Source organism: Mchenga conophoros, linkage group LG17 (genome assembly GCF_057382185.1).
Source record: "Mchenga conophoros isolate Kocher_MC1m ecotype Shallow Benthic linkage group LG17, M_conophoros_male_GT1.1, whole genome shotgun sequence".
Lineage (NCBI taxonomy): Eukaryota > Metazoa > Chordata > Actinopteri > Cichliformes > Cichlidae > Mchenga > Mchenga conophoros.
The window spans coordinates 40,933,655-41,005,743 of record NC_140542.1 but is presented as its reverse complement, the minus strand read 5'-3'; the positions used below and the strand labels follow the sequence as shown (position 1 = coordinate 41,005,743).

General features: G+C 42.6%; 3 protein-coding genes across 8 annotated transcripts in view; 2 read left to right on the top strand and 1 right to left on the bottom strand.

The window, feature by feature from the left end:
• LOC146556007 (pleckstrin homology domain-containing family A member 5-like) overlaps positions 1 to 28,644 on the bottom strand; it is a 153,186-nt gene extending 124,542 nt beyond the window's left edge. For all 6 annotated transcript variants that reach the window (XM_085252358.1, XM_085252359.1, XM_085252362.1 and 3 more), the window contains exons 1-3: positions 28,529 to 28,644; positions 28,326 to 28,402; positions 27,571 to 27,628 (exon numbers count right to left, since the gene is read on the bottom strand). In XM_085252358.1, the coding sequence (XP_085108484.1) occupies positions 27,571 to 27,628; positions 28,326 to 28,402; positions 28,529 to 28,620 (227 nt within the window). In that variant the 5' untranslated portion in view covers positions 28,621 to 28,644. The remainder of the gene's footprint in view (positions 1 to 27,570; positions 27,629 to 28,325; positions 28,403 to 28,528) is intronic.
• A 6,669-nt stretch (positions 28,645 to 35,313) lies between these two features.
• rint1 (RAD50 interactor 1) lies at positions 35,314 to 62,773 on the top strand. The gene is made up of 15 exons (XM_085251978.1): positions 35,314 to 35,850; positions 40,835 to 40,960; positions 46,579 to 46,694; positions 47,820 to 47,993; positions 48,281 to 48,421; positions 49,208 to 49,376; positions 50,698 to 50,808; positions 51,198 to 51,423; positions 52,560 to 52,697; positions 54,496 to 54,590; positions 55,106 to 55,210; positions 56,883 to 57,103; positions 58,427 to 58,607; positions 59,485 to 59,603; positions 60,079 to 62,773. The coding sequence occupies exons 1-15, from the start codon at positions 35,629 to 35,631 to the stop codon at positions 60,287 to 60,289; spliced, it is 2,355 nt and encodes a 784-aa protein (XP_085108104.1). The 5' UTR covers positions 35,314 to 35,628; the 3' UTR covers positions 60,290 to 62,773.
• Positions 62,774 to 67,715: 4,942 nt separating this feature from the next.
• prl2 (prolactin 2) lies at positions 67,716 to 71,544 on the top strand. The gene is made up of 5 exons (XM_085251696.1): positions 67,716 to 68,381; positions 68,618 to 68,805; positions 69,354 to 69,461; positions 69,717 to 69,896; positions 71,176 to 71,544. Exons 1-5 carry the CDS (start codon positions 68,360 to 68,362, stop codon positions 71,368 to 71,370), a joined length of 693 nt encoding a protein of 230 aa, XP_085107822.1. The 5' UTR covers positions 67,716 to 68,359; the 3' UTR covers positions 71,371 to 71,544.
• Positions 71,545 to 72,089: the final 545 nt, after the last annotated feature.

Sequence of the window (72,089 nt, the reverse complement as noted above, 5' to 3'; positions counted from 1 at the left end):
AACAGGGCAACTTGCAATACTTGCAAAGCAGATATTTCATTTAAGGGAGGAAACACTACGAATATGCAAAAGCATTTGCTCACAAAACACGCGATGACCTTAAATGAATGTCGTGTTTTTAATTCCGCTCTCGTGAATCTCAACCCAGCAGCAGCGGTAACGTTTGCACGTCCTCTCCCGTTAATGTGGCAGGTAAATAATCAGCTAACAGTGCATATTATGTTAGCGCGATCTGCCTTATTACAAACCTGCCATTACTGTGCATTTAGTGACCATGATGAGACAGAGTCTGGCTCAGATGCTGGCAGCTCTCGCTGCAGTCTGCCGGCAGCGTCTCCTTTCAGGCAGGATAGACGAATGTCACCGAGCAGAGACTCAGTTTGTGGTCAAAGGCTGCCGCCGCAGATGCCCCGATTTTTGGTAAGTGAATGTGTTTAATTGTAGGCGGGGACATTACTGGATATTCTTGTGTAATTACTACAGAATAATTGATGTTGTACTTTGTTATTGCTACAGAAGAATATTTATTTTATTATTTTACATTTACAATTTATTTTCCTGGGGACCCTGTGACCCCCCATTGAAGAGGCTGTGGATCTCGTAAGATCTCACTGTTGGGTTTGTAAGGCCATGTTACTCCTAAATTTCTATCTTGTTCAAAGAGAAGATATAAAACGAAGTTCTAAGCTAATCGACTTTAGTGTTCTCCTTTTTTAAAAAGAATCGATAAAGAATCAAATCGTTAAACAGAATCGAAAATGGAATCGTGAAAATCTTATCGATACCCATCCCTATTTGTAAGTAACATTTGTACACAGCACTGATTCACTGTAAGTGAGCTTACTTGTAAACTGTGTTAAGCAAGCAGAGCTGTTTGAAAGTGCCGATCTGTGGAACAACACAGGAAGTCTGGATCGGCTCTCTGTTCACTCCAGCCCCTGGTGAGGGTCTCCCCTGGTTCTAACTGTCTGTAAGAGTCCGGGTGTTTACCCTGCTTAGTCTGAAAAACTAAACTAAAAAACAGGAGACCTGCTACCAGCCACAGTTACAGCAGCTCCCCTATAGATCCATGGCACTGGGTTTAATTTAGTGGCTTGGATAACTAAGCTCCAAGAGTCTCTTACTTTCAAAGGGCTGGAGTAACCAATGAGAGCTATTTATACTTATGTGAATCAGATTTTCCCTCTACTGCTTCACAAAGGGTCAAAAAGGGAATGTCCAGGATAAAACTTTTTAAATTCAGGATATTTTATTAAAGCAATTTAGCAAAAGCAGAATCAGATCGTTAATTAGACTTATCTAATGAACCTCCTCTGAGCTAATTCTGACTTTGTTCTGATCTTTCAGAGGAAGAAGACTGAGAAGAGAACCGGCCTGAAGAAGCACTCGTCTCTGTGTTTCATGTTTTTAATGACAGTCCAGCAGGAAAGCAGCACCCACTGGAAACTCAGCCCCAGAAATGCAGTGAAAATCCAAATCTTCTCAAAGTTAAAATGCACGGACAAAACTGTGGAACTCATGGAAGTTGTAATCCATCAAGAAAGTAATGGAAATCCCAATCTGCTTGAATTTATAATCTCACCCGGCATAAATGAGTCCAGCGCTTGGCCAGAGTTTGATGGCTCTGCTGTCACTGCTACAGTATCCAGCTGAGTGTCCTGTTATTAGAATCATTATTACATTCTCATATTGGTTAAACTTATACCTGATTATACTCTGATCAGTATTAAGCAATTAAGCAAATTCGCGTTTGAATTGTGATTCTGTGCAACATAATTACACCATCCTTAATACAGCTTCTCTTACTCAGAATCAGGGATGATGATGTTTGGCGACACATTTCTCACTAATCTGCCAGAATCACAGCTGGATCATGTCCACACACAACTTCAGACATTGGAATAATTGAAGAGTCATTCAACACATTAACTAGACTTATATCTCTACTTTAGAATAAAGATGATTTACAGTTAAAAAGCACATGTACATAAACTCTGTATCCCTTTTAACATAAAAGACCACTGACCCTGTCTCAGATGTAACAGAGAGGTCAGTGTCTTTCAATCCCACCTTTCTCGACAAAAAGGTCAAGTACCAGGTTTCTGCACAGTGCCGTCAACATCAAAATCTTTTAATATCTTTCGATGAAAATATGCCCAGTTTCCAAGTTAAAATATCAGGAAAATGTATTTTTGTACTGTCACAGTTCACTAAATAAAGCTTTTATGAATATGATCAAAGTAGCTAATAAGATAAAACTAGACTCTGAAGATTGGCCTTCAGGACACATTCAGCTTTTACAACAAACCCTAATTCAGATTTATCATCAGTTCAAGGCCCAACAATCCATTGTGTAACCGGTTTGCTTATAGTTTTCGTTTGTTTTTAATAAAGTCTGTACTGTTTCAAATCTTCAGCAGCCAAGCTGACTTTCATCACCTGATTGAAAGCTAAAGATCAATGAAGACAGAACAGTCTTACAAACACAGATTTCAACTGAAACCTTCTAATGAACAGAAAGGAAATAATGTGAGAAACACCTGAAGCTTCACACTACAAACATGATGAAAGTCATCATCTGTGCAGTTGTTGCAAACATGGATGAAATATTTGAACTGTCCTTTTGTCTTTTAATATTCTTTGATATCAGATAATGACTGGTTGGTATCTGGTTAGCCACCAGCTTAAAATCACTTATATTTGGTAGGCTCCACTTGCGCTGCTAACACAGCTCATCAAGGCACAAACTCAAATATTCACAGTATAAATAAGGCCAAGTCCAAACCCTTATTGAAGATGAGCATTTTTCAGCACGGACCCTCGACTGCAGCCGGGAACACAAAGGTCTGCGCTGAGAGCATTTTTGTGCCAAGGACTCCTATTCCCAGGATCGTTAAATAAAAAAAGACAGCCTATGGGATCAGTCCACAAACATAACCACTGCATGATGGGGTACGGGTCTATATACCCCAAATACAAGTTCAAGTCAGCACAGTAACTGGTGTTATCACCTTTTAACTAACCCACACTGCTTACATACAATATTCTCTACACAAAGGCAATTTAACTTCAAATACTCTGAGAGACCAAACAAACCAAACCTACCATCTGCACCTATAAATAAAACTCCTGAGGGAAAATGTAAGACAATATGAGGACAGGATGGAAATAGGATAACATGAGGGAAAGATGGACTAAATATATGATAACATTACTCAATGGGACCATCAGAATAAAACCGAAATAAATACAAATAATAATAATACATTTTATTTAAAAATGGCGCCTTTCAGAGCACCCAAGGACACTGTACAACAAAGACACAATATAACAATAATAAGAGTAACAGATAAAAGTTAAAAGGATGCAGGGGTTTAGGCTACGTCCACACGTAGATTTTTCTATGCGTTTGCAACTGGAATAATTCCCTAATAACGGGGCAAAGAAAAAGCAAGAATTTATTGGAACCGGAGAATGAACGTTTTGCGGTGCTGCAAATGCTTGCATTTGATGCGGTACTTGGATTGTTTTGCCACGAGTTCCCGGCATGCAATGCACGAAAGTCACGTGGTCTGTCAATCTCTATTGAAGATGAATGTACTTTCTTTATGAAGTCATAAAACACACCGTGAGCAGGCCCAGCTCAGTAACAGTGCTCCTCTTGAACACACTGCAGGTAACAGACCTGATTTGGACTTCTGCTGTCACATATTTGTGAGGTCATGCTGTAGGGTTTCACAGGGGTGAGAAATTTTGACACAGAAACAACAGATTTTCCCACTGAAGCATAAATCCTGAGACATCCTTTAGCCTTCATAGTTTAATAGTCACCAACTAAACAGCAGGAAAAAAATCATCCAGAAACCAAAGAAAAAGGTTTTTATAGTTCCACGGGCTAAACTCTGTGAACACTCAGACATGTTTCTGTGAAGCTTTGTGACTGAAGGATATTCTGGACCACCCAACTCTATAGAAGCCATTATGTAAAAGGCACTGCATGAATACGGTTCCTTTACCAAGCAAATTCTCACTTTCTCTCTGTGTGATCAGCACCATGGACAGCACATGCTGTCAGAGAGCTGATTTAAGCTTACGGGATAAACATGCACCATCTTTTTCAGCTCGTCTACTCAAAACAGATTTATCCTTGCTGAAGTCAGATACACAGCGCTGTACTTGCTGTAAGCATGGAACCAACGGGAGACGCCCAACCACAGGTGCTCACAGACCGACACCACAGGAGGGCTACAGCGTCTTCACTGAGCAATCATTTATAGTAAAGAGATTTCGCAGGTCTTTCCTTCCAACTGCTGTCAGACTCTACAACGTGGTCTCTGCAGGTGACCACACACATGAAGACAGACACACACATCGCATACACAATTGTAAGTTTCGCCCTGTCTCCCTGATGTGCAACAGTACCAAGTGCTAGTTTTCCTACTGTCCTCCTCTTTCCTGAGTTTCCGCAGCCTGAGGTATTCACTGAGCACACGGTCGGTTGGGGCCATCTTCCTGATGTACTGGGTTTGATCTTTGTTTTCCATCCTGGATAGTGGTTCTCACTAGTGTTCAGCCTCCTTCCAGTTATCATACAGTCTCAGGGTGCTGAACTTGAAATCCTCTGTGAAATCCTGCAAGCATGGTAAGGAGTTCTCTTCTTTTGCTGTCAGTGCCTACTATTGCCTTACTCTGCAGTCGTTGGTGGTGGCTGCGGCCTCTTTATGGCTCCCATTTGCCTGTGGGATTCAATGTGTGCAGTGTCTGCTAATGACCGAAACCAGGCGTATACCAAGCTGTAGACATGCTTTGTAATGCAGTTTAATTTTGAATTTGAACACAGGAGTTTTCATGGATTGACTCAGTATTGGAGTCAAAACCAAATGAGATGCAATTCTGCTGCTTTCTTTGGCATTTCGACATCAGACACCCGAGTGAAACTTTGCCAGTACAACTGTGAGACTGTGCGTTTAATATTGATGCCCCCCTCCCACCCCAGCCCTTTCTCTGCTGGGTTGCCCTTATATCAGTTGGCATGTCAGATCCATTAAAATCACTGGTGTAATTTTGTGTTGGTTCTGCTCCCTGAACAGCAGTGACCTTAAGGCATATGGATACAGGAACTATAGTCGTGTTCCTTGATATCTGGCACAGAAACATTTAGCAGCAGCTCCTCTGGGCTGCAGGGGGGACCTCAGTAGACCGGATTAGTGCATCCAGATCAGACCGGGATCTGTGGAAGTAAAGCTTCTTCTCCAGTCTTTGTACTAAAGTGATTCTCTGTTCTTACGACACAGCTCCTCTCCTTACCTTTATGCTCTTCCCTTCTACATAAAGACAAATGCACACATGCTTATTTTCATACTATGTGGACATTGCTTGTCCTTGCTTCTGTTTAGTTGACTGTTTTGCTGCCTACTCACAGATTTAACCTCTTATGTAAATCGATTAGTGAAGGAAGTCCCTCCTCGCAATATTTAAACGCCCACAGAAGGATCCAGGCTGAGAAGAATCTGTAGTACTACCAGACAAGCACAAAGGAACAAGGATATATGCAGAGGCACAGATTACAATAGAAAACAGGGGATTCACTGAGAGATGAGGAGATGGAGCTAAAGGCATTGACAGTAATCTGACAGAGGAACATTTTGGGCATTTCCACAGGCACATTTTCTACCACTCCTTTTATTTATCGACTCCTTTTAACTCCTTTCTGTGCCTTTCCATTATTCACTGGATTCCTCAGCATCTGCTTCCTTTATCTTTCCTTTTTTAATGTGATCACCAGATTACCCACGACCTCCTTACAGACACACAGAAACACATTCTGAATGGAGGATGGATTATATTAAAATATAAAATCAAAGAATGAGTATGTTCGAAGTAAATAATTCATTCAATGTTAAATAAAAACACTAAAGATGTAATTTTGTCAGTGCGTGCGTTGTGTCCCTGTGTGTGCAGCTGTTTGACTTTTATAAAACAGAAGTGCCACTAAGTTACAAACCTGCTTAATTTATGTCAGTCTCTCTAAAGAAAACTCTGAAAACTTCAACCCTGGTGCTTCATACATTTCTGTGTTTGTAAACCTCAAAAAGATTATGTTTGCAACTTGCATTAATATTTGTATGTATGTTCACTTTGTCCTTTATCGGGTTTTTCTGTTGTGAAGAAATCAAAGACTTTATTAGGTCTCAAAGTACTGCTTTGCATTTGTAGATAATGATGGTATTTGTAGAAAAAATATTCACTGTCTTCCAAAAGTTGATTCTGTTCATCTGGATGTTTTCAGTGGGAGAAACGAGAAACGACCTCCCAGCCCATTGCTCCTTCAGTGGGTGGTTTCAGTCATTATGCAAATGTCCTGATTATAAGATTGAAACCTGCAGTCGGCTGAGACTGAAGACGTCACCTGATGATGACGAAACGTTTCTCCCACTGAAAACGTCCAGATGAACAGAATCAACCTTTGGAGATTTACTTACGTGGATGACGGAGCATCAAGACTGTCTTATTTCTAGTATTTTGCTAATTAGAAGTACACATACAGTGAAGATGAGGCTGATCAGAATCAGAATACCTTATTAATCCCGAAGGAAACTGGAAGGATGGGAATGTCTGGACAGACTAAAAGCCAGAAGATCGTTTTAGGATCTTACAATTTTTCCTAAACTCGTCAGTTCTGTTCTAAAAGAAAGAAAACCTCATTGAAAAGCTCGCTCATATTCACGGGCATCTAATCTAATCTGAACTAAAAACTAAAATCCATCCTTGAAGCAAAACCTTTCTAAAATGTATCTGACGGGTATGTAAGACGCAGCAAGTCCAACACAGAGGCTTTGAGTGAACCTAAAACGTGACTCAGAGATGCCAAGAATCACAACAGTGGTTATGAGCAGCTTTTGTTCGCTTCCTGCTTCAGGCTCAGTTTGTTGTCAGAACAATGAGACACTTCAGTTAAATACAAACGTTTACAATGAATCTATCACAGGAGTCGGGTACAGAGATTAGAATATGACATTCAAATGCAACACCACTGCAAACAAGGCAAAAGTGTAAAGCTGCAGAAATCTGATGATCTCAATTAATTTAGAATATTTTTGCTGCTCTGTATTCTTTCAGTGCTGCTGTTTATTTCTAAATGAGAGCAGGACACCGACAGCTCTCAAACTCTTCATTTCATATATTTAAAGATTACAGCTTATTCACTGAATTCAAGGCTCTGTTCCAACAGTAGGCCGAATAAACTAACTGCATAGGTCCCGAGTTCGATTCCACCGTCAGGTCTTTCTGTTTGGAGTTTGCATGTTCTCCTGTTTGTGTGGGTTCTCTACGGCTTCCTTCCACGGTCCAAACACATGCAGCTAGGTTAACCGGTAACTCTAAATTGCCCGTAGCTGTGAATATAAAGAAGCAGTCGTGCAGAGACAGAGAACCTGCCAATGAAGCCATTTCTTCCCCGAGCACAGCTCGTCTGTGCAGAGGTGAGATATGTCACCGACTATGACTGAATTAGTATGTCCTACACATGCAGTGGTGAAAATTATAACAAGAACTCAAAGGACATAACTCCACCGGAGTATTCATCGCTGCATTTACAAAGAGCTGAATTACTGCTCTGGTTCCTTTCCATAAGAAACAGATGATGTATGTGTTGCTGAACATTGCACACTTTTAATTATATCTAATTAATTCCACTGATTAGCTGCCTGAACATCTATGTGTGATAATATATGGCACTGGTGTCATCTGGTCAGTGTCTACTCTGCAGTCACCTGTGTGATAATCTGATAGCAAGAAATATATTTTCTAAACAACTGTTTGGACTGTCAGTTTAAACCAGCGGTGGGAACTCCAGGCCTCGAGGGCCGGTGTCCTGCAGGGTTTAGATCTCACCCTGTGTCGACACACCTGAATCACGTGATTCGTTCATTACCAGGCCTCTGGAGAACTCAACATGTTGAGGAGGTCATTTAGCCGTTTAAAGCAGCTGCGTTGGATCAAGGACACATCTAAACCCTGCAGGACACCGGCCCTCGAGGCCTGGAGTTGGAAATCACCGACGCTACCAGTTACGTGGAAAATAGCATCAGCAGTTGTGTAATCCCTCAGACGTCTGTGAGCAGACAGTAAGATGAAGTGTTTTTACTTTTTAGATGAGACTTTGAGTTCCACGCTGACTTCAAGCATTTTGGCAATTTTATTGGTCTATATCTGATTCTAGAGGAGAGGATCTATTTATACTTAATGATTATAGACTGAGTCTAAACTAAAAATAAACTGGCTTTTCCAAAGAGCTCATGGACAACCTATTGATCCTCTACCTAATCCCACGAGCCAAGGTGTGGAAACGGTATAGGTCTCAATCAGCCAACAAACATGGGGGTCCAGGACCCTCTTGGGGACACTTAGGGCTTCAAATCTCCACCACTCACCGCAGAAGAAGCAGCTTCTCGGTTGAAACGTCTTGAAGGAAACTTAAACCAGTCAAGACACTTGTCTCTCCAAGCCCCTTAGACCATGATGACTTGCATGTCTGAGAACCTTCAGACTTAAACTTTAAAAACATTTATTTAATGAAATACATAAATTTACTCTATTATAATCCACCAGACTCTCCTGTGTCTCGATCCGTCTGTATTTGTGCACGTTTTCCTTCCTGGCTTCAAACAGCAACAGTCGTTATTAATATAGCAGCTGTTTTCCACTCTTGCTGACCAAAGTGCTCACACATTCATACGGCGCCATCACTCTCCTGAAACACTACTGATTTGTCTGCAACAGCTTTATTACATATACTCGGTTTTATGTGTTTTCTCATATTATAGTTTTTGGTCTTCTTTTGTAAAATCAGCCGTTCTACACGTATCCTTATCTGTGATTGGGCAGATGCTCCACCCTCTTCATGTGAACGTGCAGGGAAACCACGGCTTACATTTGCACGTTTTTAACCAACTTTGTGTGAACACATTGAATCCAGTCTATACCCTGGGTATTTGTTTTCAGTGCCAAATGAAGCAGCTGAATTACAGTTACAGCCACTTAGACTTGTGACTGTGTGGATGATTCATGCAGGTCTCTAACTGCCTTTTAATGTGGGCTCCTAAAAGTGTGCGACGATACGAAGGGTAACTCCTCAACTCACACTTCGGTGTTTGTCTACGCACACAGCTCTCCTAAGCTCTGAGCGAGACCACCCGCCCACTTTGGTTTTATTTTACGTCAGTGGTGAAGAAACTGTAGCAGCAAACAAACTTCAAACAGCAGCTTCACTTACGGGCTGTGCAGAGGGGAGCAGGTCAGAGAGCACGACTTCTCTCACACCGAGCCTACCTGCACACTGACTATGACAGCCGCTCAGTTAAACAGCAGCATTTCTAAACACACACTAGCATCGTGAAGGAGGCCTGGAAGCTGCCAGTGTGCACTAAGAGAAATTCACGAGCTTCACAGATAGCAGCTTAGATCCCCTTCATCAGGTAATCCTGGCCAGCCTGGGTAGATTACCTATTCATCCTGCCTGTAGCCCGGTGGGACACAAGTCTGAGAGAGGAAAGAGAGGTAGAGTGTCGATGCACCGATGTGAAATTCAGGGACGATACCCGAGTAAAAGCTGTTAATTCATTCTAAGCCATCAGGCCGAACACTGAAGGAAACTAAAATTAAACTAGAATATTAACAAGTGGGAGAAGTTTCTTCAGTTCTGAAGAAGCTTCTGGGATCAGAGGTGAAACGTCTTCAAGCAACTTAAAGAAGTCCAGACGCTTTTCTTTCCAAGCTCCTTAGACTACGATGAGCTGGATGACTGAGAACCTTCACAGACTTATGGCTATTATTGTTATGTTACTATACATTTACATTCTTCAGATAAAAATCACACATTTGTTAACGTAATATTTAAAATTATAATGTTTATGTGAAATTCTCTCTTTATTATTTTATATCCTGATCAGTTATTCCTGAAAATTATGATTTGAAATCATGTAATTCAAATAACCCACGAAAGAAATAAACCTTGGAATTTCATTCATTTTCCTGATGTTTGCTGATTTTATCCACATACATCAAAAGTTTCTCTGACACTGTTATCGGTCAGTACGGACTCAACATGCTGGTCTAAACTTTAGCCTTACCTGCTTAGTTTCGACTATCCAAGCGTCGCTGTTGGATATAAGCGTTACATAATCCACCGGCAGCATTCAGTGTTTGATTCCGTCTTACTGAGCAAGTAAAGAAGAGAAAAAACATCAAAATGTTCTCGTGTGAGAAACATGCAAAACTCCTACGAAGCACCTTTGTTAATCACTAATCTGCAAATTCACGTTTTGAGGGGAAAAGAACAAGTCAAACCTCGTCTGGTATCACAATTTTACTCATATTCTACTCTTCAAATGTAGTTTTCCCCACAAAAGTGCCAAAAACAGCAGGTCCAGATGGGCGGTTGGTGAACAAAGCACAGAGTTGGACCTGGGTGTGTGCAGACAGGATGGATGGATAAGCCCTTTGCACATAAATAACTAACTGCAGATATTTAGTGGATATGTCAGGTCATCTATCATTAACTGTTTTACGCTGTCTTTGGCATCCACTTCAACAGCTTCTGCATTTTGTGATAACTTTAACTTCTGGTTGCTGTGAATTATTTTACCTGTCGTTGCAAGTCAACAAATTTCAAGGCTATTGCACAGTCTCAGTCACTACATCACCTGTTCCTCTCTCAGTTACTGGGCTACATAACACACTCCCATAGGGTGGCAACTGTCACACTAAAAAAGCCACGTCTTGACCCAGCCGTCTCGGCTACTTGTAGGCCAACTCCAGCCTTCCTTAATTTCTGACTCTCTTCACTGGTCCATCTTTGGTCCCGTCTCTCTTCACTTGGGCTCCCACTTCAGGTACCACCATCACCCAGGACCTGAAGTGGGAGCCCACCATCACTTCCGTCATTAAGAAAGCCCAGCAGAGGATGTACTTCCTGAGGCAGCTGAAGAAATTCAACCTGCCAACACGGACGATGATGCAGTTCTACACTGCAATCATCGAGTCCATCCTCACCTCCTCCATCACCGTGTGGTACGCTGGAGCCACTATCAGGGACAAACAGAGACTGCAGCGTGTTGTGCGCTCTGCTGAGAAGGTGATTGGCTGCAGACTCCCATCTCTGCAGGACCTGTACACCTCCAGGACACTGGGGCGTGCAGCTCGGATCTCAGCTGACCCTTCTCACCCTGGACACAGTCTGTTTGACCTGCTCCCCTCAGGCAGGAGGCTCCGGTCCATTCGCATCAGAACCTCTCGCCATAAGAACAGTTTCTTCCCCTCTGCTGTTGAACACATGAACAATAAACGTATGACTGTTCCCACCACTAACACATGACCCTACGCTGTGTTCACTGCATCATTCCATGTTTGGCACTGATCACCACCTGCACTCATGTATATATCATGTATATATCTATCCACTTAGCACTTTTAATTCTTATTCTTATTTTTATATTTTTATGACAGTATGTTTGCACTGAAGCACCTCAGCAATTTCCTAATGTTGTAAACCTGCTCAACATTTGGCAATAAAACCCTTTCTGATTCTGATTCTGATTGCCTCCAACTGTTTTTCCTTCCCACTGTCACCAAGTGCTTGCTCATAGGAGGCTTCCTGATTCTGATCGTACAATATAAAGTGCCTGTTATTGCACTATATGAATAAAACTAAAGTCAGGAGCACAAACACAGACAACACTGCAGTCCTGCTCTTTCTATTAAGGTATTCCTGTAAGTGACATGAACATGTGGCAGGACTGTGCAACAATGCAAACAAACAACACGGTTAATTGACAAACCCAACTAGCTGCTGTATCAACACTTCTGCAAACAAAGCGCTCCCCGTCGATCTATCAGGAAGCTTTTTTCCTCCGGCTCTGATATTCTTTTGTACTCGTACAAACGTGCGAGCCACATGAAAACATTTCTTACTTTAAGTAAAGGCACAAAAATACTACAGAGAGTATCTTCAGGATAGAGAAAGGCAGTAGGACTCCTCATAACACTCATACCCACACATATGCAGGGGAGTACTTGTTAAACTGTGTACCAGGTCTCTGGCAAGGACACTCTATCATGTGACAGTCTGTAATGTCATTATTTTTAAAAGTCTGGTGACAACAGTGTCCGCACCAAGGTTAAAAGCAGCAACTACACAGATGCTCTGTGTAGCCAACCAGCCCTGTGACCTGCCTGCACAGGAGGACAGGACAAAAATAACAACAAGCCATGAAAACCAGCAAAGGGGAAAACAGCACCGACTCCCAGACAGAAACGAGACGAACGCCACAGTAAGACTCTTCAGTGTGTTTCCTGAGGCCGCTCTGACCTCACTTCCTGAGGCTCAGCAGGAACAAGACGATAAACGTACGCAGCACTGCATCAGGCAGCTTTAAGCTAATCATTTCTAATAGTACTACCACTAACACTAGGAATTAAAGGGAATATACTGGCAGCTGCCCGTGCTGCTCCTCCTGCTCTCGAGTTATCATAGTTAGAAGACTTTCAGAAAACTTGACCTTTGACCTTGAGCCCGAGGTCACTGAAATACATCCATGGTATCAATTTCAAACTACTATCTGCCCTCGTTCTGCCTGAATGCCCGACAGGGCAACGACAATACTGCGAAAAACTGCTAAAGACATTATGACAGGCTGAACTGGCCACTCAGCAAAAACTTAATGAAAACGTGTTGGAAAGCTGTAGATCTGATGGAGAACAGCACGAGTTCAAATGTGAAAGCTGTCTTTGATTCCAAATCTCTGCAAACAAACCAGCAGATGAGACTTAACCTCGTGAACCACATCGCTGACATGTGTTCAGATTAGTTACGATTAGTTTTCTCAGTCGCACGTTTTTAGTCCTGCATATGCAAACCTTTTCTTTTGTGACGTAGCCATAGGAAAATCTAACTCATAAAAGGTTCCAAAAAGACGCTAATTACTGGTTTATTCTTGCGAGCGCTGGAAGTCAAAAGGAAATATCAACCCTGCTAAATCTATTCTGAACAGGAGGATAATCCTTGGCTGAGAGCGCACACTCTGTGACACTTTTCCAAACACTTATTTTAGTAGATGACAAAACACTTTCATTCTTCAGTTACGGAGAACATGAGCAGCACTGAGCTGAGTGATGGAGCTCTGAAGCTCAAACACAGACCTCCCCCTTCGTGCTGCTCTGAGTCTGCAGAATATTAAAGTTAATTCACACAGGACACTCTTATCAGTCAAGACAGAAAAAAACTTGTGATAAGATAAGAAGAAAACACATCAGAAATTCAATCTTTCAGTTTCTCGATTCCTTCATTGCGATCCTTCTCCCTGCAGCCGTGCACTATTGGGCTTTTACTCGCCCCGCCTTTGTTAAGATCACCGATTGTCTAAGACGAGTCGCTCTTAAGCAAATCATGCGTACGGACAGCTCCAAGTGGAGGTACAACCACGCTTAACAATACACAAACACTTGAAACCATGGGGATGCTAGAAGAGGTCATCTGAATTAGGGCTGGGCCATATCATACCGTTCAAAGTGATACCGGTGTAATGTTGGGCAACGGTAAGAAAATGAAATATGCCGATAGAATAAAACGCGCATGTGCAGTGTCTTTGATTTCATACGCACATGGCGGAAAAAGCATGGCGGCGACGCAGAATGAGAAGAGCGAAAGTGGAACGTTGAATGAAACAGATGAACCAGAATTGGTTTGTAAAAATGCTGCAGCTTCACTGGTGTGGAACTGGTTTAGCTTTCGTCCGTCAGATACACAACAAAGCACTATTTTTGGTAGCGCATGCTAGCGGGCCGTCGTTATTACCGTGTTGTTTGGAAAATACGGCGCACTTAAAATCAATCCTTTGATTCTTCTGAAAATCGACAGTGTCCTTATAAGCAGGGGTGCACATAAGTGGTCCACAGGTGCACATGCGCTTTCAAAATAAAAGACGCACACCGGATAAGAAGTTAAAACGCGTGTTTGCATACATAAGATTTTCTGGAGGAGGACAGACATTTGTTTAGAACTCTTAAAGATGTCAAAGAAGCTCCTTTAAACAATTACTTTGGTGTTCCTCTACCTCCAAAGAAATGTCAGAAGGAGAGCGAACCACAAAAGAAGCGTGTATTCTCGGGAAAGTGGTTGCAGGAGGTGAGCAAATTATGAACGCACAGAGACAAAAACAGTGCTTTTTATATGGACGAAAACGTGCGTTGCAACGTCTTATCTGGTGCACGTCTTTTATTTTGACAGTGAATGCACACCTGCAGACCACTTATGTGCACCCCTGCTTATAATCCCGTGTGCCTTATGTATGAACTCTGGTTGTGTTTACTGACCTGGAAACGATTTTATGTGCACGGCGCTCGAAAATCTGTCAAAATGTTTCAGTACAACTTTGCTAAGCTACGAAGCCGCACCGCTTGATGGATTGTCGGAGCATTACGGCTATCGTAGGCGGAGCCTCGCGGAGTGATACGTACTGTGCTTCAACATAATATTACTGTATTGTGTGTGTATAACCTCTTTAAGTTCTGTGGATGTTATACATGGTTATGCTGAGGATATGTCGGCCAGTTTCCACTGGAAACGCCTTTTGGTTAAACTGTCAGACAGGAATTTGCATTTGCACTGTTACATTTTATATAACTTTAATGCACATAAAACAGCTGCTTGTTTAAGTGAAAATACATTGATGGGGTGTTTTGCACTAATAAAGTTGAGGACAACCATTGACATTCACACCTATGGGCGATTTAGAGTTACTAGTTAACCTATCCCCACTAACTGCATGTGTTTGGACTGTGGGAGTACCCAAGAGAACGGAGACACGGGGAGAACATGCAAACAGAAAAGTCTTCCCAGGAGCCGAGGCCTCAGCAATGCTGAAATACGTGAGCGTGACATCATTTCAAAGAATGGAATAAAGGCCGCCTACAGCGAAAGAATCCCTTTGGAAACTCCGTCCGGACCTGAGAACTGTTCCTGAAACCTGCTTTTCCCATGTTTCACTTACCCATGTCCCATTGTCTGTGCAAAATAAAAAGAAGAGAGAGGTTCAAAACTTTTGCACAGTACTGTATTTATTCTCAACTATTAACTATTCTCTGTGCATAAACCAAATCTGACCATTACTGCTGAATCTTTCTGTGATATCGTAGAGGACATCAACATAAAAATTAAGTACACTCAAGTAACAATAAATAAATGTTAAAGGTCCACACTGGAAGCAACTGGTGACTAAAGACCAAAGTGAATGACTTTCTGCCACTTCCAGTGGGAACATGGATAAAATATGTGATGGAGACACAAACTGGGTAGGACACAAGATGATGACAATTATTTGTCAAGTTGTTGTTACGAGATAACGAGAGTTTGAGCTTGTTCTGCCCAAGGAAACAGGAAAAAAAGAGCAAAGCCTTACAGCCCAAGCTGATTATTCCATGCTGTGATCAAACAAATAGTTCATTAAAAAAATGAAAAAACAGACTGGAGGGAATCACTCAGAAATTCAGCAACATTTAATACCATGTTGGAGCTCAGGGTGAGCTGCAGATGTGTGTGTGCCAGTGAGTATTATGCAGGGACTGCACAGGAAACAACTCATGAGTAGTTCAGCCCCACCCAGCTAATAACCCTCATGGGAAGTGTTTGACGTAAAGAAAAAAAAAACAAGAAAAAACCTAAAAGGAACAGATTTAATCACATTAGACGTCTTTCTGAGAGTGCTGTTATCTTCTTCAATGCCCTGTACCAACACAGAGCAGCTACTCGTGAACTACCCGAAAAATAGAGCCTCAAATCAGAAGTACCTGACTCCGTGGTATAATTCTCAAACAGCCTAAAGCAGATGACTCGTAAGCTGGAGAGGAAATGGCGTGTCACAAATTTAGAAGATCATCATTTAGAATGAAGAAATAGTTTGTTGCTTTATAAGAAAGCCCTCCGCAAAGCCAGAACATCTTACTATTCATCACCGATTGAAGTAAGAAAGAACAACCCCAGGTTTCTCTTCAGCTCTGTAGCCAGGCTGACAAACAGTCAGAGCTCAAGCTGGCTGTAGTTACACCTTTACTCAAAAAGCATCTCTAGACCCAGCAGTCTTAGCTAATTATAGGCCAATCTCCAACCTTCCTTTCATATCAAAAATCCTTGAAAGAGTAGTTGTCAAACAGCTAACAGATCATCTGCAGAGGTTTATTTGAAGAGTTTCAGTCAGGTTTCAGAGCTCATCACAGCACAGAAACAGCTTTAGTGAAGGTTACAAATGATCTTCTTATGGCCTCTGACAGTGGACTCATCTCTGTGCTTGTCCTGCTAGACCTCAGTGCAGCGTTCGATACTGTCGACCATAATATCCTATTCGGTCTTTAAATCTGATGTCAGTACTTGTCTGGGCCCAAACTCCGCTTCAGGTCCCAAAGTCAAACGAACACTGCGACATCAATGAGAGTTAAAAACTGTCTAAATTCTTTCATCTGTAATAAAATGTTCAGTGTTGCTGCTTTACCAGGTGTAACAATTAAGCTTAACATCCAGGCATCCATGAAAACAGGATTTATTAAATTCAACGGAGTTAGAAGTTAGCAGGAAGTTAGCTCGCTAGCTTCCACCTAAACATGATGTAGCATGTTCTGACTGAGAGATTAATGAAAAATTCAAACGTACAGCTCTGCTATCACTTCCAACATAAATGAAGACAGAAAACTAAACAGCAGAGATGTTTGTAGGGTTACTGAAGTTGCACTAGCTGGTATATAATGATGTGCTACGTGATTGCTAGCGACACAGCAATGTTAGCATAGCATAAACAGTGAAGCTGGAGGATGAACGTGTCCCAGTTAGGTAGGTACTAAACAGTACCTGGTACTATCACTGTAATTCATTATTATCAGGAAGTCCTAAAAACTCCCTGAAAAGCCTTCAGCTGATCCAAAATGCTGCAGCAAGAGTCCTGACAGGGACTAGAAAGAGAGCAGATTTCTCCTGTTTTGGCTTCCTGTTAAATCCAGAATTCTAAATCCTGCTCCTCACATACAAGGTCTTAAATAATCAGGCCCCATCTTATCTTAATGACCTTGTAGTACCATATCACCCTATTAGAGCACTTCGCTCTCGCTCTGCAGGCCTACTTGTTGTTCCTAGAATATTTAAAAGTAGAATGGGAGGCAGAGCCTTCAGTTTTCAGGCCCCTCTTCTGTGGAACCAGCTTCCAGTTTGGATTCAGGAGACAGACACTATCTCTACTTTCAAGATTAGGCTTCAAACTTTCCTTTTTGCTAAAGCATATAGTTAGGGCTGGACCAGGTGACCCTGAATCCTCCCTTAGTTATGCTGCAATAGACATAGGCTGCCGGGGATTCCCATGATGCACTGGGTGTTTCTTCTTCACTCATGTGTTTGTTAATAGACCTCTCTGCATTTAATTACTAGTCAATATTAATCTCTGCCTCTCTTCCACAGCGGGTCTTTGCTTTGTCTTCCTCCCCTCAACTTCCTCTTCCTGTTAAAAGGGAGTTTTTCCTTCCCACTGTCGCCAAAGTGCTTGCTCATAGGGGGTCGTATGATTGTTGGGTTTTTCTCTGTAATACTATAGTGTCTTTACTTTACAATATCAAGTGCCTTGAGGCTGCTGTTGTTGTGGTTTGGTGCTGTATAAATAACACTAAATTGAATTGAACCTGTCCAACACACTGCTCTTTACTGTAAATCCACCAGAGTACAGCTTGCTAACCTGTTCATCCTGCAGTAAACAATATTTTACAGACACACTTTTGAACAGAGAGGTCACCAAAGAAGTAACAGTGCTAATGAATGAGATCCCATAACCCAAAGTCATGAGCATGAAGCCCTCAGTTTCTGTTCCTCTCACCTGCATAAACTTAAAAGGTATTTTTGTTGCTACAGACATTTTAATTACGCTTCTCTCCTTCACTCAGACGCTATCAGATCCCCTTCATGGCCTGTCACCAGTCTTTGTTCCTATTCTTTCATACAAAACATGAAAGCAGCTGTGCTGTAACATCTCACAATGTCTATGTCACTGGCAGACAACAGGGACCGTACACATTTCATGTCGTGACAGAAGTTTACTTAAGCCCTTGTTGGCAGTAGCAATACAGCCTCATTAATTTTACAAACTTAGTTAGTACACAACTTCTCATTCGTATCATAAAATCACTCAGCCGTGACCTTTTCTGGACTGCAGATCTGGCGTACCGGGCATTTGCTCATTGCATGCACTTGTGGCCGATATACTTTTGGTTTTTTCCTTGTCGATATAATTTTAGAAACTATAGGCCGGCTTGAAAGTCCACTTTGCATCGGCCCTACAAGTACCGGCACAAGCCATTTGTTAATTTTTCATTACTGACATTGTATTGGCCAATCTAATCTCTCAACACAACCGACCTACCTTACGTTCGCTGTGCGCTCATGCACCTCGTTGAACAGAAGAAGTGATGGAGACGGACAGCTTGCTCAGCTCTAACATCGCATTGAGGAATCGCACAAATCAAGTGGACCGTCTGACCAATCGTGGTGGACCAAAACTTGCTGATGGCTAAAATGGAAAATGTAATTACTACATCTATTAATCTCTGTAATATAATATTAACTATGATAAACAACAAAACTATATGGAAAACGGATTTTTCTTCCAACAGTGTGTTTATTTATCTTCAAACATAACACCTGTACACGACCATTAAAACGTAAACAAGATGCTGAACTTACACTACAAACTACACATACTGCAATAGTGCATATATCACCATAAAGGGGGGGGGGGGCTGTGTGCGACTCCCACCATATATGACTCACACTCGCAGGTTACACGTACATTAGAAAGTAGTCATTCAATACCAAGCAATAAACATCATCCCCAAATTTTCCACCAGCCGGGGCAAGTCTCCCCTGCGTGGTGATCTTTTCTAAGCTCAGAGTTTATGTTAATTCTGAAATCCATTCTATCCTTGGTCGATCCACCTCTTTCCAAGCAACTGCAATCACTCTGTTGGCCACCAGCAGCCCTTATGTGACAGCTGGATAAATAACCAGCAGAAAAAGTTTTGGTTCTAAATGCATCTCTAATATTTCTTATTAATATGAATATTTCTCCTGTAAGTCCTCTCTCCAGAACTCGAGCTTCTTTGCTGACGTTTCTGGAGAGGCAGCCACCAGTTCATTATACATTTTAGAAATCAGGCCCCTTCCCTGACAATCTTTCACCATCATTTCTTCGAGTTGATGGGCCAGAAATGGACAAGGACTAGTTTTGCTGTGTTCTAATAAAATCTCTCATTTGTAAATATCAAAAAAAACTTGCTGTGGGCAACAATTTCATCAAAGGACAACAAGTGTTTGTCTGGATTGTGGAAAACTGAGACGACTGGTCTTTGTTTGTTTGGGTTTTTTGCAACACAGAAGAGAACCTTAAAACATTTGTCATATACTTTACAGTAATGTTCAATATTCTTTGCTCATATTAAATGTTTTAATAAGTAAATATTTTGCCCCAACAGTTCAGCCAATAAAAGGCTTTCCTTAGGCACATTTTGTGTGCAGTTTGCAGTCGATGCAAAAACTGAAAGCTTGCTGGTGTCAAACAGAAAAGCAGCCCTACTGCTTACTCAAACCACACACACTCTTTTCTCACATAATTGTGAAAAACTGGTTCTGCACACATTAACGCGTCGCAGCCGTTAGATTCCTCTAACAGGTGGAAATGACTCGTGGGAACACAACCTGTAAGCTGCCAGGACCAAACAGCAAACTCAATGAATAAACATAATATCTCACTGATTAAAAACAACAACAACAACCCAGTAGCATGGCTACTCATTAGGACACAGTCCAGCTTGTTTGTTACACTTAATTTGCACTTTAATCACACACAAGTCCAAACCTGTGTCGCCTACACGCTGAGAACGGCACATGTTCACTGTCTTATTGAAAGTCATGAAGTTTTACTTAGAATAAGCTGCTGCATGCATGAAGTTGTGTTTTCTGGTGGGAGAGCAGCAGGGAAGATTAGTTTGTGTTACTCTGTTTATTTTGTATCCTTCCCAAAGCACTGATCCTCTGCCAAGTCAAACCAACAACACACAGACATAGTAGAGGGAAAGAGAGAGGATCAGGAAAGGAGGAGGAAACTGGCAGCAACAGTGGCCAGACATAACTACGACACCGTGATGTCAGCTCCAGGTTAGACTCTCCGATTCTCTTTCATTCAGTTCCTCCATCCTGTCCTACCCTAATGTTTATCTCTGTAAAATGCGGAAAGATTTGACTACCGACAGTAAACACAAGTGCATCTGATGTTTCCACTGATTACTATTGACTAAACTTGACTAAACACACAGACATTTAGAGACAACAGGCCCTCGTAATCATTTCTATTAGTTCTTTGACGTTTGCCTGCAGGTGCATGTGAAGTTGGTCCAATGTAATGTAAAGTCTCTATGGATGAGCACATGAATGTCTGCTCAGAGACTGATGCCAACTACATTTACATGAGCCAGGCTCATTGCTCTACCTGCACACTCGCCTTATTCACCCATTCATATGTGCACTTTTTTCTTCCTAAATGATTTCTAACATTCATACACGCCAATGGATGCAGCTTGGGCACATGGACGTAGAAATTTCTAAACAGAAATCTCCGGCAAACAAACAACCAGTTCATGTCTCTAATTGCCTTTCCCGTTTTGGAACAAACTCTTATTTGTGATTCCATTTTGAGATATGAAGTTACAGACAGCAGCAACCACAGTGAATTATCTTCCAGCGAAACGTGAAAGGATGATGGTAAATTCCATACAATTACAGTTCACGTCGGCAGTAACGACACCTGATACATTAAAATAGTTAAATCGTTTTGTGAATTTGCTAAAACAATGTCTTACTGTACTATTCTCTGAACCCTCTCCAGTCTGACCAGCAGTGACATGTTAGCCTCATGTTCTCCTTAAACTGCTGTCCAAAAAGTCCAAAAAAAATGATGTGGGCTGTATAAATACTTGGAAGAATTTCTGGTCTTGTTGGGAGAGACAGGGTCTATCCCACTTTGGATGGAGCGGCTCTCATTTCTATAAATGTTATCCCCCCAAAACCACATCCCCTTAGAGACTGTGTTTTCTCCAAAAATCAACAAAAAGAAATTTAAACACTAAAATCACAACAAAAGAAAAATATAGTGTCCACAACTGTACCAAGGAGTAAAACAGTGACATGTGGATTATATGTTAGGTCTGACTCCTGGAAGTCTCTGTTAGTACATGAATTAATAATTAATAAACTGGTTTACTCTGCCTTAGTGAAACCTGGAAGATTATGTTTGAATGAGTCAACACTCCCAACTCATGCTAAAGTCAGAATCCTCGAAGCACAGGGGAGCTTTCAAGAGGAGCTTTCACTCCAGCTTAATAATCAACCAAAGACCCAGACAGAACTGTAGTTCATTTGAAACCCTGATGCTTAGTCTTGTGGTATGGAGGGCCTCGAGTGCCAAAATGAAATAAACATATATTTAATTATTAAGACATTTAATTAATTATTTATATATTTCATTAATCAACTGTTTGAAAGCTTGAGTTTTCAGTTGCAACATCTCTCTGTGTGCGTCTGTGTGTCTCTGACCTTCTGTGCTAATCATCATTACGATGGAGGTAAAAACCCACATGATCGCACTCGTCTGTTCAGCCAAGCCGACGACCGCGATGCAATGCACAAAATTACAAAAGTAAGAGCTGTGCGATTGGCCGACATGCCACAAAGATTGTATCTCATGACACAGAATGTGATATGTCAACACGCACCACCCACGACACAAGTGAAGCAGCAAGCATAAAAACGGCGTAAGGAACGACGACGGACATGACAGTGGAGAAAATGAACTGAATCCGTTTTTAATAGGTTTGATTCATCCCCTGCACCCCTTCCTACTGCTACACCCACCACCACCATCTGGGCACCTGGGGGACTGCTCGGGCTTTGGCGTTGATGTAACGCCGCAATGCATTGTGGGAGCGCGGCGCCATTTGAGAAGGCCACGAATCAAAACAAACACACTGTGTTGGAAGGACGACTGCCAGAACCATGCTTAAAATCAGCTCAAAAGTCAAAGGACTGTATCGAGACCGGTTGTGCCCGGACACCAAGAGACGGTACTTGGAAAAAATAGCGTGCATCGGTAATGTGGACCCGTTTTTCTCTCAGCTGCAGACTTGCTGGTGTTTAAGGGTTTGAGAGTAAAGATTAGACAGAAAAACAATCTTTAAAAAAAAGATGTGCTTGCACTCACACATGCTATGCATAATTACAACATTTCACAATTTATAGAAGTGCAAAAATCTCTCTAAGATTGCAGTAGCAAAGTGGGAGACAAACAGGAGAAGGGGATGAACGAACTCACCACACACAGGATAGCTGACTGTGAGCGCACACCATCCTCAACAGGTTTCCATTTATTTTGCAATTTTCCAGTAAGATCATGCTGTAAAACTAGTTCCACAAGATGATGAATGACCTCTTTTTACTTTCAAAGAGACATGAGGGGTACTTCACAGAGTCTGACCTACATCGATGCATCCACACAGTGTCCATGGTTACCAGGATTGCTGCAGATGCACTAAAATACTGTGAATTAAACTCGCACTGCAAAAACCTAATGGTGACATGAGTGTCCAGGTTATTCATTACGACTGAACGGTATAATTTGGTGAAATTATACTTTAGAACAGGGCTGCCCAATCCCGGTCCTCGAGAGCTACTATCCTGCAGCTTTTAGATGCATCCCTACTCCAACACAGCTGAATCAAATGGTTTGATTACCTCTTCAGCATGCCATCATGTTTGGCAAAGGCCTGATAACAAGCCATTCATTTGATTCGGGTGTGTGGGAACAAGGATGCATCTAAAAGCTGCAGGAGGGTAGCTCTCGAGGACCGGGATTGGGCACCCCTGCTTTAGAAGTATCATAGAATTCAGCTGAAGGTGACGGGCCCCCGAGGTGATGGGCCCCCGAGGTGGCAGGCCCCCGAGGTGACGGGCCCCCGAGGTGACGGGCCCCCGAGGTGACGGGCCCCCGAGGTGACGGGCCCCCGAGGCCGCAAGCTGTGTCCTCCCGTCCTCGGAAATCTGGACTTGTCTGGACTTTCCACGCAGGAACAAACAAGGATTTAAGCACAAACTCCACTATGTTGCTGTATTTTTCCTGAAAGACCTCAGTGCAGCACCCAGTAGGGAGGGTTGCTGTAGCCCAGGAGGTCGAGTAGGTCATCTGCTGACTGAAAGGTTGGTGGTTTGATGCCCGGCTGCTCCAGTCTACAAGCCAAATATCCTTGAGCAAATTGCTCTCCGACGCATCCACTGGAGTACGAGTGTGTTAGACAGAAAGCACTCACATAGAAAACTTAGCCCTTTTCCATTAGCACCAGCATGACAGTTTTCAATTAGGCGATAGTACCAGGTACTGTTTAGTACCTACCTAACTGGGACACGTTCATCCTCCACCTTCACTGTTTATGCTATGCTAACATAGCTGCCTCGCTAGCAATCACGTAGCACATCATTATATAGCAGCTAGCCCAACTTCAGTAACCCTACAAACATCTCTGCTGTTTAGTTTTCTGTCTTCATTTATGTTGGAAGTGATAGCAGAGCTGTATGTTTGAATTTTTCATTAATCTCTCAGTCAGAACATGCTATATCATGTTTAGGTGGAAGCTAGCGAGCTAACTTCCTGCTAACTTCTAACTCTGTTAAATTTAATAAATCCTGTTTTCATGGATGCCTGGATGTTAAGCTTAATTGTTACACCTGGTAAAGCAGCAACACTGAACATTTTATTACAGATGAAAGAATTTAGACAGTTTTTAACTCTCATTGATGTCGCAGTGTTCGTTTGACTTTGGGACCTGAAGCGGAGTTTGGGCCCAGACAAGTACTGACATCAGATTTAAAGACCGAATAGGATATTATGGTCGACAGTATCGAACGCTGCACTGAGGTCTAGCAGGACAAGCACAGAGATGAGTCCACTGTCAGAGGCCATAAGAAGATCATTTGTAACCTTCACTAAAGCTGTTTCTGTGCTGTGATGAGCTCTGAAACCTGACTGAAACTCTTCAAATAAACCTCTGCAGATGATCTGTTAGCTGTTTGACAACTACTCTTTCAAGGATTTTTGATATAAAGGAAGGTTGGAGATTGGCCTATAATTAGCTAAGACTGCTGGGTCTAGAGATGCTTTTTGAGTAAAGGTGTAACTACAGCCAGCTTGAAGGCCTGTGGTACATAGCTGATTAATAAAGATATTTACAGTGTAGTACTGTCCATTTAGTTTTGTAGCATTTGACTGAGTCTGAGCAGAGAGTAAAGCCAGAGGCTTGCCTCATATTCTGCTCAAGGTTTGCAGACTTTCAGTCATTGTGGTTCTAAACTGTTTGTAGAAAACTCCCCACAATGAAGGTGAAAAAGCCTAAAATAGAAAATAAAGTACAACTTTAAACCTTTACAACATAAAATAACTTAACCTTCTACATAACAAATGTACAGTTTCTGTCATGCACAATATTTAAACATGTACTTATTTACTTATAACCACAAATTTGTGCCTCATCAACGGGGCTGCTAATGACAAGATAAACTTCCACAAGCTCCGCTACAACACTCCCTCCAACCTCCCCGACTGTCGCCAAACTGCACCGACAACAGTTATACAGGAAGTCGTTTCTTCAAAATAATAGCATCACAACTCCAACAGGAAGTTAATCCCAGCTGATAGTACTGCCAAAATAAGATGCAAGTAAGCAAATAAAAGTATTTAGGGTTATTTATACGAGAGGGACTTTGTTTCCAGGCAATCCAACATGTCTCTACCTCAGGCTTAAAGAATTCCTAAGTGAGTTAAATTATAAATATGAGGACATAAACACATTCAAAATGGAAACTTGGAGATTAACCCAAGCAGGAGGTTTCTGACCCTGAAAAGCTCAGCCTGAGGACAAATAACCTACCATCACAAACTCAGGGAGCAGAAATGCCCTTCAACGCCACTGATGAGGCGTGAGCTGCGAGAAAACACTCCCAATAATGGACTAATAGAAAAATGACCGAAGAGGAATTTGAGAGGAATGTGGGGGGGTTTCAAGAAGTGGTGATGATGCAGTGTCCTTTAGTGTGACTGCTCTGTGTCAAATGCTTCTCATTGTATTCAAGCCTGTGAATGTGGCAGCATGAATGTTCGCCTTCAGCCGAGCACGCCACTTCGAGGACAGCACAGAAGTTGCTTTTTATGGCCTAATATCCAAATGAGCTTTTCCACCTGTGATCACTACTTATTTTGTCCTCTAACAAAACAAACAAAAAAATAAATCACACTGTTGAGTTATCAGAGCACCCACCAGCTAGACGGGCTACTTACAATTTGCCAATACCTTACTTCACATTTGAACTGGCATCATTCAGTCTCCAGAGATGACCGACTTTGACCACTTTGCCTCCTCCTGTCACCTGCTCAGTACGGCTATATCGGTACACACAATTTGCTGCATTGTCCTGGTAACTAAATGTTCAGTGTTTGTTTAAATAAAGCATAGCGTGACCTAAGCTAAGCTGGGGCAGTCCTTAATTAGTATACATAATTGGACAGATCTCAGCCAAACAGGTAAAACAATAGTAAGTTACACCATTTGCTTCATTCTTTAATCTTTTTTTAAACTTGTTTATAGTTTACAATTAGGTTAAGTTATTCAATGCAACTGTATGTATTATTGTAGGGTCTACCTTGCAAAGCAAAGTACCTTGAGGCGACTTGTCATTTGGTGCTGTATAAATAAAATGGAACTGAGGGAAAAAATGCTCCAGCTGTGGTCAACTTTAGCCAGGTGGGCCACGGCATTTATAGGCTGTGAAAAATGCTCCCCACATGGACTGCTTCTTGTTGTGTGCCAAATATGAGAAAGGTAGCTGAAGATATCGGAGTCTGTGTCCCACTGTCCTGAGTTAGTGTCTGTTGATCTCTGGCTGCTCCAGTCTGCATGCCAAATGGGTAAGATATTAACTCCAAGTTGCTCTCCGGTACATCCACTGGAGTGTGTGTGTGAAAGCACGTCAGCAGAAAAAGCATAGAACAAAGTGCTTGTATGATTAGGTGGTGAATGAGGCCAGTTGTATAAAGTGTGTTGAGTGCTCAGGTAGAGTAAAGAACAAGTCCATTTACCATCTTTTTGACTCTTTAGATTGTTTCACTATTTTGCAGATGGTCCAACTGGTGAACGACACAACAGGAGCTAATTCAAACAAAAGATAATACTTAGAGTATGATGGTACCAATGTAGTGATTCCATTACAATGATCAGTAGCACTTGTCACAGCGAGCCATGTTTTAGATAAACACTTTTGGCTGCATGTATCAAACACCAGCTTGAAACGCTTGATAAGCAAACGAAACGTCAGTAAGTAATCAGAAAACATTAGAGACGTGTGCCCTCCCCAAGAAACAACGAAAGCCAGAATATATGCACGAGTTCTTTTCTTTCCTATCATGTGAAAAACAACTCAAGCACCATCACACACTCATGTCTCTCTGTACTGCCTCTGAATGTGTCCTGATCTAATCCCAGCCTCTTTAAAATGCTCTGGCTGCATTTGCAGTTATCCAACTGTGCAAGCATGTAATGCTTAACACATGCAACTGTGCTTGCAGGTTTACATGTCCATGTGCATGCATTAATACACTGAAGATGTGTTTGGGTACACTCTGCATGCATGTATACATACAAATGAGCACCAGGTTTGGTCTATTTATAGAATGGCTATATTAGCTCACTGCATGTGTCAGCTGCTGCTTTCAAAATATCCACAGATAGCACCAGCAGCTCCAGTAAAGCTGCACCAGCAGCTCCAGTAAAGCTGCACCAGCAGCTCCAGTAAAGCTGCACCAGCAGCTCCAGTAAAAGTCAGTGTGAAAATAGGTGGAAGAAAATCAAAGTGTATCTGTGGTGATCAGAGAGCTGCCAGAAAGTCACACCAAAAAACTAACATGTGTGTGCAAAAAGCTCACAGGTTGCTGAAGTTGGTTATAACCCTGGAGTGGGTGCACACATACACAACAGACACACAGCACACCAACAAGTAGAGCCTGTTAAGCAGTGGAGCAGCGTCTGAGTCACCCTTGCTTGTCAAACTTGTGCCTCACTAACAGTACAGACTTGTTCTTGGGTAAATCCCTTCACTGGAGAGAGTGTGTTTATGAGACAGAGGCGAAGAGCTGTTCAGTCACATCAGTTTTCTACATGTGTGGGTAAGGATGTGTGTGCACATTACAGGGCCGCTAAACAGAAGGATTTGGGAATTCCTCCAAAGGAGCAGACAGGCCAAGAGGTGGGAAGAGGGGAGGGAATCTCAGAGCTTACCAAGCACACAAAGCAGCACCCCACTGCCCAAGACAAGCCACCCAACCCGTCTCCATCCCTCTCTGCATCCATCAGTGTCTTCCTATCTATGTTTTTTCCATGCCACACATTCCAACTCACTTGATGAAGCAGCGAGCTCCCTCAAATGTATATCCTTCCTCCCATCCTGTTGGTAAATCTGTGAGGGAGGGAAAGAAAAACAACACAAGACAGCAGGAACATAAGGAACGGTGACAGAGACAGCAAATCAAACAGCAACACACTTTTTCTAGCATAATATCTCGTTTGGATTGCGCCCTTTTTAATCAATCCCACCCCCTCCCTCCTGCAGAATTTATCATTTTGTGTGCGTCTGCCTGCTCAGTATCACGCTGGTGGAATACACCATTGATGTGCATGCACCCAATAAAAACCTCCCCACGGCAGATGTGCAAATTTGGGGGCAATATCGTCTCTGAGCTGACGCACAAGCCGCAGCGCATTGTTCTATAATCGGCCGTGGTGACTGGAAATACTGGGTTTCTGCAGCAAAGCGGGGTATGTATCAAATGTCACTGCAGGGAATCCGCTTGGAAATCGGCAAAAGCCTACGTGACATAACTTTTAAAAAGTGTGTCGCAAAGTGTCCAGGTGGAGTAAGTGGGGTGGGGATGGCGGGGGGACGCCGTGCGCAACGGTCCGACAGCGGAGAGGGGCGACTGTTGCTTTGCTGCAGAGAAGAAATCTACCCCCGTCGTCTTTCACGCTCTCCCCGCAACTTGTCGCCCCTTTTTTCCCACCGTGACGCGCACATAACCTTTTCTAGGCGATGCGTGCGTGCGTGCGTGCGTGCACGGATTTTCGCAGGAATGTAGAAAAAACACATCCTGTATTACCTGGGGTTTTTCTGTGCCCCGTGATGACAGCTTCTCCTGTAACTGGATGCAACCAGGTTGTACTCTTTGCTTCTTCGCTGTTGGTGAAAGAAAACGGGGGAGGGAGAGGTGAACAGAGAACCCGAAAAAAAACCCCAAACAAGAATGCGTCGGAGAAAAAAGCAGTAGGTATCCATAAATCCGTGTATCCGCGTCATATTTACTTAATGAAGAATATGCGTCCATCCCGAGTCACCCCATAACTCCAAGAAGAGGGAAGGCAGGAGAGCCAGTCCGGCTGAGGATCCGCCGCCATGTCTAGTTTGGAGCTTTGCTTTACTACGGGTATGGGCTGGAGTGCGCGGCTCCGTGCCAAGCGCGCGCGCACTTCATCCTGTGCGCGCCTCAAGGAAATGCGCGAACGCGCAGAAAAGATAAAGATGCAAGCAACGATTTTGTCACAAGCCTGGGGAACCGATGGGCTCGTTTTTGGCAGCCGTGCGACTAAACTGGTGCCGGTGAACGTTCCAGATATTTAGTATTTTAGTATTTATTTATTTATTGTCATTGTCAAGAACAATGAAATTGCGTTTGGGGCTTCCATACAACCCAAAAAAAAGAAGAAAATAATAAATACCCCTTAAAACCCAAGTGTACATATTTAACCCAGTGTGACTCCAATGCAATAAGACAATCCTTAGCAATAATGTTCGTAGAAATTCAGACAAAGACCTGAGAAACATGACAAAATACAACAATGCAACCCATTCAATATTATTGTACTGTGAGATATGATATCAGATATGATAGTTATCTGTTGATCTCTGATCTGTTCCGTACACGAGCTTTTCACAATGCACCAAATAAATTCAGATAATATTGACACTGTTTCTTCTTCTTTCGTTTCGTATATGATAAACTTTATTTCCACTTAGGTCGGCCCTTCTCTGCAGATCAACACGTTCCCTGTGAATTATTGTTTTTTCACCATTATGGCAAATGGGGTTGAACTCATACCAATCAGGCATGATTATAATACTACTGTGAAAGAAGCCAAGGAAAAAGACCGTTTCCATGAAAGGGTGCACATGGTCTGCAGCAACGTTTAGGTAGGTGGTGCATGTAGGGAAATGTTCAAAAAAGGAGTCTGTGGCTGACGGGTGTTCCTGGTTTCTAAAAGGAAATGTTTCCAGTTGAATTGTGACTTGAAGATTGTTTTATTTATTACTAACTAAAGACTTAATAATAAACTCCTTCTTAAATAAGCATAAACGTTCCAAAAAACAAGACATTTATCCAGAACAACCTGTGTACTCCTAACCTCTCCGGCCATGCTCCTCCTCTTCCCAAACCACAAAGGTTTTCCATTGCACTTACATGCTTAAAGTGATGGGCACCTCTTTTGATTCTTATCACAAACAGAGCCATATCATTACCTTACGAAAACATAACCTAAATGTTCAAATGTATTAATCCTGAAAATATCAATTATGTAACTCACAAGCATCTATGAATTACAAACCAAACATGAAATTAATTGTAAATCCAAATATAAAGTAGATATCTGGCACTACAGTAATATCCACATGGGTGGCAGGACCCGAGGTTTCCAGAGCATCAGACTGTGTTTCCTAAGCACGTGACACAAGCTCCCGGCCATCCACGTGAAAAAAGCAAACATGATTCATCACAACAGGCCATCTTCCTCCTTTGCTCGATGGTCCACTTCTGATGCTCATTGTTGTCACAGTCATTATGGGCACACTGACAGGTTTTGGCTGTGCAGCCCCACAAACAAACTGTGATACCCTGTGACACCTTTTTAATCAGAACCAGCACTGAGCTGCAGCAGCAGCTTGTTTCTTCAGCTGGAAAATATGGGCAAACCTTCCCACTGCGTGTGAAATGTAAATCAAAGCAAAATGTAATGATTTGCAAGTCTCATAAATCCATATTTTATTCAAAAAGAGCATATACACCTTATCAAATGTTTGAAATTTGTCACGGCTAAGCCGCAGGTGTGTTTGTGGTGCGGACCCAAATGCAGACACGCAAGAGATGAACAGAGGTTTACACAAAAAGCGAGCCTTTGGTACGGAGATACACAAAAAACAGAAAAACAAGGTGAGGTGAAACTAAACTGAAGCCTAAACTGGGAATGAACCAACTATGAAAACAATGACGTGAGAACATAAGATGGAAACTGGATGGGAGCGTGTAAAACCTTGAACATGAAATCAAATCAAATCACTTTTATTGTCACATGTGCAGGTACACTGGTACATGCGAGTGAAATTCTTGTGTGCGAGCTTCACAAGCAACAGAGGTGTGCAAAGTACAATAACATAAGAACAGGCAAATATACGAATGGCTAAATCTGAGAATTATATGAATAAATATATGTACAATATAAGAGTGTATGCATATTACTGAATGTGTATACTAAATATGTATGTCTACGTGTGTGTATATATACAGTGGGGCAAAAAAGTATTTAGTCAGCCACCGATTGTGCAAGTTCCCCCACTTAAAATGATGACAGAGGTCAGTAATTTGCACCAGAGGTACACTTCAACTGTGAGAGACAGAATGTGAAAAAAAAATCCATGAATCCACATGGTAGGATTTGTAAAGAATTTATTCGTAAATCAGGGTGGAAAATAAGTATTTGGTCACCTCAAACAAGGAAAATCTCTGGCTCTCACAGACCTGTAACGTCCTCTGTAAGAAGCTTTTCTGTCCCCCACTCGTTACCTGTATGAATGGCACCTGTTTGAACTCATCATCTGTATAAAAGACACCTGTCCACAGCCTCAAACAGTCAGACTCCAAACTCCGCCATGGCCAAGACCAAAGAGCTTTCGAAGGACACCAGGAAAAGTATTGTAGACCTGCACCAGACTGGGAAGAGTGAATCTACAATAGGCAAGCAGCTTGGTGTGAAAAAATCAACTGTGGGAGCAATCATCAGAAAATGGAAGACATACAAGACCACTGATAATCTCCCTCGATCTGGGGCTCCACGCAAGATCTCATCCCGTGGGGTCAAAATGATCATGAGAACGGTGAGCAAAGATCCCAGAACCACACGGGGGGACCTGGTGAATGACCTGCAGAGAGCTGGGACCAAAGTAACAAAGGTCACCATCAGTAACACACTACAACGGCAGGGAATCAAATCCCGCAGTGCCAGACGTGTTCCGCTGCTGAAGCCAGTGCATGTCCAGGCCCGTCTGAAGTTTGCCAGAGAGCACATGGATGATACAGCAGAGGATTGGGAGAATGTCATGTGGTCAGATGAAACCAAAGTAGAACTTTTTGGTATAAACTCAACTCGTCGTGTTTGGAGGAAGAAGAATACTGAGTTGCATCCCAAGAACACCATACCTACTGTGAAGCATGGGGGTGGAAACATCATGCTATGGGGCTGTTTTTCTGCCAAGGGGACAGGACGACTGATCCGTGTTAAGGACAGAATGAATGGGGCCATGTATCGTGAGATTTTGAGCCAAAACCTCCTTCCATCAGTGAGAACTTTGAAGATGAAACGAGGCTGGGTCTTCCAACATGACAATGATCCAAAACACACCGCCCGGGCAACAAAGGAGTGGCTCCGTAAGAAGCATTTGAAAGTCCTGGAGTGGCCTAGCCAGTCTCCAGACCTCAACCCCATAGAAAATCTGTGGCGGGAGTTGAAAGTCCGTGTTGCTCGGCGACAGCCCCAAAACATCACTGCTCTCGAGAAGATCTGCATGGAGGAATGGGCCAAAATACCAGCTACTGTGTGTGCAAACCTGGTAAAGACCTATAGTAAACGTTTGACCTCTGTTATTGCCAACAAAGGTTATGTTACAAAGTATTGAGTTGTATTTTTGTTATTGACCAAATACTTATTTTCCACCCTGATTTACCAATAAATTCTTTACAAATCCTACCATGTGGATTCATGGATTTTTCTTTTTCACATTCTGTCTCTCACAGTTGAAGTGTACCTCTGGTGCAAATTACTGACCTCTGTCATCATTTTAAGTGGGGGAACTTGCACAATCGGTGGCTGACTAAATACTTTTTTGCCCCACTGTGTGTGTGTGTGTGTGTGTGTGTGTGTGTGTGTGTGTGTGTGTGTGTGTGTGTGTGTGCACATATTTTACAAATTAAATAGAGTAAAAATAAAATAAATATGTAAAATATACAGAGGTTGGTAGTTGGATATTGTGCAAAACAGTGGCATTTATATACAGTATGGAGTGCATAATGTTGAAGTTCCAGTAGTGAAGCTGAGGTGTCTATGACGTGTTCAGCAGTCTGATGGCCTGGTGGAAGAAGCTGTCTCTCAGTCTGCTGGTACGGGACCGGATGCTGCAGAACCTCCTTCCTGATGGAAGCAGTCTGAACAGTTTATGGCTGGGGTGACTGGAGTCCTTGATGATCCTCCCCGCTTTCCTCAGGCACCGCTTCCTGTAGATGTCTTGGAGGGAGGGAAGCTCACCTCCAATTATCCGTTCAGAGCACCGCACTACTCGCTGGAGAGCTTTGCAGTTGTAGGCGGTGCTGTTGCCATACCAGGTGGTGATGCATCCAGTGAGGATGCTCTCAATGGCACAGTGATAGAAGGTCCTGAGGATGCGGGGGCTCATGCCGAATCTTTTCAGTCTCCTGAGAAAGAAGAGGCGCTGCTGCGCCTTCTTCACTGTTTTGTTTGTGTGTACTGACCACGTAAGATCCTCAGCCAGATGTACACCAAGGAACCGGAAGCTGCTCACTCTCTCCACAGCAGCGCCGCTGATGGTGATGGGGGTGTGTACTTCTCTGCACCTCCGGAAGTCCACTATCAACTCCTTTGTCTTTGCGACGTTGAGGGTGAGATGGTTGTCTTGACACCAGTGGGTCAGGGCGCTGACCTCCTCCCTGTAAGCCGTCTCATCACCGTTGGTGATAAGACCCACCACTGTAGTGTCGTCCGCAAACTTCACAATGATGTTGGAGCTGTTAGTGGCTGTGCAGTCGTAGGTGTAGAGTGAGTACAGGAGAGGGCTCAGTACACACCCCTGTGGAGCACCAGTGTTCAGTGTGACGGGGGATGAGGTGATGCTGCCCAGTCTGACCACTTGGCGTCTGTCAGACAGGAAGCTAATGACCTTGTAGTACCATATCACCCTATTAGAGCGCTTCGCTCTCGCTCTGCAGGCCTACTTGTTGTTCCTAGAGTATTTAAAAGTAGAATGGGAGGCAGAGCCTTCAGTTTTCAGGCCCCTCTTCTGTGGAACCAGCTTCCAGTTTGGATTCAGGAGACAGACACTATCTCTACTTTCAAGATTAGGCTTCAAACTTTCCTTTTTGCTAAAGCATATAGTTAGGGCTGGACCAGGTGACCCTGAATCCTCCCTTAGTTATGCTGCCGAAGGTTCTTCCTGTTAAAAGGAAGTTTTTCCTTCCCTGTCACGGTCCTGAATCGGTGACCCAGCGCTTTGAGTTTATTATTATTACTTTCTACTTCATGTTTCTTATCCTTACCTGTGTCTTCCCTCTGTGCTCTGTTCGGGTCCCTGAGTTTTGTGTTGTAAAATAATCTGTGTGTTTCCTGTTTTACTTTGTAGGTCTGTGTCTCGTTATGTCCATGAGTCCCAGCTGTGTGCCCACCTGTTCCTCGTTTCCTCATGTGCCTGCCAGTGTATTTTAGTCCCTGTCAGTTAGTTCTTGTTGTTGCGTTGTTAATGTTGGTTCCCTTCTCGTCATGTGTGTTTTCTCATGAGTTATAGTCTTGGATTTCCCAGTTTAGTTTGTTATTGTTTTATATTTCTCCCAAGGCTGCAATAAAGTGCAGTTTTGAGTCCAGCGTTTTGGGTGCTCTTCAACTGCCTGCACACAGCATATCATTCCCACTGTCGCCAAAGTGCTGCTCATGGGGGGGTCATATGATTGTTGGGTTTTTCTCTGTATGTATTATTGTGGGGTCTACTGTACAACATAAAGCACCTTGAGGTGACTGTTGTTGGGATTTGGCTCTGTGTAAATAAATTGAATTGAATATACTGCTGTGGATGACATATATTGTGACTTGGGAATTATGTATTCAGTCTGAGTTTTCCATTACAATGAACCTGCATGGCTTTCTCTTGTTCATGAGATATTTACACCAGAAGTGCTAATTTGTGATGAGAATCGTGACAACTGTTAACAAATAGCTCACCTGCAGTGCTAATGGTTTTCCTTGCATTTTTAAAAATATTTATTTGCATTCCAGTGTTTAAATTAATAGATAGCCTATATTGGTCTTCACAATCCACTTCAAAAATGACAATGAGACACGTGCGTGTGTTTGTGAAAAATAGAAGCGCAAACATGAAAAACATTAGGCAGAGACAGGAAGTGAAAGGGAGAGCGAGTACATCTGTTCTACAGAATGGTCACAAAGATCGAGATGAAGATCAGTTTGACAGACAAACAACATAACATTCGATCATATATTCAGTTATAGTTAACTAATGCATGGAAAAATATGCTACAGCTCAACTGTGTGCTAAGGTACTCAGGTAAACAGCACTATACATCTGTATACATGAATTAGAGGCGGCACATTGATCCAATTATTAATAGTATCGACAACAACACTGGAATTGATACTGGATCGATAGTAGTGCGATAGATACTTTGTTTCTATCTTCTAAATTCACTGAATTATAATTTTTTTGTGAATTAACAAACAGTATGAAAAATGTCTGAATCTTCTTGTGTCTTGTTTATAGCCAACAGCACGTTTAAACAGCCTGAGCTGTGTGTTGGAGACGAAAGGTGTGTTTTCATTGTTATTTATTATTGTAGAATCACAGTGATTTAGTGGTCATTAAGGTGTGCTCGGAATCTGCACACCTGTGATGAGTCATGTCACGTGCTCCCCTACATAAGGTATGTCTGTAGATCAATAGTATTGGTATCGGTCCTGCATTGACTTGGTATCGATACTACAATCAGCTGTACTGGACCCGGTACCATGAATGAATGTGCTGACGTGTAGCGGACGGCGCCATCTGTGACGTAGGCGTTTTCAGGCAAATGTGGGCTTGTTTTCTCCTCCAGCGTACTCCTCGTGTTAGTGAAACAAACACGGGCCATACGGCAGCAGTGGCTACAGTTTACAAGAGAGCAAGACACGCGTGGTAACGTCCCTTTATGTGAGACAATCTATAAAGGAAAATGTAATATGAAAGCCTGGCATGTGTGTAACTACGCGTGACCGCTACACGCGTGACCTCTTCCCGCGGGGAACCCAAATACAATTCACGAGCGCCTCCGAGGAAGGCGGTCGTTGCATTCGAGAGGAAAGATGGCGGCGGCCGTAACAGGAACGCCAGCGCGAGCAGAGAGTGAAATAACAACATGTTCCTCACAGCCTGCTCATACGGCAGCGCCACACCGCGAAGCTTTATCTGCGGAGGACTTCGTGGCGGGTTTCCTGGAGGACAGAGACACCGAGCTGATGTGCCCGAAGACCGTCGGTGAGCTGATGGAACATCTGACCGAGCAGAACAACACGCTGAAGGAGCAGGTGAACGAAAGCATCATATATACAGAAACACAGCGAAGAATGCGTGAGATGCGGTCCTGCTCGCTGTGTCACTAACACCGGGACAGGTGGGAAATGTGGCAACCGAGTCTCCCAGTTAAAGACAAACAAACCAACCCTGTAATTGCTCCCAAAAGGCTGATTGTGTCCATCTGGACGTTTCCGTGGGAGAAACGTTTCGTCATCATCCAGGTGGCGTCTTCAGTCTCAGCTGACTGCAGCTTTATAAACAGGACATTTGCACAATGACCTCACAGCCCACAGAATGAGCTGTGGGCTGCCAGCGTCTGTGTCCTAATCACAGCTCAGTAAAAACGTGCACAAGCCCACATATGAGATTAGTAGTGGTGCAGTTGCGTGGACACTGGCGTGGGAACAGTATGACGGTGCATGTTTCTATATATCTCCATTTTTACACTAAAAATGTAAGACGTAAACAAACAAACGTCTATAACACTGTATTTTTACACATTTCTGTGTCCTCGAGAAACACGTTTGTGCGTTGTTGTGAAGTTTATGCACTTATTAATAGTTAAATTAGATTTATGGTAGAAAGACTGATTGTATAAACCTTGTTTTGAGCTCAGTTATAGCTTTAAATCAAACTGTACTCCTCCAGGCAGCCAGTGGGGGGCGCTGGTATGAGCCACTGCCAGAAGTCAGTGTTTTGATTGTGTTGAGTCTATTCCGGCTCTTTTCTCCCAGCTTTCCAGTCTCAGTGTTGTCAAAACAGACTTGAATGACTTGTTGGATTAAACCCCTGTTGTCTGGTGGCTTTGAACACACCGGCGGGCAGCTTCATTTTCTCCTCAGAAATCTCTAAATATCACTAAAAACTTTGTTTTTCTTCATGTTGGAGTTTGTTAATGCGGTGGTTTGAAGGATTCACACCAACTTCTTCCCAGTAAAGGTTTTAATGGTGATTACAGGAACAGTTGTTGTTGTTTTGGACACTAGAAACACGTTTTTGTTTTATTCATTTAACCTGAGCTCACGTCTCATCTTACCAGACAGAAACTGGTTAGTTGTTACTAAGTTACTGACTCCATTTAATCAGCAGTGAAAATAAGTCACCAGGAGCACATCACTGTTTCAGACAGCCTAACATACACTGTGTCTGTGCTTTCTGGCACTACCTAAAATCATCTTTATTATTATTATGAGTTCTTACAGCAGTGGATCATAATGGGACATGAGCTGTAGTTTTCCAAAGAAATAACAGTTTTGTACATCATGCAGGTCTTTTGTTGTACATTTGTTGATGCCAGGTTTAGCTCTGCTTTTGTAACGGACGGTCACGGCGGGTTGTGGCCTCTCCACGATGTACTCGTGGATGTTTAGAATAGAATAATCCTTTAATTGTGCCACAAGCAGAAATGTGGTTGTAACAGCAACAAGAAAAAAACACACGTACATCAAACAGCGCACAGAACAGAAACATACACAATTTAAAAAATATATATATTTACATCAAGGACAGTAGTTACCAAAAACAGAGTACTGTACAGTTATTACCATTAAATAAAATGAAATACATTTTATCTGTAAATAAAGTGTATTTCAGATAAGAGGCAAACTCAGCTTATAGTGTGAATCGGATGATGAAATAGTGCAAGTTACAGCATTGATGTAAACCTGTGTTTGTTGGGAGCAGTTCTGATTGTACAGTGTGACAGCTGCAGGGAGGAAGGACCTGCAGAAACGCTCCGTCATGCATCGAGGATGCAGCAGTCTGTCACTGAAGGAGCTCTGCAGCTCAGCATGCATGGGCTGGGAGACTCTGTCCATCAGAGATGTTTTGGCCAGAGTCCTCCTGTCTCCCACCACCTGCACTGGTTTGATGTCTCATCCTGTGGTGCTGACACTCACCAGTCCCCGGCCTCCTTCCTTGTGCTTAGCATACAGCCTCAGGGTGCTGGACTTGGGGTGTGTAACGGTGGACCCAAGAAATACCAGCCGGAGCGACTTTTGACAGTGCAGAACTTTTTATTAAGCTCGGGTTGTAGTGGACACATATACTCCGCGCTCTCTTTCTCTGCTGTCACGTCCACCTCCGTCTGTCACTGCCAACACATAAAGAGACACAATCACTGTCAGATCCCAGCACACCTGTTCACCCCGCCCCTGCGCCGCCCCGGGAGCTCACTGCATCACGCCTCCTCTGCAGCTGGCCAAGGACCACACCCACGCCACAGGGTGAAACCCTCCATGCATGGTCAGGAACTTCCTGGTCTTGATGTCATACACACACACACACACACACACCTACCTACCTGTCTATGTAGACGTAGCGTTGTCAACCTTTTGGGAAAATTGAATATGGTCGGAAAAGTCAGATTGTACCCCTGCACGCTCTGGCATTATGTATTACAATTCTAAAATATGTATCAATAATTATTGTTTGTTTGTTAATTTATTTCAAACATGTAAACAATGTACAGGTACATTTAGTAAAGAAAATACGAGAGAAAAAAGATACTATACAAAAGTTGATACATTTCAATATTGCTACCATTCTGATTCATTTACGTGTTGAAAGGGAGTAAGAAGTACACACTTCTTTAATCCCACCCCTTTGCCATAAGTTATCAGTCAGTATTTAGTCATCGTCCGTACTGATACAATCTGTAATAAAATAGCGAACAGATTTCCGATATGCTATAATATCACATCATGACATTTTCTAGAGACTTTCACTTAATTTCAACATTTTCATGTCTTTATAGTTCAAGAAGATCATATTTTTAACTCTTTTTGAACCGTTTTCTGTTGGACGTTGCTTCAGCTTCACTCCATGCACACAAACACTGAAGCTTTTTCTTGCAGTACGGACCTTCACTTACAAAAACCCCTTCAATTATAACTTCTTTAAGAACAAACATACTCTGAATATTTCCTGGCAGTTCCTTATTTTTTGCTTTGAATAGAATTTGTGCTGTTTGGAATTTCACTAGATCGGCACATTTCAATATTTCAGACTGCAGTAACCTGTAACCTGCAGCGTGGATGATTCAAACTGCGTTTTTTGAAGAGTACAAAGTGAATGTAATGTAGTTTTACAGTTGTGGCCCCAGACCTCTGCACAGTAGCTTAAGTAAGGTGAAACCAGTGAACAGTAGAACATGAAGGCATGTTCTGTCTAATACCTGCTTTGCCTTGTTTAGTGTTGCAATGCTTCGTGATACTTTGGAATGAATATATCTTACGTGAGCTCTCAGTTAAGATTTTTTTACCCCCAGAAATTTATTTTACTTTACTTATTTCATTAGTCATATCCTCCAATAAGTTCTGCAGATCATCACCAGAGCAGAAGATGTTTGTATCATCAGCAAAGAGAACCATTTTTAATACTTTGGACACTTTACAGATGTCGTTAATGTGTAAGTTGAAGAATTTTGGGCCCAAACTGACCCTTGGGGTACACCACAAGCAATGTGCACATAAGGAGCATTTAATTTCACAAACTGCTTCCTGTCACCTAAATAACTCCGGGCCCAATCTAGAGCGACCCCTCTGACACCGTAACGTTCCAGGTTTCTTATTAATATATCAGGATCTATGGAGTCAAATGCCTTTGTCAAGTCTCTGAATGACCCAGACACATATTTCTGATGTATTCTATTGAATCTAATAGTGCCGATGATGTTGATCTGCTTGATCTGAACCCGTACTGACTCTCAGTGAGTAGTTTATGTTTATGTGTAAATTTCTCCAGTCTGTTTTTAAACAGTTTTTCAAGAACTTTTGAGAATTGAGGTGGTGAAGAGACCGGCCTGTAGTTTGTGAAATGGTGTTTGTTGCCAGATTTGTATAGACTAACTTTTGCTATTTTCATTCTGTCTGGAAATCGACCAGTTTGAAATGATAAATTACAGATGTATGTAAACGGTTTTATAACAGCCTCAATGACTCTTTTAACCACGATCATATCAATCTCATTACAATCCAAAGATTTCTGATTTTTACATTTTTGACAGTTTCAAAAACGTCATTTTCACCGATGGCTGTGAGGAACATAGAATATGGATTTCTGTCTATCGGTGTATCCGGTTTGTCCTGTGCTCTCCCAGGATCAGCGCCTGTTTCTGCTGAATTTGGTGCAGCAGTTACAAAGAGTTCATTGAGACTGTTTGTCACAGCGTCCATATTCATGGTCGTTACAAATGAAATACTTGTAGTTCTTTTGTCCAGCCCCACGTTTTATAACACTGTTCAGTATTTCCCATAGGCTTTACATATTATTTCTATTTATATCTACTATTATAGTTATTTGTAAGGCAAGGCAAGGCAAGTTTATTTGTATAGCACAATTCAACAACAAGGTGATTCAAAGTGCTTTACAGAGACATTAGAAACAAGAACAAATAAAAAGCATGATTTAAAATTGATTAAAACAAGCAAATAAACTAACTAACTAATTAACAAACAAATTTGTATTTAATAGATGTTATAAATTTAATTATGATTTTCTTAAACGGGGACGCTGCACCACTGAAATGCCATTACACATGTCGTTATAGTTATTTATAATGGAAATTAAAAAACTGTTCATGAACGCCCTCGTATGGATGGAAATGCTAACTGTGGCCTGTAAAGTCTGAGATGTAACGTTTGGGGTTTTCAGTTTTTCCTCTTCGTCTGTCGGTGTTGATGTGGCGCTGCTCTCTGAGTGGTGATGCTTTTTGTGATGGCGAGCATAAATGGTTGTGGCCGTGTGATGATGTCACTGGTGCACAAAGCAGCCAGTTTTTATCGTTTAAAATACAAACAACACCCTTACGGTACATTTAGTTGTCCATAGGCCTGCTGTCATCCCCTTCTGCTGCTCTCGTCTTTCTGTTACTCACTCGTGTAACTTGCACATTTACACACAGTTATAGAATTTATTGTTTGTAGAAAGCTCACACAATCATGACGCTCTGAAATCTTCGGTATGAAATGTAAGCAGTTCTGTTTTGCCTTTCAGGTCCTGACTGTGTCCAGTTTGGTGCCTCCTAAAGTTTCAGCAGCTCTGTCTGCTGTCGAGGACGCCAGGTGTTCTCTGGAGGCGCTGCTGCAGAGGGAACAACTTACCTTCAACATCCTGCACAAGGTAGTGACATCACTAAGGACGCCAAAGTACTCTTGTCTTGTCTCCCTCCTTGATGGTAGCGCTCCGAGCCTCTTGAGCTTTCCCAGGTGTTTTGGTTGATGTCTGTCAGCTTCATGTCACGTTTCCAAACGTGGAAGTGGAGTTTTGGTCCTCCGACAGCGTGAGCCCTCGCACACCTCGCCATACCCCGTGTCCTTGGGGATGTGACCCGGGTTCATGCATCGCACATGGCCCAGCCATCTGAGTTGACTCTGACTGAGCAGTGCACCCAGACTTGGAGTACTGACTCTCTGCAGTACGTTGGTGTTTACCACAATACGTCTAAGATATCAGAGGCTGCAGTTGTTCAGCCTTCTGTCCTGGCTGGCTTACTCGGACCAGGATTCAGTGCCATAGAGGAGTGTGCCAAATATGTAAGCTTGATACCACGCGTGTTCAGCCATGACAGCTGCAGTTTTTGCTATCACTTGTATCTCCAGAGAGAGGGAGTTAGAGATGATGGAAGGTAGGTGAAGGTGTCTACCACCTCAGGATGGACCGGAGTCAGCATCCTGGATCATGATGCTTCTCTTTTTCGGGCTAAAGGTTAAGGTAAACTTGTTGCAGGCCTCAGACAAAGGGCTGACTAACTGCTGCAGACATGAATGCTGCATCGTCTGCAAACAGCAGCTCGTGAATAAGGGACCTCCCTGACCTTGGTTTTCGAGTGTCCCAAACAGGAGAATCGTTGGTGGGTGCATAGACGCTGAGAAGGTTAGCAGTGCCCGATGATACTGACCAGTGAGGATCCTCTCGGTCCCATCTGTTGGTGTTTCAGTGGCTGTGAGTGAGTTCTTCACAGCCAAGTCCACAGCATGCTGTGTGGGGTTGTGTAATCAGTGATGGAAGCTAAGGTCAGCTAAGCAGCTCTCCGGTGAGCAAGCAGGTCCTCGTTAACGACTGCTAGCATCAACTGAGATCGTCTGCAGTAGTGATGTTTATTATTGAGGGATTTGTATTTATTGTGCTATTTCTTAAATTTGTAAATCTGTCACATATTGTATTGTTAAATAGTCTGTTTCTGTTACTGTACCCACATAATTTCCTTAGGGATTAATAAAGTATGCTGATACTTGTAGCACCATATCACCCTATTAGAGCACTTCGCTCTCGCTCTGCAGGCCTACTTGTTGTTCCTAGAGTATTTAAAAGTAGAATGGGAGGCAGAGCCTTCAGTTTTCAGGCCCCTCTTCTGTGGAACCAGCTTCCAGTTTGGATTCAGGAGACAGACACTATCTCTACTTTCAAGATTAGGCTTCAAACTTTCCTTTTTGCTAAAGCATATAGTTAGGGCTGGACCAGGTGACCCTGAATCCTCCCTTAGTTATGCTGCAATAGACGTAGGCTGCCGGGGGATTCCCATGATGCACTGGGTGTTGAATATTGTAGGGTCATTACCTTAAAATATATAAAGTACCCTAAGGCGATGTTGTGATAATGTTGAAATAAAACTGAAAAGAAAAACAAAAAGACATTTTTAAGGAAGGAAAGTAGGAGAAAGTGTGATGTGTGACACGAGCTGAACATCAGTGTCACTGTCTTTGATGAATCCCAGTTCGAGCTTTTTGCTTCAGATTGTCGTGATTAGTGTGGATGAGGGACAACAGTGCGTATACAGCCATGTTTACAACTCAGTGAGGCCTCTGTCATTGTTTGGGGCTGCATTAGTGCCAGTAGTGTTTGGGCTTCACTTCCCAATGATCCCAGTTACACTGCCAGTACAGTAAAAGCATAACTGGATAATAAAATGCACAGTAAAACCCAATCAGTCATAGATCGACCTGCAAACACCAGACTGAAGCTGGTGTGACGACCTTTGGGCTTCTTAGTACCAAACATACTTTGTTGAAATGCCACAGTCCACCTGAGTGTTGCTGTGACCACGCCGGCCCCTTTGTGACCAAAGTGGAACCTCTTCATGGCTGCTTTTAGCGACATTACATGCCGATCCTCAGCGCACCGGCTTCTTGAACACGACATCCGTGCGCGTCATGGATGTTCAGCTTGGAAATCTGTTTGGGCCATATTGAAATGTCAGCATCATTGTGACGAACGCTTCCACCACCTTGTTGAATCTGTGACATTTACGGCAGTCCTGAAGTCAAAAGGGGGCCATCTACTGCACTATGGGACGGAAATGAGTCACCGGAGGAAGCATGACTTCAGGCAGTGTTCTGCCGGTGAAGCCTGGGTCGTGCTTTTTCTTTTGTTCCTGTTAACTTAGTTGTTTTGCAGCAGTATATTTTATGCATTAATGCCCACTTACAGCAGTATACAGCATATAGCTTGAGATATTAATAAGTAATGTTTTTATTTGCAGTGTTGTAGCTAAAGTAGAACAATATCCTTCTGTGACTCTGTTAATCTTAGCCAGTTGGTCAACCTACCTACAAGGCCAAATATAAAGAGTCCTGACAAATCTACTTTGACCTAATTCTAACAAATGTCCCTCATAAGTTCCTGTCTCTAGGCGTGTTCTGTAATGATTTAAGCGATCATTGTGTAGTTGCTACCTGTAGGAACACTAAAATCCCTAAATGTAAACCGCGTATCATCTGTAAAAGAAATTTTAAAATATTTAATGAACAAGCGTTTCATTATGACTTGTCCATGGTAAACTGGGAAAATTTGAGTCTGATACCAGACATCCATCTGGCTTGGGCTTATTTTAAAGACATTTTTATGAAGATTTTAAATAAGCATGCACCTGCCAGAAAATTTAGGGTCAAGGGACGGGAGAACCCTTGGTTTTCATCGGAATTATCAGAGTCCATCCATCAGCCCAACGTGGCATGGGCAAAAGCTAGGAAAAACGATTCCCTGACTGACTGGTTAGATTTCAGGAAATTAAGAAACAAATGCACGACACTTATCAAGAAGGCTAAGTCAGAATATTATTTATCTGTTACTACAGAAAACCTCAATAACCCTCAGAAATTTTGGAAAGTAATTAAGTCCTTATCTATAAATAAAATATCACAGGCTCTTCCAAAATTCATTTTAAAAGATTCTGTCCCAGTTTATGACAGAACTGAGGTCTTAAATAGCTTTAACAAGCACTTCGTAGCTACTGGTTTTTTTTATTTAACTCTGTTGGAGCAGCCCCCATGACTCCCTGTACAGAACCCCAAACATATTTTGGGGAGCTTTTTGATTTTTCTCCTTTTTCTGTCCAGGAAGTGCATAAAGCTCTTAAAGCCTTAGATCACAGGAAACCCCCAGGGCCAGACTTAATAGAGCCCTATTTTCTGAAAATAGCAGCTGATTACATTGCACAACCTCTTACGATCCTTTTTAATCTTTCAATCCAAAATAAAGAAATTCCACTTGTTTGGAAGTCTGCTTTTGTTACGCCAATATTAAAAGGAGGCGACCCGGCCATTCTGACTAATTACAGGCCAATATCAAACTTGTGTGTCTTGGCAAAAGTCCTTGAGTCTCTTGTCAGTGAGCAATTAAGAGTTCTTGTACTCTAATGAAGTTCTCTCAAAACTGCAATCTGGGTTCAGAAAACAGCATCGTGCTGTTACGGCTGCCACAAAAGTGATAAATGACATACTTGCTCTGGATAAAAAACAGCACTGTGCTTCTCTCTTTATCGACCTGTCAAAAGCTTTCGACACTGTGGATCACGCCATTTTAAAGCATAGGCTTCTTTCTTTGGGGCTGTCTAGACATGTTGTCTCCTGGTTCACTAACTATTTGAGTGACAGGACTCAATGCATTAAATGTGAAAATCTGTGCTCAGAACTTTTGAATATTCACACTGGGGTGCCACAGGGTTCAATTTTAGGACCTCTGCTGTTCATCATGTATATAAATGATTTGGGAAAAAATGTGTCCAATGCTCGTATGCATTTTTATGCTGATGACACAGTTATTTATTCCTTTGGCTCAAACTTTGAAAAGGCAATAGAATCTTTGCAGAAAGCTTTTGACGTGGTTCAGCACACACTTCTGGAGCTGAAATTGGTTCTCAATGCTGAAAAGACAAAGCTAATGTTGTTTTCAAACATGAAGAGATTTCCTCAAACTGTCCCCTTGGTGTCCACTCTTGAGGGAAACCTCATAGAAGTGGTGCACACGTATAAATATCTTGGCTTTTTAATTGATGATTCTCTGACCTTTAAACCTCACATAGACAATCTTGTGAAAAAACTCAAACTAAAATTGGGATTTTTCTTTCGAAACAAATTTTGCTTTTCTTTTGAGACAAAAAAGCGTCTTGTAAATGCCACATTTTAATCTGTTTTAGATTATGGTGATCTGCTGTACATGAATGCTTCCGCCCAGTGTCTTCATAAGATTGACTCAGTTTATCATGCCTCTTTACGGTTTATTACAAACTGTAGGGCCTTGACCCATTGTTGTGATCTGTACGCTCGAGTGGGATGGCCTTCGTTGTCCTCCAGGAGGTTTGTTCACTGGTGCATCTTTATTTACAAGGCCCTGCTTGGACAAATGCCCACCTACATTTGCGATCTGCTCACACGGAGGAGTACTGTTTCTTATAGCCTGTGTTCAAGCGATCTTTTTTTGTTCCATTTGTCAGAACTGAACTGGGAAAGAGGGCTTTTACTTATGCTGCCCCTTTCACATGGAACATGATGCAAAAAGACTGGAAGATAGCAGATCTTATTTCATTAAATGCTTTTAAGTCCAGCTTGAGAGAGCCAGAGAAAAATGTTTTTAAAATGTAATTGTTATTTATAATATGTATGTAACTTTGTAATTTCAACGTGTTGTCGCCTCTTGGCCAGGACTCCCTTGAAAAAGAGGTTTTTAATCTCAATGGGACTTTTCCTGGTTAAATAAAGGTTAATAATAAATAATAATCCATTCACAGTCAGCCTTTTTACCCCAGACCGGGAGAACAGATCTGATTGGAGCAGAACACCAGGTGAGAGGATGATATCTGTGGAGCCGCAGTCAGACCCCACGCAGGTGCAGCGGGTCCTGGTGCACAACGATGCCTGGCCTGGTGGCGAAAGTATGCCGGCAGTTCCTGGAGGATGAAGGAGTTGATCCCACCCCATCCTCACCTGACCTAAATCCAGTAGAACACCTCTGGGAGATTATCTTTATCTATTATCTATCATGTGCTCATGTGAATACTTTAGGCAGCAGAAACCCGCGAAAGACCAGGAGCGAGAAAAAGAACCATCACGGATATGGATTCATGACTTTATCCGACACCACGCGTTTCACCTCAGTCCAGCTCAGGGATGCCCTGGTCCAGATCTGAGAGGAGATTCCCTTGAACACCACCCATCATCTTGCCGTGCCGATGTTGCCGATACATTAACCTCCAAACTGACATCTGAGATGTGTGGCCAGAAGAAGGCCGTTCTAGGAACAGATACGATGCTGTGGCAGATCCTCCTCTGGTACAGGAGCCGAGCTTACAGGACAAATACAGACAAATAAAGTGTGTGTGTGTGTGAAATGTGACCGATCTGTACAGCATAGAAACCCTAATATCTTTGTACGCTTCTCTGCTGCTGTCCAGCATTGTTGCTATCAAACGGTTTCAGACTGAAATACTGGACGTCTTCAATGTCTGTTTCTCTTTTTTGCAGCACCTACAGGATGCCCAGCCTTGGATGGATAAACTCGAACAAACGTGTAACCAGGTTGACTTTATAGAGAGACACATGAAATACCTAAGATGCCTTCAACACATAGAGGAGCTCAGGTAACACCCTCACTGTTTATGAGCAATTTAAAAACACAAAGCTTTATGCCGTCTTTTAAAGTCCAGATGCTGTGTGCATAAAAACAGAGTGCAATGATTTGTAAGTCCCATAAATCTGTATTTTATTCACAGCAGAAGATCTATTAGATGTTTAAATAAGGAAGGAAAGGAGCCAAGTTCTGCTGATTTTAAATTTGATGGCAGCAAACCTCTAAAGTTGGTACTGGGGCAACAAAAACGGGGAAAAGTGAGCGGCACTGAAACGAGTTTGAATGTTATTAAGTGGCAGCAGGTCTGTAACGTGACAGGATGTAAAAAGATTATCTAAGGAAGGCAGCGTGTCTCAGAACTGCATCAACACAACCTAATACTGCAGAGACTGTTGGATCATTAGATCATCTACAGACGACAATGTCATCGAAAGGTTCTGAGAATCTGCAGAAGTCTGTGTGCAGGGTCAAAAGTCAGTCCTGCATGTTGGGGGCACAGTGTGCCGTTCTCTGTGCCAGAGCTCGTGGAAAACAGACCGAAGCAAACTGTTGTGAAGGTCAGACAAATTGAAATCCTTTCCCCAAAACACAGATGCCCCATCCTTTGAACTGAAGAGGAGACGGGCCATGTGGCTGGTTATCAGCACTCTCTTATCAAGCCACTGATGAGAAATCCCAAAGGTTGAGTCTGTTCATCTGGATGTTTTCAGACGTCTTCAGTCAGCTGAGACTCGAGACGTGACGAAACGTTTCTCCCAATGAAAACGTCCAGATGAGCAGAACTTTTGGCATTTACTTACCTGGATGATTGAGCATGCATCTAGACTCTGATGGTACAGGGCAGCGGTGTCCAAGGCCTCCAGGGCCGGTGTCCTGCAGGTTTCAGATGTGTCCTTGATCCAACACAGCTGATTTAAACGGCTAAATGACTCAACATGTCTTGAAGTTCTCCAGAGGCCTGGTAACGAAATGGTCATTTGATTGAGGCGACCCAGGGTGAGATTTGCACATCATAGCTTATGTTTTTCTGTAACTCGGCAGCCCACCTCTCTGAGTCTCGTTCATGGCCTGTGGTCTTCCTGTTGGTGCCTGCTGTGGTGTAATGAAAGCAGTGACGTGCAGTCTTGTGTTCCAGTGCTACAGTTCAGCAGTGTCTGATGACCAGCAGTGCCTGGGAAGCCATAAGGGCAGTGGATAGCATGGCGGCTCTGGATTATGGACTAAACCAGTCTAGATGTTCTCATCTCCAGAACTTCCTCCAAGCAACTCTTAGCTTCTGGCACAAAATCATGAAGGACCGTCTGACCAGGTGGGAGCCCTCAAAGCTGCTGTGCCTTATTAGACTAAAGACATGGTGACAGGTTAATAATAAATAATAACCAGAACCACATATTTCAGAACATATGAAGCTGCTGCTGCCTCTCCCTGATGGGAGTTTCCAGGCTGCTTCAGTTCAGAAACACATTCATGAATCCGACACACGCTCCATCATCAGCTCGTTTGTAAATTTGCTGATGATTCTTTAAAACGAGCTAGCTGTTAATAAGCAAAGATGTCCCCTGACATGTGACCCAAATCCATTTTCTTCTTTCACAGTGATTTTGAGAAGCTGCTGACTCAGCTTCACTGGCCGATCATCTCTCCTCCCACTCAGTCACTGACACTGACGCCCAGCTGTCAGGAGACTGAAGGCCAGCTGGAGCTGCTGGTCGGGCAGCTCCTCGCCCTGCAGACCTCGTATCCTTGTAAATACTCCTAGGATGACTGGAAACTGTCTGCCATGTTTCTCATTTGTGACTTTAAATTGTTGGGAAATGTCCCTTCAGCCTCCATATTCATGGAGTTTTGTTAATAAAAAACTGAATGCTCTGCGTTTCTACAGGTGGGCAGGCTTAATAAATTTAATGGTAAATGTATTCGTATAGCACTTTACTCAGTCCCTGAGGACCCCAAAGCACTTTACACCACATCCAGTCACACACACATCCACACACTGGTGATGGCAGCTACACTGTAGCCACAGCCACCCTGGGGCGCACTGACAGAGGCGAGGCTGCCGGACACTGGCGCCACCGGGCCCTCTGACCACGTGGCCTGATCACGAACACCTGGCTGTTACTTTGCATGTTTTTATGTGGTTTTTTTGTGCATTTTGGCTTCATTTTTGTTAAAGAAAAATGTAATCGGACATGTTTTCATTTGAGGTTAAAATTGACTTAATTTAAATAATTTAACTATTATTTCATTTACCTGATGTAAATGGGTGCACACGCACACGCACACACACTCACACACTAAGTTCTTAACATTATATACATTCCCATGCTTATATTTTGGTGTAACCAAAGAGACCTTTTAATTTCAGACGACCTTGTTTTGGGGACACTGTTTAAAAGTTTAAACATGGTTTGCAGGAGACGTGGAGACATGAACAGGAATGTTTGTTCCACCACACGCGTGCAGAGCCGTCTTTATAATAACACATGTTCCCTGCGCACACGTTGCTCTTTAACTGTCTGACAGTGATGATCTGCTGTCTCAGAGGACTTTGGACTCCAGTGAAGCTCTGTCCTCTCCTCAGATGTCCAAACCTGCTCCCCTCTGTCTGCCCATCCAGATCATGTTGTTGCCTCTCAACAAGAGGTTCAAATACCACTTCTATGGGAACCGGCAGACCAACTCTGTCAGTAAGGTGAGAGTTCAGAGGTCACTGAAAACAGCTTTGACCACTGAAACGTTTGGCAGCAACATGTCAAAGTCTGGACGCTGATTAACACAAGAGGGAACAAAGTGTTTGATGTGCGCCGTGATGCAGTGCTGCCGCGCTGCCGCGCTGCCGGATCACAGGGTTGCTGTTCTGTCAGTTTAAGGTGGGATCGCATTAGCTGTCATGATCAATGTTACAGGGAAGTCATGTTTCTGTGGCTTTATATTGAAATCCTAGTTGTTGATAAGCGTACATATGAGTTACTGAAGGAACCGCTGTTTGATTTCTGGATGATTAATAGATCCAAACCATCCTCTGAACCTTGGCGAGCACGTGGACAGCACCTCACCAAAAGCACAGATGGGGGTGCGGTGCACACTTTTCATTATTTTTAACTCTCGCTTTCAGTTTAACGCTTTGTAACTTTGCTCTTTCACGGCAGCACAAGCTTTAGAGTTGCTCACAGACTGCGTCCACTTGACAACACGCTGCAGGCAGGCGTGGAGCGTACAGCGAGTGCGCTCTGTCTGCTCCACAGTAAATTCCTCCTAATGCGGCCTTGAGCGATCGAGCGCTCCCTGGCTCCGAGGCCGGGTGCTCATCAGCGAGTGAAGTGTCATAACTTCTGCAATAAGCAGCGTGTTATTGATGCTGGGGGGCGATGGGGCCTCGAATCCATAGCTTACGAAAAGATTCAAGAAGAGGCTGAAAATTTCGCTCCTACATAGTTTCCTTAGGGATTGATAAAGTATCCTGATTCTGAAAAGGATTAACACGGAGTATTCAAAGCTGAGCCATCGCTCTGAGAGGCGATGTCAGTAATCGTATGTACGTATGCTAAGGTTATGTGTTGTTTGGTAACACGTGTAATTACGCTGCTGTGGGTCATGTGCTGATGATGATGATCAGCTCCAGGGCATCCCCTCGTCCTCACCAGTGGGTTCAGTTGTTGTTGTGCATGTTTTTCTTTACTTGGAAGCGTTCAGAGGATGTTTGTTAGATTCTGAGTTGCAGTCTGTGCTTCTGTCATGGTTCAAACTGTCTGCTCCTGTGGTCACAGTCGTCATTGTTAGCAGGTCATCTGTAGAGTATTTTTGCAGTTGCATCCTCCTGCTGAGAAACTGGGTGCTGTTTGGAACAGGAATACTTGAGCCCTCTGTCATGGCTGCATAAACTTACCCCGTGAAATTACTTTAATCCAGGCTGTTATTTAGTCCTGTGTTTTCTACAAGAACAAGCCGTATCAGAGAGACTAGCTTTGTGACTGTCATCACAATCCAAAATAAACTTCTTTGTGTATTTTCAGCCAGAATGGTACCTCACACAGGTTCTCATGTGGATGGGAAACAACTCCACCTTCATGGAGGAAACGATCCAGCCGATCTTGGACCGAGGAGGGGTAACTCTAAGTGCCAAGGTATGCTTTCTGTTACTATGCTATAATTCACTCATTCCTAAAGTGTGGGCATAAAAGTGACTATAGGTGGACTGTAGGAGGATATTTGAAGTAAGAACTGTTTCAGCTAACTGAAATAATCGATGCTTATAAGATTCAAACACGGCTCATTAAACTGTAACACAGTAAACATTTGATTGGAGCTCAGGGCAGTTTGGGCAGTTTCTATTTCAGCGACGCCACAGAGAAGACTGACGTCAAACCTCAGAGGCAGATTTAATATTTATTACAACTTATTATTGTACAAGAGCACTACAATGTTTTCCCACCCTCTGCTGAGCAGCTTACAGGGAAGCCTCATGCAAACTCGTTGTTTCCTGAAACTGAGCAGTACCTTTGTGTTCGTGTAGGTGGAGTTGTGTCGAGGCCTGTTGTCTCTAGTCCAAGAGAAAGTGGCCAGTGATGCTTCTAAGCTGCTGTATGATGATGTGCTCTTCTGTCACTTGGTGGAGGAGGTGCTGCAATTTGAGAAGGAGCTGAGAAGCAACCATTCCTACCCAGCAGAGCTGCCTGGTGTGCTTCACCTCCTTCTCGAGGATGCAGTCCTACAGAAGTGGCTCACTATGGAAAAGAAGAGTGAGTTTTTAAGGACGATTTGGTCTTTGCTGCTCCAAATGAGACCACGTTTTTCTTGGTCTCATTTGTTATGCTGTTATTTCAATATTAAATGAGCTAAACTCAGATTTTGTTTGAATGAGCTCCACCTGCTACATCACTCCAATCAGTGGAAAGTGACTGCTTTGCTAACCCCGAGTATACGTGTCGCACACCATATAAATGAGTCAGTCACAGAGGAGGTGACGTTCTTGCATCATTCACCTCTTTGACACCGTGAACTCTTTGGTCAATATGCGAAACAAATCTTACTGTGATGCTGTTAAGTCTTCATCCTGAAGCAGTTTGGACCACGTGTTTGGTTTGCAGCTGTAAAAACCCAAACTGCAGTCAAACATGAAGGACACGGTCTAATATTGCTGAGATCTTACTGAGATTGATGAAACATTAATGCTGCTCATCGACGGCGTAATGACGGTCATGCAGGGTGAAGTTTCTAACAGTAGTAGACTCTCACTGTCTCCCAGTGACACTAGGTTACTAAACGGTTTCTCAAAATTACTGTTAATGTTACAGCAAAGACTTAGCAATGCTGCATGATCCACTCCAGAGAAGTCGATTCACTCTTTTGGAGGATTTGCATTAAGTCCTAGCATCCGTTGCAGTGACGTGCCTGGTTATTCTTTAACACGGCCTTAGACTAAATGTCATTATAACAGCAAAAACACTCAGGAGCGCATTTAGTCAACAGGACGTCCTGGACCACTTTGTTGAAGTCAGATGGTGTGGTACTGCCTAAAATACAGAATCAGCTGTGTGTCAGCAGCTGCACAAAATATTTTATTCAATGGTCAGAACTCAGTGACAGCAGTGCGGCTAATCCGTGGACCCTGAGACTGGCACACATGTAAAGATCTGATCGCACATATAGCCTCACAAACGTTGCCTTACAGTACCTTATATTGTAGCATAAAGGCCCTGCAGTCCTTCCAGATCATCCTGAATAATGTGACAGATTGTTTCTTTAAACTACATGTGGCTGTTCTTCGCTGTTACTGTTGCTCGTAAGATTTCATTTCATACGATAGCCTGCATTGCAATCTCATCGTCTCCAAGTTTGATCAGTAACTGACACAAATGTTTCTCTGTACATACAGTGGCAGTGGAAAAGATGGATGCCATGCTCTCGGCTGAAAGAGCCTGGAGCTCTCAGTATAAGGACATCAGTGATATGGATGATCTGAAGGCTCCAGACTGTGCGGAGACTTTCATGACTCTGCTGCAGGTTATTACTGGTAAGATTTGAGTATCGTTGTCTGCTTTAGGTTAGCTTGAGCTGTTTTGTTATGTTTAATAATATTCTAACTTATGTATAACACCATTTCACCAAAGAGCAAGAGGTGAGGTAAGGAAATGATCTTTGTTGTAAACTGCTTTATGGAAATAAATTCTATGCCGTTGGAAAGCCTGTTTTATCTTTCTTTAAATGGTGCCATGATGTAGTGAAAATGCGTTTGTGGGTTGAGTAGCAGAGTATGTTTGTCGCACCCATGAGAAACTTGCCAAATCTTCTGTGCCAACACCAAACAACTTTTTCTGCTGTTGACTCGTTTGGTCTCAGTTATTTGATTGGATGGTTGAAGTCTGAAGAAACGACATGCTGGAAACTGAACATTCATTTAACAAACAGGAGCTTCAGTAGCACCTGGAAGAACTATGTTTGTTTGTTTAGAGAAGTAAATGTGAGGCTTTTCAATCTCAGTACGCTTACAGGTCGCACTTACAGGTAAGTTATTACCACTAATAGGTTCTTTGTAATAAGCATAAATACAAACAGCCTGCGAGCTGCAGTGGTTTGTATGATATCTATCTAATAGACTCCAGTTTGTGCATGTAAATGGAGAGTCCTCTTCACACACTGAGGTTAATTATGGAGTTCCACAGGGTTCAGTGCTAGGACCAATTCTGTTTACATTATACATGCTTCCCTTAGGCAGCATCATTAGAAGACATAGCATACATTTACACTGCTATGCAGATGACACCCAGCTCTATCTGTCCATGAAGCCAGATAACACACACCAATGAGTTAAACTGCAGGAATGTCTTAAAGACATAAAGACCTGGATGGCCGCTAACTTTCTGCTTCTTAATTCAGATCAAACTGAGGTTATTGTACTCGGCCCTGAAAAGCTTAGAAATATGGTATCTAAGCAGATTCTTACTCTGGATGGCATTACCTTGGCCTCCAGTAACGCTGTGAGGAACCTTGGAGTCATGTTTGACCAGGACATGTCCTTCAACGCACATATTAAACAAATATGTAAGACTGCTTTCTTCCATTTGTGCAACATCTCTAAAGTTAGAAATATCCTGTCTCAGAGTGACGCTGAAAAACTAGTTCATGCATTTATTACTTCCAGGCTGGACGACTGTAATTCATTATTATCAGGAAGTCCTAAAAACTCCCTGAAAAGCCTTCAGCTGATCCAAAATCCTGCAGCAAGAGTCCTGACAGGGACTAGAAAGAGAGAGCAGATTTCTCCTGTTTTGGCTTCCTGTTAAATCCAGAATGATCAGGCCCCGCCCCTCCCTGAGCCCGGTTCTGTCGGAGGTTTCTTCCTGTTAAAGGGAGTTTTTCCTTCCCACTGTCGCCAAAGTGCTGATCATAGGGGGTCATATGATTGTTGGGTTTTCCTGAATCTATTATTGTACGATCTACTGTACAACATAAAGCGCCCTGAGGCGACTGTTGTTGTGATTTGGCGCTATTATGCGGTTATTAATTTATTTGTATAGTATTAACTTTCCCCTGTTACCGTACTATTACCACTTTATTACAGAGCTGTAATAGAAAGTGCGGCCCACTTATAAAGAGTCAAGCATGGTGGTAGCATCAAACTCTTACCAGTGATACTGGTGCAAACGATTATACTGGTAAATCAACTTCATCGGGTGAAGAAGGAATCAAAAAATAACGATACGAGCTGTGTTTGGAAGGGATACAAAATAGTTTATAAAATATCTTATTTCCTGTTACTGCATATAAACATTTTTTGAATAATTTTATTTCTGTCGTCCCTCCATACTTAGAGCGGTACCGGACCTTACCTTGTCCTTCTGCACAACTGAAATTTTTGGAGCTGCAGAAAGAACTCGTGGATGACTTTCGTATACGACTCACTCAGGTAACATTCAGATTCAAAACAACAGCTGACAAAATGAGATGACAGATCAGGGAATTAGGTTAGCTCTTCATCATCTGCTCCAAATCAGTGAACAAAATCCTCTTTTTACCCAGAGACAGTAATCACTCACAGTCATAGTGGATGAAGTGTGATGTCCATCCACTGCTGGGCTATCAGGCACGTTCTTCCTTAGTGCAGTCCAGTTTAGTTGCATCCAGGTGACCACAGCTCTGAGCACCCACTCATGTGCACACGTTTCATAGTCTTTGTTAACCCCTTTAAGCACCAGATGGGCAAAACGTACGGGCATTAAAAAACACAATGTTTACCTCTTTGTTGATCTTATTATCTAAGCCTAAATGCAGAAGCAGTCCCGGTCTGGAGCATTTAGGTGTGTTATGGTCACAGTAGTATTGTCTCTCCTCATCAGTCTGGGAAAGGTTTTATGGCTATTTCAGAAACAGTTTTAAGTTCCAGTCAGTTCTTAAATGTTTTTCTGTTCGTTTCCCTTCTAGGTGATGAAGGAGGAGTCTCGCTGCCCACTGGGTGTCCGTTATTGTGCCATCCTCAATGCTGTCAACTACATTTCCACCATACTGGGAGACTGGGGAAACGATGTGGTGGGTGTTCTCTTTCAAACCTTCCTCCGTATCTCACTAGAAGCAGCAGTGACCAATCATGGAAGCGTCACTACCAGCTTGTCTGTCCAAGATGGACCAATCACTTCCAGGACACAGGGTCCCCTTGACCCCCTTATAAGAGCCCCAGGCCCCAAACCAGCCATCCTCGCTTTCTTTTCCATGAGCTCCTCAGTCTGTTCAACTTAATCTGTTCAATGATGCTGCCGTCAAGGTAGAACTTGTTTTTCTGGTTCTCAAGAACATCTGTTATGCTGTGATTCGTCGAGCTGATATATTGTTGTAATAGTGGGTGTTGTGTTACTGCTATCTGCGTGTTACAAAACGAGCTCGTCAAGTAGCTTCTGGTTTTGTGGCTATTGCTAGCTGCCAAAGCGAAGGTTTAGTACATACAGCCCCTGGACCCTCTCAGATGAACCCCAGTGGGGTAAGGTTAAGGGTGTCGTGTTTCGCCCTTGCCCAGCTGCGTGCAGACTAACCGTCTCAGCTATGACCCCCATCCCCTCTGCGTTGCCTAAATGGGCTTCAAGCACGCACAGGCATTGCAAGCAGACCCCGACTCCTGCAAACACTCCCACGTAATGCCCAGCAGAATCTGGGAGCAGCATTTGCAAGTGGCTGTGACCCCAAAGCCGATCCCTTCCTTCGCGTCACTGCAGCAAAGCCCAGTGGCGAATCCAGCTCAGCTGCTGCATGCTGGGCCCCCCCCCCTTCCCCCCGAGGACCATGTCCCCCCAGAGGATCAACTTCCTCTCTTCAACCAGCTCTTCAACTTTGGGGAGAAGCACGGAGAAGATGAAGAGAAGGGTGTTAACATGGATATCCTTGTAGATGAAAATGAGGAGGATGCCATTCCTCCTGCCCAGGTGTCGCGGCCTGGCATCGCCATCGGCGGGGAAACTCACCCCTCCCCATGTCCGCTGTCCTGGCATGCATGAAGGAGCCGAGGCGTTACTGGGATAAGCCCTTTCACCATCAAGGGTCACTCTGGCCTGGAGATTGCTGACTGAGATTTTGGGGCTCACTGAACACCCAGTGATCAAGCATTAGATGGTTTCAGCTTCATCTGCACCGATGTGCCACACTCATGTCGGTGGGACCAACCTTCTCAGGTAAGATGGAGCGTTTCACAGCCTCCATGGTACCAAAAGGTGTATGGTCAGCCTGCGCTCAGCCTCCCAAACTGAGGACACGTGTATCGTCACTGATCTTATTCTCCAGGTCTCTCTGGGTGCAGCGCAAAGCTGTGGCCACGTCAGACCCAGCTGTTTAGGACTGAGCCTGGCCGGGACACATTGGTCAAGGTGCCGGGCCAATGTGGCCCTCGCCCTGGAGACTGTCCTGGGCTTGGCTCCAGGGTAGGACCCAGGTACCCCATTCCTGTAGGGTGCACTGGACTGTTCTGCTACTTGAGGGTTCTGTGAATTGCTTTTTGGTCCTGGGTGTGGGGGCCATCTGCCATGGGAGACCCTACCAGAGGCAAATTTCTCCAGACAACATAGTCCCGTGATCACTGGGACACACAAATCCCTCCATTCATGCAGGGATGCCCAAAAAGTAAATCTTTAGAAGATCGTGCTGCATTGACCTGTTGCAGCTGAGCCAATGAGTGATATTTAAGATTTTATAATTCTGGTTCTTTTCCTTTCTTCAGTTTTTCCTACAGTTGCAGCAGACAGCGGTCTCACTCGGTGAAGAAGCCGTCCCCGGAGGCCTGGGCATCATGGAGATGGGTCGTCTGGCTTCTCTCGAGGGCTCTCTGTTTGACGGTCTCTTAGCGTTGCTGGATCGTTTAAAAGGAGATATGCTGGGAAGACTGCTGGATTTTCTCATGAGAGAAATAAAAGAAAAAGCCAAACCATATTGCCAAGAAAGGTGAGAATTACCTGTTGACGACAGGCTAATTCTTTGTATTGTTTTACACAATTTAAATCAAGTTTTAGCTTTCAGACATCTGTGTAGCTTTAGACTAACGGGACAGCAGTCCAGAGGCTTCACAACCACAACCTGGTTTAAAGATTTATTTTTGTGCATTAAAGTAATCCAGCGACAGTTTGTGTCAAACAATTACTGTTTATAGTTAATTTGGGAAACTTTGCTTTCCAAATCGTAAATGTATACATTAAACGAGGGCTTATGTTTCACAGTAACTGCAGGACGCTTCGTCCTTCTGCTTCCAAACAGTCAAAAGTCATTTAATGTAATTCCATACATCAGTTGTAATGCTTTTAACAAATGAAACTTGCTACGTAGATCTACAACAGTACGATGAAGCTTAAAATTTATATCGTAGTATCACTGAAGGTGACGAGCCTGACAGCTGAAGGCGCGGCCTCTCATACTACTTTTAAATATCCTGGAAGTAGACCAGCAATCTGAGAGTGAAGTGCTCTGTTGCTGTGTTATGGTACTGTGTTAACAGGAAGCCAATACAGGAGAAATCTGCTCTCTCTTTCTAGTCCCTGTCAGGACTCTTGCTGCAGCATTTTGGATCAGCTGAAGGCTTTTCAGGGAGTTTTTAGGACTTCCTGATAATAATGAATCACAGTCGTCCAGCCTGGAAGTAATAAGTAGTAAGAGTAAGCATCTGGTTATTTTTCTAATATTTTTAGGTCAAAATAACAATAACGTCAGTTTGATCTGAATGTGTCAGCAAGAAAACAGAAATACCAGGTGAACCACGCGAAATCTGACAGTGAAACAGGTGAGACTCATTACAATGTTGCAAAATAAGGAGGCGCCACCTTGTGGTGTCATCCAGCACTGCAGCATATTTACCTGGCCAGGTTATATTCCCCCCCCACCTTTACAAGAGCTCGTAAATAACTACAGATAACACATGTTTGTGTCTGACAGAAGGAAAAATAATAATAGTTACTGTTGTTGTATAAAGTTAAAAGCCTGAAATGCTCGCGGGCCTGTGCCAGCGTTGGCTGTATTTACACTGTGGGGCTTTGCAGGACAACACTAATAAAAACTTCACATTATTTCTATTATTCAGATACATCATCAAAATAAAGTGACATCATATTTCTTATTTTTATAAAATTACATTCAATCTGTTGTTTTGATCATTATTTTTATTTATTATCGTTTCTTGAGTCCTTTTAATATTTTTTCTGCCACTAAGAAATATAACAAAGTCCCACATTACAGAGTTTCATTAAGTTTTTAGCTGTTACTCTGTTCTTCACTTAGGTGGTTGTCCCTGCCGTCACAACAAGACCAGTCCACCATGTCCCTGTCCAGTACAGCATGTCCCATGATGCTGTGCGTTAGGGACAGACTGTTGAACCTTCATCAGGTGCTTGGCTTTTCTCTGTTTCACCTGGCCTGGCAGGGCCTGGCGGAAAGACTCGACAACTTTCTCTACCAAGACGTAAGCAGTCAGTGCTCACTAAACCCACCTCACTGTTATTGTCCTTGATTTGTGTCAGAGCGTGCAAACAATAAACGTCTGCTCAGTGTGGAAGTGTGATGGAAGAGTCAAAACTGCTGAAGGTTCCCACCAAACGCTGCAGGCTGCTCTTTGCATTGGTTTATTTAATAAGAATAATGTTTACTTTATTGATCCCCGTGGGACCCGTTCAGTGAAGCAGTGGGCAGTCACTAAGCAGGCGCCCAGGAGCAGTGTGCAGGGACCTCGCTCAGTGGCACCTCAGGGTAGCTGTTCGGTGGATTCGAACCCCCGACCTTCTGATCATGGGGCGACCAGTCTACCTACTGAGCTATCGCCGCCATGACGCCGCGTGTTGAATATATCGGTTGAATGTTGACATTTTTCCCTGCTGTGAATTTTTTGTTTCATATGTCAAAATATTTTTTATATATGTTTGAAAGATGTTCTTTTGAGCCACTTTCAGGCCATTTTTTCCCACATTGAACATGAATATTTCAAAAACAATGAAATATTAAATGCTCACCCTTTCTTGGCTCTGGTCTGTTTTTGGGACCAACACATTTAAAGATCTCTGAAAATTTGCCAGTTAAAAATTTAAAGAGAAAAAAAATTTGTTTAGTGACGTCTCTGAACGATACGGAGTTACACTGTAAAAGACTGTAGAATACTTTAAGCTGTTCCCTGTCCAGACATTTGCTCCTAAATAAAAACAACAAACAAAAATATTTTTGAAACCAAACTAAATGTAACCTTTCAGTTTGACTTCACAGTAAATACACTTGATGTTCTGTCAGTTTTGTAGTGCTGAGCTTCCAGCACAAACGTGTCTCAGTGTATAACTTTATTCCTCTGGCAGGTGATCCTCTGTAACAACTTCAGTGATGGTGGAGCAGCTCAGCTTCAGTTTGACATGACCCGGAATCTGTTTCCTCTCTTTGGTCACTACTGCAAAAAACCAGAGAACTTCTTTAAGCAGTAAGTGTGTGTCTGTGCGTGCGTGTGCGTTTGTGTGTGCGCGGGGTAGGGGAACAAGAAGCCCTGGGTACCACAGAGTACAGGCTCAGGAAACAAATGCTACGGTAAATGGACGCCATCGTAACCGATACTGAGTTATCAGTCACGATGTCTGCGTCATACAGAAGTTTACAACTGTTCAAAATCACATTACATATATGCAAGATTATATAACAGATCAAGACGTCTTTATCCCAGATTTGTTGCAAAAATACAGAGAACAAACACAACAGCAGGAACCAGTAATGACTGTAGACAAACATAGCTGGTGTGGGGGGATCTGGGCACCTCTGCTTGGGCCGCTGCCCCCCACAGACACAGATAAGACGTCCATGTCATGAAGCCTTCATGCTTAAGAAACACTGCTGTGACCTAAGAGCGCATGTCAACTCATATTTGAAATGATATATTTTGTCCATCTGCTCTCTTTCTGCAGTGTAAAGGAGGCATGTATCATCTTGTGCCTTAATGTGGGCTCTGCTATTCTGCTGAGGTCTCTCATAAAAGAGTCTGACATGACCAGAGACTGTGCAGGTACGGGAGATCCTCCACCCGAGTCGGCGCTGAACGAGCTCGGTGTTTTCTGTTTGGCGCCGTGTGACGTGTTGATTCTCCTCTCTCTGAGAACCTCGTGGTTTCCCTCCTGATCAGTTTACTCTTTCTTTTGGTCATTAGCATTTATGTTCCTCGTAGCTTTCAGAGTTGGTCACATGATGTTCAGTAAGTTTGTCATTATTCGTTTCATCTGTTCTTTCATGGGGTATTTAATGGCTATGACATGAGATGACCCAAGTACACAACAACTGTATAAATAAACCCAAGTTGTGTAAAACAGTTCTTTTGTTGTTTTTGTGAGAGAGAGAGACACACACACACACACACACTCACTCACTCTGTTTTGGACAAACATAACAAAAGTAAACACAAAGTGCTGTTTCTAAATGAAGGTGTTTATTATTAAAGGAAAGAAAAATCTGTGTCACTCCCTCTTGCAACATAAATCAACTGTGGTGCATCACATCTTTGGAAAGCAGAGATCAGTTTCTCTGACCACACCCACGCCTGGCCACACCCACTCCTGACCACACCCACACCTGTTCTCAGTCAGCAGATCATTTAAATAGAGCCTGCCTGACAAAGTGGAGTAGACCAAAGGATCCTCCAAACATCATGCGGTCATTGAAGGAAAATCAGGAACAAAATAGAAACAAAGTAATCAAGATCTCGCCGCCTGGAAAAAGTTATAAATCCATTTCTAAATCTCGGGTCTCCAGCGAACCACAGTGAGAGTCATTCACCGCGAATGGAAAAAACCTTCCCAGGAGTGGCTGCTGAGCCTAAGAGCACAGCGACAACTCGTCCAATAGATCACAAAACACCCCAGAACAACATCCACAGAACTGCCGGCCTCAGTTAAAGTCAGTGTTCACGGCTCCATCATAAGAAACTGGACAAAAGTGTCCTGCATGGCAGAGCTCCAAGATAAAAACCACTGCTGAGCAACAGGAACGTAAAGGTCATCCTGATGACCCCCGAGATGCTCTGTGGGCTGACAGACAACAGTTCAACTTTTTGGAAGGTGTGTCCTGTTACATCTGGCGTAAAAATACCATTTCAGCAAAGGAAGATCATGCCAACAGCAAAACACGGTGGTGATAGTGTGATGGCCTGATGCTGTTCTGTGGGAAATGGAGCCACGAATTCTGCCGTCGACCAAAACATCCTGAAGGAAAGTGTCCCAACATCTTTCTGCAACCTCAAGCTGAAGCACGCTTGTGTTCTGCAACAATGATCCAAACCACAGCAGTGAGTCGTCCTCTGATTGGCTTAAGAAAAACCAAATGAAGACTGGTCAAAGTCCTGAGCTGAATCCAACTGAGACGCTGATGCAGGACCTTAAAAACACGGTTGATGCTCAAAAAGCCTCCAATGTGGCTGAATTACAACAATTCTGCAAATATGAGTGGACCCAGATTCCTCCACAGAGCTGTAAAGACTCACTGCCAGTTATTACAGACGCTCAGGGGGCCCACCAGGGGGCCATCAGCGTTTGGATTTTTATTCCCCTTAAAATAAATGCATTCATTCAGAAACTGCATTTTGTGTTATCTTTGTCTAACATTTGATCTGAAACACTTTAGTTGGTTTTTTTTTTTTGGACTAAATTAATTCTAGTTAATTCTTTGGTGTTTACTTTTTCACTTCTGTTCTTCCTCTCATGTCAATTCTCCACAAAACTTTGACAATAACAACATATACTGCCAAAATATTAATGACAGAGGTTGCTATTTTTCTGTATCCAGATTCATTTGAAGATTTGAATAATGTAATATCTGAATGTAAGCTGTTAATCTTCACAGGAAAGACGTGCAGTGAAAGGTCAAAGCTACATCCATCGGTTACGTTTCGCCCTGTGGGCATGGACGAATAGTCACCCTGTTACTCTGCAGGTCAGTCCGAATGTGACAGCACAAGACCGTCTGCCCTTTGTATACATGAGTGTGTTGGTGAACGTGCAGCAGAGTCACGTGAAGCAGCAGCTCCACCAACAAACATCTGAGTGAATCTGTGGCAGACGTGTACACACACATGTTAGATTTGTATTGTTGATTGTCATTTATGCTTAGAAATATTTACTTATATATGCTTAGAGTTTTGTAATTAGTTGTAGATTGGTAGAGGTTTTGATCCTTGATAGTCTGCAAACTTTGTGTGTATTAGACAGCACTTTGGGAGCATGAGAGGTCATACCGTGTCTTATTGTTTTATGGTAGGATTAACGTAGTTGCGTCTGTTCTAGTCTAAGTGCTCTTTGTTTAGATGAACTGCAGGACTTCCTCACCGTGTTATCTAGGATGAACCATCTAGGGTGAGGGGGAGGCTACCCTCTTCCTGACCAAGGATGTTTGACCCTTTGATCAGCAGTCCACACACACACACACACACACACACACACACACAGGCAAGGTACTCTTTGTGTGTATGTAGACGTCATATGTTAATGAACTTATGCATATTCATGTAACCTCAATAAAAGAGCAGTGGTACGGGAGAACGGACGAGAGCAACTGGGGTCAAGCGAAGGAACGGTGCCTGTCCGGTTCTCTCCCGTGCACGAGAAACATGAAGAAGCTTGCCTACTTGTGTCTTGCTTTGCAGTGTAATTATATTGCCTTTAACGTTCCAGCGGATGGGTTCAAGCTACAAACCTATCAACACACACACAGTATATTATTGCTATTGTGTCACTGTAGCTGTTATGTCCAAAGCTACGTTCTCATATCACACTGTGGTTCACTGTTGTGGTTTTATGGCCTCACTTCTATCTACACCAACCACCTAAAGAGCTCCAAAAACCTGCCTCATTATAAAAGCTCAGACCCCCACAGCTGACTCATTATCAGCCTCAAACATACGTTCACAGAAAGGCTTTCTAAAACTTTTATGTCCTGTATTTTGTGTATCTTGTTCTGTAAGACATATTTTTATGTTTTCAAAGCATCCTGGAGAAACATCTGACAGAAGCTCAATATTACGATCAGACGTAACATCTGATCGGTAACATAATGGTGTAAAGTTTATTAGTATTATTACCGACTGAGTGTTGCTGAGATGATCCACACTTTCATCTCTTAACTCAGTTGTTACCAGTCAGTACAAAATCATCTGTTTGTAGTTTAACACTGTAACACTAAGTAACACTAAGGTGACTAAGTACTTGTACTTCAGTGGAATGTTCTGGTATGTCTTGATGCTCAATCATCCAGGTAAGTGTTTCTTACCTGGATTCTTTTTTAAACTTTTTACTTTTGCTCTCGACATTTTTACACAAAGGTTTGAACTTTCTTCTCCTGACATTTTCAAAATGGTTTCATTTCATGAGGTTTAACCCAAAACATGCAGTTTGTCCATTGGTTACAGTGCTATACTCATGGTCAAAGTGGGGCAGAGGGATCCAGAACAGCATTTTTAGTCCAGGTGTCTTTAAGTTAAGGTCTCAATAATCCAGTTAAAAACAAGAGGGATCATAAAGGAAGTAACATGTTTTTACATGGAAGGTAATGCCAAATATCTATCAGCACATTTCTGTCAGCTCAACAAATATCAGCAAACTCATAAACTCTCCTTGTGCATTTTATCACACAGTGTGTCTGCCAGCAACAACCTGTACTCAGAAAATCTGCTGGAGTTCACAACAGAAATGACTCTTTTCCACTGATGTTAGGCTTCCTGTTATGTACTGCGTGCGACAGGCAGGATCGGTGGACCCAAAGTGGAGACTCACGGAGTAAACTCAAACTCAGATTTAATGCTACACGGCAGAAAAACAGAAAGCTCACTTAAACTAGAAACATTAAAAGGGCTTAAACAGGCAGAACACAGAGCATGAAACGACCAAAGGGCTACACAGAGGGATAACGAGGGAATGGGACACAGGAGGAGAGCACAGCTCAGAGAAATTAGACCTAACGAGACAAGGGAAGCAAAACTAGAAACACTGACATGAGACAGACTTTCAAAGTAACACAGGAAACACAGAGATGCAGACTTGACAAGGAGATACAGCTGACAGAGTCAGAGCAACACAGCGACAGAAACCAGAAGACTAGAAACTCCAACACTGAACCCCAAAGACTAGAAATAATAATAAAAAAGACAAAATCAAGTTCAATAATAATGCAAAACTCAGCACACTGGGTCAACGACCCAGGTACCCTAACATGCAAAAGTTGATACAGTGGAACCCCGGTTTACCCCATTTAACCAAAAATTCAAGTTACGGAGGCACTTAACGGCAACATTTCTGCCCGTGGTACGGCAAAATGCCCGCGTAACGAAATAGATAAAATAGAAAATCAAAACAAATTCAATTAAATTCCATAATGTTATGTACATGTACGTATGTATGCATGCATACGCATGCTTTCTTCAACCTCCACCACCTCCTCCTCCACCAAGAACTTCGTCTTCAGCCAGCATCGCCTCACTCAAAAGGCGATGGAAAAAGGAAAAAGACCCTCTGGAACAAATTAATTTCGGGGTTCCACTGTATTCTCCTTTATTAATATTATTTTATTATTATATTCATATAGCACAAGGTTCAGTTAGCTTCAAACAAAGACAGCTGGTAGAAAAATCCTTCAAACAGCACTTTATACGTCGTACTTTGAGTGCATTTCAGTACCTGTACTTTTTCACATTTAATTGGATCAGTGAATCAGTGCTTGAACCCCAAATTTTTAACACGCCTATCTGTACTTCTACTTAAGTCGGGGGCGACCGTGGTTCAGGGGGTTGGGACGCTCATCTGTAACCGGAAGGTTGCCGGTTCAATCCCCCTGCTCTGTCTGTCCTGGTCAACACTGGTTGTGTCCTTGGGCAAGACACTCCACCTACCGCCTACTGGTGTTGTCCAGAGGGGCCGATGGCGCGATATGGCAGCCTCGTAGTCTGTCCCAGGGCAGCTGTGGCTACAACTGTAGCTGCCTCCTCCAGTGTGTGAAATAGTGGAATTGTAAAGCGCTATATAAATACAATCATCATTATTATTACTTAAGTAGAAGTATATATGTGTATCAGAAGCTTTGTAATAAATGAATAAGACAAGAGGTAACTATATAATTAATAATCAATTCACTCTATGATCAATCTGATAACAATACTTCCTCTATTGTTTCGTGAAGTTGCTAAATGTTGGTGATGTTCTGAGGTCTTTGAACATCATGCTGCTTCTGGTCATGTGTGGATGTTTTTCAGTTTCAGAGGTGGTACAAAGTACAAATACTTCATTACTGTACTTAAGTAGAATTTTCAGGTAACTGGACTTAAGTATTTCTTTTCTGACACCGACATCTGTACTTTCTACTCCTCAGATTTCCAAAACAGGTCACTTTTGGTTTGAGACATTTGAGGGGAGATTTCTGGCGTGCTGGACATTTGCTCAGTGGGCCGATGCACTTGCAGGCTCATCGGTCATATTATTACTTTTTTCTTAGTAAATATAATTTTACATGTTATGGGCCGGTGTTGTGCCGAACAACAAAAATGAAGGTTGTCTGTAAATGGTTGTAAATGACTTGCTGGCCTATAATCTGTGACACAGATATCAAACATATCTCGTGTCAGTTATTATTATTATTAAGTTATTTTAAGGCAGAAACAGCATTTCTGTCACACAGTTGTAGCTGCAGTCCTTATGTGGCAAAGGGACTTTATACATATATTCTTTATTCTGAATGTGACTTTTTCAAAGGTCAGGCCAAGAGGACAACAAAACTTGCAATGAATATAACATTAATATAACGATATTTTGAGATATTGATTATAAAGTAGAAGACAGAGTATGTACAATTACACAGAGTCATAAAGATACTTGCAAAACAGGTAATTTCCTGATGTTATATCTATTATATATGTTATATTTGCCCACGGTAAATTCTCTTGACTGCATCTGTATGAACTTGTGCAACGATGTTAGACATCACTCTTTGGTACAAGACTGGGACTTGTAGCCCGTCCAACAGAAGAGGAGGGGGCGCAAAGCGACTGATGAGTGTCTGGTCATTTCAAAAGGAGCTTTTCTATAAGTTCAACAAATATCAGCAAACACACAAATCGTTTGTGTGCAGCCTGTCGCACACTGTGTCTGCTAGCTAAAGGCACAGCTGATGTATTTCTCAAGGAGGGAAAAGAATAAAGATAAAGAATAAGGGAAGAGATAACTTCACTCAGAGATGATGAAAGACAAGACAGAAGAGGAAGACAAGTGGTTATATTTAAAGATAAGGACCTTCACTGTAAGGTGAGTATTTAAAGTTTACATAAGTCCTCATCCTGTTCTGCCGGAGGTTTCTTCCTGTTCAAAGGGAGTTTTTCCTTCCCACTGTTGCCAAAGTGCTTGCTCATAGGGGGTCATATGATTGTTGGGTTTTTCTCTGTGTGTATTATTTTAGGGTCTACTGTACAATATAAAGCGCCCTGAGGTGACTGTTGTTGGGATTTGAATTTAAAATTGAGTTCCGTCTCCTGCTGAGTCTGCTTTTGGGTCTGTTCACAAAACACACTGGCATACCCCGCCATGAAAGTTTGAAGCCTAATCCTAAAAGATAAGATGGGGCCTGATTATTTAAGAGCTTGTATGTGAGGAGCAGGATTTTGAATCCTGGATTTAACAGGAAGCCAAAACAGGAGAAATCTGCTCTCTCTTTCTAGTCCCTGTCAGCACTCTTGCTGCAGCATTTTGGATTAGCTGAAGGCTTTTCAGGGAGTTTTTAGGACTTCCTGATAATAATGAATTACAGTCGTCCAGCCTGGAAGTAATAAATGCATGAACTAGTTTTTCAGCGTCACTCTGAGACAGGATATTTCTAACTTTAGAGATGTTGCACAAATGGAAGAAAGCAGTCTTACATATTTGTTTAATATGTGCGTTGAAGGACATGTCCTGGTCAAAAATGACTCCAAGGTTCCTCACAGCGTTACTGGAGGCCAAGGTAATGCCATCCAGAGTAAGAATCTGCTTAGATACCATATTTCTAAGCTTTTCAGGGCCGAGTACAATAACCTCAGTTTGATCTGAATTAAGAAGCAGAAAGTTAGCGCCCATCCAGGTCTTTATGTCTTTAAGACAGCGGTCCCCAACCCCCGGGCCTCGGACCGGTACCGGTCCGTGAGTCGTTTGGTACCAGGTCGCGAGAGTTGAGGCTCAGGTGTGAAATGTATAGTTTTCAGGGTTTTTATCAGTTTTCAGCGTTATTTTGTTATAGTTTTTATCGTTTACTCGGTTTTCCTGGGTCTTTTCACGTGTGTTATGAATAAATTTTCTTTTTTTCGGTACCGGTACTAGTTTTATTTTGTTGTATTTATCTGCGACACTTTAAAGGCCGGTCCGTGAAAATATTGTCGGGCATAAACCGGTCCGTGGCGCAAAAAAGGTTGGAGACCGCTGCTTTAAGACATTCCTGCAGTTTAACTCATTGGTGTGTGTTATCTGGCTTCATGGACAGATAGAGCTGGGTGTCATCTGCATAGCAGTGTAAATGTATGCTATGTCTTCTAATGATGCTGCCTAAGGGAAGCATGTATAATGTAAAGAGAATTGGTCCTAGCACTGAACCCTGTGGAACTCCATAATTAACCTCAGTGTGTGAAGAGGACTCTCCATTTACATGCACAAACTGGAGTCTCTGTATTATCACAGTATTATTGAACATTTAAATCACCTTGAAGTGATTCTTGTTTTGTGCTATATAAATGAAACTGAATTGAATTTAGTCGATATAAATTCTTATCAAATATTAAGCATAACTTTTGCTTAGTGAATTCAGCTACACTGTAACCTTGAAATAACATTGTGTTGTAACAGTTTTTGTCACAGAGGACAGTGAAGTTCATGCAGTGTAGCTCTGTTACAGACAACAGCTTTGTAGAAGAGCCTGGCCCATCCACTGTATAATGTATATTATTAAAAACAGTTTGTCACAAATATGCATTTAAAAAACCGACAAACATCTTTTGAAACACTGTGTTTTATTATTTATTATTGTGTCGCCCAAATCACAGCATAGATCACTATTAATGTTTCTCCGCCCACCCTCCCTCTCTTTGATATTAGAGTGTAAAGGGGAAACTGTCTGACCCTCACATGAAGCATTCAGGTTTGGAATAGGAGCACATCTGCACTCTCTGCTCTAAGACAGGATCTCCTTCTCTGCAGGATGCCTGGAAACATCCGATCAGGTATTTCAGGAACAGAATTGTGCATACAGGAGGTGAAAGGATGGACTGTGTCTTTATCTGCATGTAATCCAATCGTCCCCATGTGTGTGACTTTATAGTGGAGTTTTATTTCCTGATTTTTCGTCTTACCTTAAATATAAAAAAAATACATCTACACTTTCAAAAGGTAGGTTCTTTAGTAATAGATTACATTCAGGTTGAGACTAATGTTTTGAATTGTCCTTTGTCTCTCCTAGTCTCTGTGGTCTTGGTAGGTTTGTTGTGCTTGGTGTTCTGCAGTCAGCCGACCAGTCTGGATGCAGCCCCCCTCTGTACGAATGCCGAGGCTGGGTGTCACGTCCTCTCCCTGGCTAACCTGTTTGACCGGGTCATCCAACACTCAGCCAGAATGCACAGCATTTCAAATGACCTTCACTCTGAGTTTGTATGTTTCTTCATTGCAGTCGTCAGAAAAAGCTTTTTAAACGATATTTAATGAACAAGCTTGATTGTGACATGAGGATATGATATTCTGTCTGCAGATGCCTTTTAACTGAGACATTGTAGGTTTACATAACGTAGTCAATCAAACACTGCATTATCAGTTTATTAGATACACGCACAGTCATCCTGTTAGAACAGCAGAATCCAACCTGATGAGACAGTTTTTCAGTCTAATTAAATGCAAGGATGAACTTTTTTACTGTTAACTGAGCTGTACGAGATGTTTTCACAGTTCGCCCACACTTGCTAACATAAATCTGTATCATGTATAGTCTGCTATGCTGTTTACTGTTAAGATTTGGCGCCATATAAAAATAAAACTGAATTGAATGTGTGATAAAGACGCATCTATTGTACAGACAGACACCAGTAAGGATACAGAGATAGCAAGACATCGTATTAAGTCATTCATTGCTTTTGTGCTCCAGGCACGTTTGACATTTAGATGATATTTAACCTCTGACATTTCATTCATGTTTGTCCTCCCAGGAGCTTTACTTCCTGCCCAGTAAGAATCAGATTGGCCGGGTCAGTCGCAACTGTCACACGTCTAACATCCTCACCCCAAATGGAAAGGAGAACGCTCAGAGAATGGCGGTAAATTCACCTTTTTCAAAGTTAATCCCTCTCAACTATGCACATCATATTTACACCTGAAGTCTTGTCATGTGTTTCAGGTTCTTTCTTTTGTTGCCATAAACAACATTGTAGCTGTTTGAAACATGTTTTCCTTTCAAATGATAAAGAATTTTGTAAATTTGTTTCCCTTTGCTCTTTATGATATTACAGTAACACTCAGTGGTACAAATCCCACTCTAGTCACACCCATAATTTACATGTATGTCACTACAGAGGGAGGAGCTGACGGAGGTGATTCTAAAGCTCCTGGTGGCGTGGAGGGACCCTCTGTGGCATTTCCACCAGAGCATGACGCACTTCCACGACTTCATTGACTTCAGCTCCAATAAATCTCTTAAAATGAGTGATATGGTGCATGAGCTACGGAAAGGAGTACAGAAAGTAGTTGAGAAGGTACTGTGTGTGTGTGTGTGTGTGTGTGTGTGTGCGTGTGTGTGTGTGTGTGTGCAAAACATACACAGCGGAGGAAATAAATATTTGTCCCCCAAAGAAATGAGCAGTACACACTCTCAGTGGTAGTTTGAGTTTCTCTGTCAGCTCCATGTCAGATGATCCTTCCACACATTCGTTCTCATCAGGGTTCAGCTGGTCACTGACAAGCTTCAGACACTTTGTTGAACGAGGGCTTTTGTGTTACCAACGATTAGCTTGATCGCATTCAGAATACTTTATTAATCCATAAGGACACTATATGGTTACAGTTGCTCAGTACAGTAACAGTAACAGACTCAGCTATTCAAACAATACAATATGTTACAGATTTACAAATTTAAGAAATAGCACTAATATGTACAAATCACTCAATTATAAATATAAAGAATATTACAGAGGTGTAATATTTATGACTGACATTTGACTCTAACCTGTGAACTTTGTCATTTGCTATTTTACAGTAGAGCGTGTGCGAAAAGATGTAACTATTGCAGTGTTTACAGTGTGTTCAATGGAGTTGTACAGGGAGATGGCCACAGGCAGGAATGACTTCCTGTGTCGATCAGTGGTGCATTATGGGTAATCTCAGCCTCTCACTGAGCGTGCTCGTGTGGCTAGCCAGCACGTCATGGAGCGGGTGGGAGGTGTTATCCAACATTGTCTTTATCTTGGACAACATTCGCTTCTCTGACACCACCCTAAGGGAGTTCAGCTCCGTCCCCACAGCGTTACTGGCCTCTGCTACCCTCAACCTGCCGTCCCAGCATGCATCAGCACAGAGGATAGCACTGACCACAACAGCCTCATAGACAATTCTGAGCATTGTTCGACAGATGTTGAAGGACCTCATGCACTACTACCCTAGCTGCCTTGAGATCGTTCTCCTGTTGTAATCACTGATGTGAGCACAGACTGACGGTGACCAGCAGATGTTCTTGTAGTATATTTAAGCCTGTGAAGGGCAGCAGTCTAATCTATGATGCTTCACACAGCTCTGTGTTCATGTTCATGTTCAAATGCTTATTTTCCTGCAGTTAAAATTCAACCAGGGCAGAAACAGAGACAGAGCGAGACAGAGGCACTGATGTGTGTGCACTAGCATATGCACAGTTTAGATTGTCTGTGTTTGTGTAGTACTTTGTTTTGTAATTTTTTACTTAAGTGGGTGAAAGAAACTAAGTAAACACACAACAATATAAACAATTTGTCTTATCCATATGTTTTGTTCTTTTCACACCAGATGCAGATGTTGGGAATATTAAGTAACTCTGTCAGCAGCCTCATGTCTCCTGAGGCTTTCTTGGCACCAGGCAGCGCTGAGTGGCGCCTAATGAAAGACTACGAGCTCCTCTACTGCTTTCGCCGAGACTCCAACAAGGTCCAAAACTACCTGAAGATCCTGAAGTGTCGTATTGTTCCAGAGGATGGATGTTAAAAGCTAGAAACTCTTGACAAAGCTGAAGGTTTTGTTTTCTACTTATAGAGAATCAGAAACATCTCATCATGACTGCAGTGATACAACGGCCGCCCCGTCTGTCAGAATGTTTTCCATCCTCAGACAGGGTGCGATGAATGCACAGAATCACTAATTATTATAAGAGAAACCTGTAAATCGTCTGTTTCAATATATTATATAAATATTTCAAAATCATGTCTTTTTTGTTGTTTCTACAGAAAAGGTGCAGAAATACACTGAGGTCACATCATCACAGCATCATGACAAAAACTAACGATGTTCTGTCCTAATAAAAAATCTGAAACATTGTAACTAAACGTAAAAAACAAAGACAGTAAAGGACATAAACAAAAACAAAAACATGACACCTAATGCATTTATTTATCGAGGGATAACAGACAGTATTACATGTCTGACAGTCTGAAGCAGATTGTTAAATCATTTTAAGAGAAGTTCCTGATTTCAGTCTATGGGATGAAAAACATGTTGGTGGTTTCTCAGGTTTAAATAAAAAAGAAGCACGTTTACATATGTGATGATGACGATGAATTAACGGTTTTCCTGAAGCCAGCTGACCAATGAACCGCTTAACTGGTGATTCTTAACTGCCCACAGGTGTGGGTTAGGGTTGGGGATGTGAGTCACCAGTCTGTCTCTGTGTGACAGACTGGTGACCTGTCCAGGGTGTAGCCTTGCCC

Excerpts from the sequence above, each read along its gene's own strand:
- rint1 (XM_085251978.1), top strand. The coding sequence starts at position 35,629 with ATGGCGGCGGCCGTAACAGGAACGCCAGCGCGAGCAGAGAGTGAAATA. Across the intron at positions 54,591-55,105 it reads TTCGTATACGACTCACTCAG|GTGATGAAGGAGGAGTCTCG; the intron begins GTAACATTCAGA and ends TTTCCCTTCTAG. Across the intron at positions 58,608-59,484 it reads ACAACTTTCTCTACCAAGAC|GTGATCCTCTGTAACAACTT; the intron begins GTAAGCAGTCAG and ends TTCCTCTGGCAG.
- prl2 (XM_085251696.1), top strand. The coding sequence starts at position 68,360 with ATGCCTGGAAACATCCGATCAG. Across the intron at positions 68,806-69,353 it reads ATGACCTTCACTCTGAGTTT|GAGCTTTACTTCCTGCCCAG; the intron begins GTATGTTTCTTC and ends TTGTCCTCCCAG. Across the intron at positions 69,462-69,716 it reads AGAACGCTCAGAGAATGGCG|AGGGAGGAGCTGACGGAGGT; the intron begins GTAAATTCACCT and ends ATGTCACTACAG.